The sequence below is a fragment of the Triturus cristatus genome, chromosome 9 (assembly GCF_964204655.1).
Source record: "Triturus cristatus chromosome 9, aTriCri1.1, whole genome shotgun sequence".
NCBI classification, from domain to species: Eukaryota; Metazoa; Chordata; class Amphibia; order Caudata; family Salamandridae; genus Triturus; species Triturus cristatus.
The window spans coordinates 631,414,534-631,486,622 of NC_140592.1; positions in this window are offsets into that span (position 1 = coordinate 631,414,534).

Sequence of the window (72,089 nt, forward strand, 5' to 3'; positions counted from 1 at the left end):
TTTATGATGCTGTCAATCGCGTCACGAACCACAACCCGACCCAAGATGGCCGCCAAAACCGGTGCTCTGCTCTCGGCGTCAACACTCGGCCGAGAGCAGGACCGGAGCAAGAGGGGAGGGGGTGAAAGGGATCTGAAGCGCTACTGAGCGCAGGGGGACACAGCACATCAAATACTGCTCAGATGTAGCCACAGTGAAAAATACACAATTCGATTTTTAAAAACAGCTAAAATAGCTAAAATAAAGTGGAAAGGCAAGAGACCTCCCGGCTTCCGCCTCAGGAGGGGGAAAAGTGCGTTTGCAGTCAGAATTACCAGCACTCACCCTAGCGTCCCTTTTATGACGCTGCCAATCGCGTCACGAACCACAACCCGACCCAAGATGGCCGCCAAAACCGGTGCTCTGCTCTCGGCGTCAACACTCGGCCGAGAGCAGGACCGGAGCAAGAGGGGAGGGGGTGAAAGGGATCTGAAGCGCTACTGAGCGCAGGGGGACACAGCACATCAAATACTGCTCAGATGTAGCCACAGTGAAAAATACACAATTCGATTTTTAAAAACAGCTAAAATAGCTAAAATAAAGTGGAAAGGCAAGAGACCTCCCGGCTTCCGCCTCAGGAGGGGGAAAAGTGCGTTTGCAGTCAGAATCTAAAACAATCTACCCCAATCCACACTCCAATCTGCCCCACTCCAGTCTGCCCCATGCCAGTCTGCCCCACTCCAGTCTGCCCCACTCCAATCGAAAACAGTCTGCCCCACTCCAATATGCCCCACTCTAATCTACCCCACTCCAATCCACCCCACTCCAATACAATTCACCTCACCCCAATCCACGCATTCCATCGAAATGTATCCACCTCCAATCCACCACAATACACCCCATTCCAATCCATCCCACACTAATCCAATCTACCCTATTCCAGCCCAATCTAATCTACCACACTTCAATCCAATCCACCTCAATCCAATCCACCTCACCTCAAGCCACTCCACCCACTACCTCCCTAATGCACCCCACTCGAATCTGCCCCACACCAATCTACTCCATTCTAATCCAAAACAATCTGCCCCACTTCAATCCAAAACAATCCACCCACTCAATCCAAAACAATTCACCCACTCCAATCCAGTACAATCTGTCCCATGCCAATCAAATGTACCCCAATCCAGCCCAATCCAATCTACCCCACTCAAACCCAATCCATATCACCCCAATCCAATCCACCTCACCCCAATCCATTCCAACCCACTCCCTCCCCAATTCACCCACTACAATCCAACCCACCATATTCCCCCCACTGTAACCCAAAACAACCTGCCACACTCGAATCTGCCCTGCAGCAATCTATCCCACCCCAATCCAAAACAATCTGCCCTAATCCACAACAATGTGCCCCACTCCAAACCAAAGCAATTTGCCTGACTCAATCAAAAACAATACGCCCCACATCAATCTGCCCATTCCAATCCAAAACAATCTGCCCCACACCAATCCAATTCACCTCACCACACCTCCCCAATCCAATCCACCTCACCTCACCCCAATCCAATCCAATCCAACCCACTCCCTCCCCAATCCACCCCACTCCAATTCAATCCACCACAACCCACCCCACTCCAATCCCAAAAATCTGCCCTACTCCAATCTGCCCCACACCAATCTACCCCACTACAGTCCAAAACAATCTGCCCCACTCCAATCCAAAACAATCTGCCCTACTCAATCCAAAAGAATCCACCCCACTCCAATTTGCCCACTCCAATCCAAATCTACGTGCCCCACTCAAATCCAAAACATCCTGCTCCACTCCAAACTGCCCCACTCTAATTCAAAACAATCCGCCCCACTCCAATACAATTTACATCACCCCAACCAATCCATCCCACCCAACCTAATCCACCTCACTCCCTTCCAATCCAATACACCCCAATCCAGCCAAATCCAATCTACCCCACTCCAATCCACCCCACCCAATCCAATCCACCTCAATTTAATCCACCCAATCCAGTGCACCCCATCCTAATCCAATCCAACCCACTGCAATCCAATCTACTCCACTCCAATACACACCACCCAACCCCATGCCAATCCAATCCACTCCACTCCAATTTACCCACACCATTCCACCTCACTCCATTCCATCCCACTCCAGTGCACCCTAATCAATCCCCACCCCATTCCAATCAAATCCACCTACTCCACTTCACCCCACTCCAATCTACCCCACTTGAATCCAATCCAATCCACCCCACCCCACTTCACTCCACCCCACTCCAATCCACCCCATTCTAAGTACACCCCACTCACCCTATTTCAATATATATCCCAATCCAATCTAATCCACCCCATCCAGTCCACCCCACTCGAATCCACCCCACTGTAGTCCAATCTACCCCACTTGACTCTATCCACCCCAATCTACGCCAAGCCAATCCACCCCACCCCACCCCAGTTCAGTCCACCCCACTCGTTCCAAGCCATCCATCCCACCACACTAAAATCCACCCCACCACACTCAAATCCAATCCATCCCGTCCTATCTGATCCACCCCATCCCAATCCAATCCATCCCTCCCCGTTCCAATCGACTCCACTCCAATCTAGTCGACCCCATCCAGTCCACCCCACTCCCCTGCATTCCAATCCATCCTACTCTACTGTAATCCACCCCACACTACCCCAATCCAGTCCTCCCCAGGCCAGTTCAGTCCACCCCACGCAAACCAATCCATCTAGCCCACCACACTCCAATCCAACCCACTCCAATCGAATCCAATCCACCCTACTCCAAATCTACCCACCCCACTCCAATCCAATCCATCTGACTACAATTCAATCCACCCCTCCAGTCCAGTCCAATCCACCCCTCCACTCCACTCTAATTCACCCACTCTAAACCACCCTACTCTAATCCAATCCACCCACTCCACCCCACCTCAATCCAATCCACCCCACCCCAAACCAATCTAATTCACCACACTCCAATTCACCCCAATCCAAACCATGGCACCCCATTTCAATCCACCCCTCTCCAATCCAATCAACCCCATCCAGTCCACCCACTCCAAGCCATCCCACTCCACTCTACTCAATCAAGCTCACTCCACCCTAATCTACTCCAGTCTAATCCAACCCACTACCTCAATCCACTCTAACCACTCCACCCTTTTCATACCCACTCCACTCTACGCCACCCCACTCTATAAAACTGCACTCTACTACACTCCTCCACTGAATCACTGACCTCTACTCAACTCTATGGCACCACAAGATTTTCCATGACTATTTTCAAATTAAACCTATTGGCATTTTTGAAGGTACTTCGACCCCCCACCCCTCTCAAATAAAACAGACTACAATTTTTTAACAAAGGATATTACCTAATTAGGAGACTCCTCCTAATGCATTGTCCTAAGGTGCCAATCTCACTTTAAGTGGGTTTAGGTATTTGCAAGGACATTAGAAGTCTCCAAATGACTGATATTCTTTCAAATAATACTTTTCCAAGAATGTTCCCAATGCCATTGAATAGATATCAAATGGTATTTCTTAGGGCGCCTTTTAATGCCCTTTTGTATAAAGGTGTCATGCACTGTAGAATCTTAAGTGGGTGGCTCTCACTGGGCGGATTGAACTGGGTCCCACTAAAACTTTGATTAGTAGTTTATGGACCTCCTCTGTCTTGCAGGTCTGCAGCCAAATGTTCATAACGAACACTTTCAGTGAAAACCACGAAAGCGGGTTGTGGGCATTGAGCTGAAAAAAACAATAAAGGAACGAGAGAAAGAGGGGAAATGGTTAAAACCAAAGACAGGCAAATAAAAAGATTGAGAAAGTGAAAAAAGAAAAAGTAAGGAGGGAGAAAAGCAGAACCAGAGGTATCTTGGGACAAAGATGGAGAATTCAGAATTGTAACTAAAGGGGTAACTGTTCTATGAATTTAACCACAGGGAAACCTATTTGGACTTATAAGCTGATGTGGAGGGAAACCGGAAAGATTTTAATTGGTCACTGGAAGCCCCCTGATTTATATAGAAGTTGACGTTTGGAATATCAGAGTGGTTTCCATTTTTTGAAAGCCTGAAATGAGTTTGGGATATTTCAGCCCTGTCTTTATTAAGTCTATTTTCCAATGTAGTGGAAACCCATAGGCAGATGATTCTCTTAATTGTCATGATGTCCTCTCTTATCAGTGCCTAATTTGTTAAAGGATATGCGCCAGGACCCAACGTTTTTAGGTCTCGCCTGACCCAACGCATGCGCTGGTCTGGCGAGACATTTTGTGAGGGCTCCAAAAATTGCTACCAGGCCAGCCTAGAGCTACAGTGCATGTGCGCAGGCGCACGCATCGCGCTTTACCGCGATTACTTTCACTTTCGCTGCCGCGCGCCGCTTTGATGTTCTCCGTGAGGCGTCAATAGATTGCAGCAGTTAAAACAAGCATTGGCATAGCCAATAGGTCTCACTTTTGGGACGTTATAAGTGTTTAGTTATGCAACTGTTGCATGGCTAAACACTTATAAGGTCCCAAAGGCGAGACCTATTGGCTATGCCAATGCTTGTTCTAAGAAGCCTGTGGCCGGTGCTATCAAATGTCAGGTGTGTGAAAGTCTGCCTCGTCTTGATTCCACCTCATGCCTATTTCATCCACCACCAGAAACTCGCTGCCACGTTATCCTATTGTTTCAGGTTCTTTTTCATCCATGCTTCCTTTCTTTGTCACTGTTTTACCTCTTTCCCTTCCTCCATCTTATCCCATTTTGTTGATTTCTCTCTCTTGTTCTGGGTCAAAGCCTGAAGTGGAAAAAATTGTGCTGGTGCCCTAAAATGAGCACTGATACGCCTCACCTGCAACCACCGGCTCACATGAAGGACTACTTCTTATTTTGGAACAACAGCCTCTAGTCAATCGGAACTGCTGGTTTACCACATTTAAAAGTGTTTCCAGGCTCCTCTGCCTCAGACCCCTCCACATTTACTATTATATCAGTGAGTCCTCTTGCCTCTCTTTTGCTAGAAGTAGGATAATTGATCATTTATTACTCAATATAATCGAGGCGATGAACCCAGAAACTGTTATTTTATCTCATTATTAATATTTGGGAGTGGGGGGGGGGGGGCGAGGTTGAAAGAGGAAGTACCCATTATTTATTTGCTATTAAACAAAGTTTAGCCTTGGCGGATTGTGCTTGTAGACTACTACTGCCAGTCGTTGTAGCAGTTTGTGGAAATTTGTAGACAGCCAATAGCCCTTTTAATGTCTGGAGTAAAGGACTGTACTACTGAATATTAAGGCTAAGAATATCGAGATTCAAGAAAAGTGGACAGAATTTCAAAGACCGAAATATTGAAAGCTAACCTCAGATAGAGGAAGTGTATATTAACTATTCCTCATTCCGCATCTACGTACCATGAAGATGTTTATATGGCCATGGTACATTTAACTGGAATTAGTTGAAGAAAAGCTATACCTACTTACCTTTTCATACTTTGGATTTGATATTTTGTCCTCGATATTTGTATACCTTCCAAATCTAGCGTCGATATTCAGGGGGAAAACTGCCGAAAGGTATCAGGTTTCATTCAGTATTCAGAAAACCTTTCATGGTGACTATTAAGGTTTTTAATTTATCCATAGTTCCCGATACCCCAAGCAGGGGCTGAAATCCCCTAGATCATGACACTAAGCCTCTGGGTGGTGGACTGTAGCTCTAACAAGATGGAATTAGCAGACCCATCAGTAGATACATGGTCTACCCCATTCTGGGGTTCAGCGCTTGGAACCTGTTAGTAGGAGTGAGCATAACTACTTCCGGGTCTCAAGTTACAATATCAAATAAGTGCACAATGGAAGCAAATTCTCAGTCTTGAGATTTAGAAAGCATATTGGAAGCCGAACTATGGTGGCCAAAAATATGTCAAGAAGATCGAGGACACAAATATTGTGAAGGTAAGTTTCTATTGGTAAGTGAAGTTTTACTGTATATAACTACAACTTACCTACCTTGAAGACACATATATGTTCTAGGTACGTAGATGTGGAGTCAAAAATAGTAAATCAATACATGCCTATTTGCACCTGCCTTCAACATATTTTGATCCTCGATATGTTTGATACAACATTATGTTCACATGATATTTCTGTTTCCGATCTTCTGTCAGCGATCTATCAGCCTTCTTTGGAAGCTGACACTGACTCTTCCTCAGTCTCTATTCTATTACCAGCATATGCAATGACTTCCTGAATCTGTTGTGTTTTCTTCTCTTGAATTTAAGTTATGAGCAGAGGCTGTTATCCGTTTTGGTTGTGAATCATAGCAGCATGCTAGGAACTAGTAGGACATTTGCATCGTCTGGTCCCAAACAGAGGTTCAGTCGAACTGATGAAATTATGTTTTTCGGAGATTGTCACTAAGGTGTTGCAAATTAATTTTCATTTTGCATCAAAAAGTTGTTGTGGTCCTTCGTTTGCCAAATTTTCCCATTATCTTCTTAAAAACTACTTCAAAATGAACATAAGAATTAAATCAGGCTCCATGTAGACTCCTTGCATAGAAACAATGTCTAGCCCTGGTGAATCCCAAATTCTTGTGAAATGGATTCAGACTTTGTATCCCAAAAACACGCCTCTATACCCCAGTCATTGTCTTCAATATCCACAAATCCTGAGAGCAGAAACCAAAAAGAGTTTGGTGGTGAATGTCAGCCCAGCTTCCTCAAGTTTCTGACGGGCAGCAGACAGGCCTGCCTTGTGCTTAATTCGGGCTTGCAGTTGCAAGTTGGACCCGCCTACACTTATTTGTGAGAACTGGGACTTATTTATCATCATCAGACTTTGATCCAGAACAAGGATTAAAGGGGAGAAAGAAGGGGGAAGAAAAAAATGGAAAAACAGAAACAAATAGAAAAAGCAGGAAATGAAAAAGAACCTGCAAAAGTGAGATAAAGTGGCAGGGAGTGTATTATGGTGGATGAAATTGGCAAGTAGTGGAATCAAAGATAGTCAACCATCTTATTTGGATCCCTGACATTTGACATCACACGCAGTGGACTTCTGAGAAAATCTTCAAGCCACGGTGCGTGTTCTTCTGCAAATGAAGCACTCTGCTGCCTGCCCTGGCCTTGACTGTGCTCAGCCGAGCCAAATTAGCTCTGCTGCATGATTTAGTCAAGGACCCTGTCCCTAGGTGGTTCGATGGCTACTATGTGCAATGTCTCCTGGTCCCTGGAATCCTCGAACTGTTGAAGAGATTCCTACAGCTAAGATGCTGTATGGGTGGCTGGAGCTAGCACGCATGGCCACAAGTGGGTGAGTCGGGACCACTCCACCAGTGAGGGCGTGAGGGGCAGATGGGTCAGAGGGAAAGCGAATGGGACTGGATACATGTGTGAAATCTTCTAAGCAAAAGGATAATAGTCACCCAGACTACAAGGTGTACAACTCTGCATGGACACTGTACTCAATCTCCAACAGAATAAAGAAATTTGCTGTTGAGTAGTTTATTTTGCAAAATCATCTGGAGCACACCTCAGGGAATTCCGAATATGATTCCCCTGGGCAAGAGGCCTACAGATATATCATAAAATGATGTAATCATGAGCATTGATCCTACATAAGAGCACAGGGCACAGTCATTGGGACATGGAAAATCAGACAGCGCGAAATAGAGACGCCCACAAGGCCACACGAGAATGCACACGAGAAGACGAGATAACAATGTGTCACAGACACACGGTTGCAGATACTGGAAAGGGAGACACAGGCTCTGGGCTGTGAAGCCAGGGCAACAACGATAACACAAAGGCATTCTGCTAGCAAGGAATAGCATATCCCTGAAAGCCCTCCTTCCCTATCTTTACTGCATTCCATTTCCCTATTTGCCCTTCTCTCTCCTTTATTTATCTTTCTAGCCTTCCATTTCCTTCTCGGCTCTCCTTTCCTCCGTTCCTCTTTTCCTTACCCTTGCCTCTCATTCTTTCGCCTTTCTCAACTCCCAGGCTTTTGCTGCTGTCGTTTTCTCCTAATACTCTAAGTGAGTTCCTTTGTCCTTCTCTCTCCGGTAGGGTCCCATTGACTCCCTTTTTCCCTCCTCATTTATCCTTCTCCTATTCACCGGCCTTTTGCTCCCCTTTGTTTTCAATATTTCTTCCCTTAGACTACGATTTTGAGCTACCGCACATATTGGGAATTATCGGACCAATCGTAATGAGGATCTAGACATATTTTTTTGTGCTCCTCTGATTTACTCTCGTACGTTTCATTCTCTCTCTCTCTCTCTCGTCCCTTGCGGCTCTTTTGTCTCCTCATAGCACTCCCATCCTTTCATTTCTTCCTCTTTCGCTTTCCAGTCAGCACTCCTCACAACTGCCTCCTTCCATTTGCAGGTTTTCAATCGTTTCTCCTTTCCTGCTTTTTACGGCTCTCCTGTTTCGATCATCCTATTGCCAGCTCGCCCCTTTATCACCGTCCGTTTTATGCCCCTAATTCTCCCCTGTGATTTATATTATTTACATGTTAATCAATTCTCGGTTGCATGTGCGATCAGTGTTTTGATCTGCTCCCTGCTCCTCCCGATATCAGCAATGGCTCCAGTTGTCATGGTGACGTGTATTTAAAGCCTATAAATCTCCGTGCATGGATCCTGGCCATTCTGGAGGAGAGGAACTAACGAGGTTAACCCTTTGAAATCTGTGCTCACTCCGATACCATTAGCAAAAGTCCAGCTGAGCAGCGCTTAATTTGTGTATGTGGTAGCAGGTGGTGGGCTCATTTGGGGGACTGAGGCTTATTTGAAGAGAGAGAAAGGCAGAATAGAGAGAAAGGAGGGTGGGGAAAATAGTAACAAAGGGAGAAAGCACGGAGCAGAGTCCGACTGGGACAGAAAATGGTAGAGTGGAGTGTCATAGAGTGTAGTGTAGAGTGAAGTGGCGTAAAGTACAGTGGGGCAGAGTAGATTGGAGTAGAGTGCATTGGTTTTAGTAAAGTGGTGTACAGTGCATTAGCGTAGAATGCACTGATTAGAGAAGAGTGGTGTAGAGTGCAGTGGCGTAGAGTAGATCATTTAAGGGTAGAGTGAAGTGGTTTAGAATGGAGCTATGCAGAGTAGAGTGGAGTGGCATAGAATGCAGTGGCGTAGAGTAAATTGTTTCAGAGTAGAGTAAAGTGGCATAGAGTGGAGCTGTGCAGGGTAGAGTGGAGTGGCATTGAATGCAGTGGCGTAGAGTAAATTGTTTCAGAGTAGAGTAAAGTGGCATAGAGTGGAGCTGTGCAGGGTAGAGTGGAGTGGTGCTGAGTAGATTGCAGTGGCATAGAATGCAGTGGCGTAGAGTAGATTGGTTTAGGGTTGAGTGAAGTGGCGTAGAGTGGAGTGGTACAATGTAGACTGGAATGGTGCAGGATAGAGTGCAGAGGTGTAGAGTAAAGTGGTGTAGAGTGCAGTGGTGCAGAATAGATTAGAGTGGTGTGGAGTGATGCAGAGTGTAGCAACATAGAGTGGAGTAGTGCAGGGTAGAGTGCAGTGCCATGGAGTAGTGGCATAGAGCGCAATGGCGTAGAGTAGAGTGGTGCAAAGTAGAGTAGAGTGTAGTGGCATAAAGTGCATTGGTGTAGAGTGCAGTGGAGTCTCATAGAGTTGAGTGGAACAGAGTAGGGTGCAGTGGCGTAGAGTGCAGTGGCAAAGGGGGCAGTGGCACAGATGAGAGTGAAGCAGAGTAGAGTGGTGCAGAATAGAGTGATGCCGAGTAGAGTGATGAAGAGAGCAGTGGCATAGAGTGCAGTGGTGCAGAGTACAATTGAGTGGCGGAAAGTGCAATGACACAGAGCGGATTGGTGTAGAGGGGCATAGTGTGAAGTGCATAGAGTGCAGTGGTGCAGAGTAGAGTGGCATTGAATTCAGTGGTGGAGAGTGCAGTCTTGCAGAGTAGAGTGTCGTAGAAAGTAGTGGTGTAGGGTGCAGTGGCATAGAGCAGAGTGGTGCAGAGTGGAATGGTGCAGAGAGTAGTGCCTTAGAGTAAAGTGGTGCAGAGTAGAATAGAGTGGCAAAGAGTGCCGTGACATTGAGCGCAATGGTGTAGAGTGGCGTAGCGTGTAGTAGCATACCATGCAGTGGTGTAGAGCGCAGTGGCATAGGGTGGAAAAGAATAGAATATAGTGGCATAGAGTGCATGCTGCAGAGTAGTTTCTGTAGAGTGCAGTGGGGTAGAGGGCATTGGTTTTGAGTAAAATGGTATTGAGTGCACTGGCATAGAGTGCAGTGGTTTAGAGTAGAGTGGTGTAGAGCGCAGTTGCATAACATAGCGTGGTGAAGAGTAGAGCAGAGTGGCATAGTGTGGAACAGTGTAGAGCGCAATTGCGTGGAGTGGAGTGACATAGAGTGCAGTGGTGCTGAGTGCAGTAGAGTGGCATACAGTGCAGTGGCAAAGAGTGCAGTCATGTAGTGTAGATTGTTTTATAGCAGAGTGAAGTAGTGTAGAGTGGAGTGGAGTGTTCAGGGTAGAGTGGAGTGGCGCAGGGTAGAGTGCAGTGACATAGAACACTGGCATAGAGTGCATTTGAAAGAGTGCAGTGAAATAGAGTGTTGCAGAGTAGAATATAGTGGAGTGGAGTGACATAGAGTGCAGTGGCTAAGAGCGCAGTTGCGTAGAGTAGATTGTGTTAGAGCAGACTGGAGAAGTGCTGGGTACAGTGGAGTTGTGCAGGGTAGAGTGCATTGGCATAGATTAGTGGCGTAGAGTGCAGAGGCATAAAGTAGAGTGGTGCAGAGTAGAGTAGAGTGGTGTAGAATGCAGTGGTGTAGAGTTGGAGTGGCACAGGGTAGAGTAGAGTGGCGTAGAGTGCAGTGGCATAGAGTAGATTGTTTCAGAGTAGAGTGAAGTGGTGTAGAGTGGAGTATGCAGGGTGGAGTGGAGTGGTGCAGGGTAGAGTGCAGTGCCATAGAATAGTGTCATAGAGCGCATTGGCATAGAGTGCAGTGCCTAGAGTGCAGTGTTGCAGACTAGAGGGGCATAGAGTGGAGTGATGTAGAGTGCAGTGGCAAGAGTGCATTGGTGCGTAGTAGAGTGGAGCAGTGGGCACTGGCATAGAGTAGAGTGAAGTGGTGTATAGTGCAGTGTCAGAGTGCAGCAGTGCACAGTAGATTAGAGTGGCATAGAGTTAATTGGCAGAGAGTGCATTGGCATAGCGTGCATTGACATAGACTGCAGTAGGGTGGCATAGAGTAGAGTGGTGCAAGGTAGAGTGCAGTGGCTGAGAGTGCAGTGGCACAGAGTAGAGTGGCGTAGAGTGGAGTGGTACAGAGTGGAGTAGAGTGACAGAGTGTAGTAGCAAAGAGTGCAGTCGTATAGAGTAGATTATTTAAGAGTAGAGTGAAGTGGCATAGAGTGGGGTGGTGCAGGGTAGGGTGGAGTGGTAGAAGGTAGAGTGCAGTGGCATAGAGTAGTGGCATAGAGTGCAGTGGATTAGAGTAGACTGATACAGAGTAGAATAAAATGGTGTAGAGTGCAGTGGCATAGAGTAGATTTTTCAGTATATACTGAAGTGGCACAGAGTGGAGTGGTGAAGGGTAGAGTGGATTGGTGCAGCGTAGAGTGCAGTGGCATAGAGTAGTGGTGGAGAGTGCATCGGCATGAAGTGCAGTGTTGATGAGTAGAGTTGCATAGAGTGGAGTGGCTTAGAGTGGAGTGGTGCAGAGTAGAGTGGAGTGTCGTTGATTGAAGTGGTGGAGAGTGCAGTGGTAGAGATTGCAGTTGTGCATATTAGAGTAGGGTAGAGTGCACTGGCATAGAGCAGAGTGTAGCACAGTAGACTGAAGTGGCATATAGTTGAGTGCAGTGGTGCACAGTAGATTAGAGTGGTGCAGAGTGTAGTGGCCTAGAGTGCCTTGGCATGGAGTGCATTGGCACAGTATGTATTGGCAGAGAATGCAGTAGAATGGCATAGAGTAGTGCAGAGTAGAGTGCAGTGCCATAGAGTTCAGTGACGCAGAGTAGAGTTGTGCAGAGAATAATGGCGTAGAGTTCAGTGGCAGAAAGTGCAGTGTTGCAGAGTGCAGTGTTGTAGAGTGCAGTGGTACAGAATAGAGGAATGTAGAGTGCATTAGGGTAGAGTGCATTCGTACAGCATGTATTGGCGTAGAGTGTGGTAGAGTGCATAGAGTAGAGTGGTGCAGAGTTCAGTGCAGTGAAATAGCGTACAGTGGCACAGAGTAGAATGGTCCAGAGTAGAGTGGCATAGAGTTCAGTGGCAGAGAGTGCAGTGTTTCAGGTCACAGTGTTGTAGAGTGCAGTAGTATAGAGTGGAATGGTGCAGAGTGTATTGGCGTAGAGTGCAGTGGCTTAGAGTGGTGCAAAAAAAAGTGAAGTAGAGAGTAATGTTTAGAGTAGGGTGGCATAAAGTGCATTGACATAGTGTAGAGAGTTGCAGAGTAAAGTATAGTGGTGCACAGTGCAGTGATGAAGAGTAGATTAGCGGAGAGTGCAGTGGCATAGAGTGTATTTGTTTTGAGCAAAGTGGCATAGAGTACATTTGCATTGAGTGAAATGGCATAGAATGCAGCAGTGTAGAATAGAGTGGCGTGGAGTGGCGCAGGGTAGATTGAAGTGGCGTAGAATGGCATAGAGTGGAATGACACAGAGTGGAGTTGAGTGCAGTGGCACAGAATAGATTGTTTCAGAGTAGACTGGAGTGGCGTAGAGGGCAGTGGCATAGAGTGAAGTGTTGATGAGTAGATTAGAGTGGCTTTGAATGGTTTCCTATAGAGAGCAGTGGCGTAGAGTGGAGCAATGCAGAGTTGAGTGACATAGAGTGCAGTGGCATACAGTGCATTGTTGTAGAGTGCAGTCGAGTGGCGCAGAGTAGAGTGCAGTGGGGCAGAGAAGAGTGGTGTAGAGTTCAGTGGCGGAGAGTGCAGTGTTGCAGAGTAGAGTGGCATATAGTGTATTGGTCTTGAGTAAAGTGGTGTAGAGTGCATTGTCGTAGAGTGTACTGCGTAGAATGGAGTGGTACAGAGTAGAATGGAATCGTGCAGGGTAGGGTGTAGTGGCATAGAGTGTAGTGGCATAGAGTGCATTAGTGTAGAGTGGCATGGAGTGGGGAGGTGCAGAGTGCAGTGGCATAGAGCGCAGTGGCATAGAACCCAGTGGCAGAGAGTACAGTGTTGCAGAGTAGACTATCGTAGAGTGCAGTAATGTGCAGTAGAGTGGCGTAGAGTGCATTGGCAAAGAATTCAGTGATGCAGAGTAAAATAGAGTGGCATAGAGCGCAGTGACATTGAGTACAATGGCATGGAGTGTAGTGGTTTATAGTTCAGTGGCATAAAGTGTTGTAGAGTATAGTGGCGTAGAGTAGATTGGTGTAGAGTGCATTGGATTTGAGTAAAGTGGTGTTGAGTACATTGACACAGAGCAGTGGCAGAGAGTAGAGTGTAATGACGCAGAGTGCAGTGGCACAGAATGCAGTGGCGCAGAGTAGATTGTTTCAGAGTAGAGTGGAGTAGTGCACAGTAGTGTACAGTTGTGTAGATTAGAGTGGCATAGAATGCAAATCAGATTAGAGTGGCATAGAGGGGATGGCATAGACTGTACTGGTGTAGAATGGAGTGGTACAAAGTAGAGTGCATTGGCTTTGAGTGCCGTGGCATAGAGTGCAGTATTTCAGGATAGAGTGGCATAGACTGGAGAGGTGTAGAGTGCAGTGGTGAGGAGTGCAGTGGTGCATAGTAGAGTAGTGTGTGGTAGAATGCATTGGCATAGAGTAGAGTGGTGTAGAGTCGAGAGGCAAAGAGTGAAGTGGCATAAAGAGTAGTAGTGCAAAGTCGAGTGCCACAGTGTGGAGTGACATGGAGTGGAGTGGCGTAGTGTCGGGTGGTGTGGAGTGATATAGTGTAGAGTGGAGTGGGTAAGTGAAGTATGCAGGGTATGGTAGCATGCTGCCATCACAGACAACATATCTTCAACTGCAATGGTCACTACATTTGCACAGACATAGTTTTACTGCTAAATGTATACAGCGCACAAAAAATTATGTGTGGAAATGTCATCACTAAGTGTATTGATTTGCTTTGGTAGTAATACAATATTTGTTTCCACCACACTTCAGAATTACCAAAAATGTGCTTCGTTAATGCTTTTCTAATTCAAGTATATTCTGAAATATCTGCACCGTTCATGTACAGACATTTAAATTGTGTTGTGTGCTAGAAAAAAAATCACATCATACAGCCTTCCTAAAGCTAATCCCCAGTAGCCAGCATGATTGTCACATAAATCCTTTCACTTTAAAGTCAGAGAAAGAAAAGTAAACACCAAACTCCCCCAAAGACAGAGCCTGAAATTTGACCTCTGTCTTTGAATGCACAGTATATGTGACAAGAAAAGAACATCATTTAAAAGCTTGTTTACAGAAATCAAGTACTGGTGCAAGAATAAAGTAAATAGAGTTTGGGCAATGGAAGGGACAAACTCAAACTCGACAGCCTAAAAAAATAGAGCCAGGAAATAGAAAGCAAGCAAATGTAAACTACAAACTACAAAGCCAATGGTAAACAATGGGTGAAATGCATTCGCAGGGAAGCTTTCCAAATGTCCCCAAGATGTCATTAGCAAACCAGACAGCTATGCTGTCTGGTAGACTTTGACATAAAAAACCAGCACACCAAACCATAAAACAACCCCACAAACCTCCCAAAAAGCTCTGCCACACCCTGACCTATAATGCCAGCCCCTCGGGCAATGCCTGATTGTCCTATAGGCCAGTCTGTCCCTATATAATTCAGCCTCTGAATTAACCAAGCCTGCAGTTCTTACTGTTTTGACTTCTGTGAATCCCCATTGTATACCCACTGGAAGCCAGAGACCTCCGTCTAAGCAATTCTTACCCATTGAACCTCAAAACAATGGATAAACATACAGGAACAAGAACACTTCAAACGTACAAATTATTACAAATGTTAATTAATTCAAAAACAAAAAAACTGAAAATCAAAATTTTTACTTTTCAAAATACTGTTTTATTTCTAAAAGACAAAGCAATACTCTAGAAAATTATTTTGTCTTTTTTCTTCCCAAAGCATGCTTTCCTTTTGTCAGTGTCTCTCCTTTTTTCAGTGGTTTAGTTGAGGCCACCAACCCATACTCGCTTCCCTTGGTTGTACTTGCGCGGCTCCACGCATCAAGATAAGGATTCCAACTTGATTTTAGCCTACTATTTCAAACAACTTCACACCAAATAATGTTTTACATTTTGCAATGTTCCTTTTATATCTATGTATGTTATTGATCTGCTATTATCATTTAATTTTACGAATGATCGTGGATCCCCTGAGTATGCGTCACAGGATCCTGGGCCGTCTTAACAGCATTAGAGGCCCCCTGGCAAAGCAGTGCATTAAGCACTGCCTACACAACCACTCACAGGAATAAAATTGTTTAACAGAAAATTAGTGTTAAATTATGGTCTGCATGGGGCCCCTATGCTTGTGGGGCCCCCGGGCAACTGCCCAACATGCCCATGCGTTAACACCACACTGCAGGATCCCAGAGCCGCTGGACTTTGTCATAAGATCACTCCATTTTGAATGAAAATGTCTGTGATGTCAGCCTCTGTAGTCCAATTTGATTATGAACATTGCTGCTATGTTGCAGCATATTGCATTAAATGTGCCGGGCCTGCCACGGCCCTTGATACAATGCACTCTCTGCACGGTCATCTAAAGGAAATAGATTCCCCAGCATAGGCCACGAATCTTAATTGTCAGCATAATGCTGTGCAATTAATTTTACACCTGCCTCCTTGATGCATAATGGTGGAATGCAGGGACTAAACCTCTACTGTACCTCAGAGATGCTGCAGATGACCCGGGGTGTTCTGGTAGAATGCCTCAAAGGAGATAGGACATACTTGCAGGGGCGGACTGGAACAGTAGATAGGCCCGGGCACCAGAATAAAAGAGGCCCCATTACTAAATTATATAGCCCGTAAAGACGCTCATTTTCGCAAATGTGGGCAGGTTTGAACTTGTAAAGACACGCTGTGCAACTTCTTTGCGAGGTATGGAGGGCTGCATTTGAGCTTGCTGCAGGCAATGTTTGATTTAACAACAGGGAAATCAACAGTAAAAACAACAAGCACAGGCATAGCCAATAGGTCTCGCCTTTGGGACCTTATAAGTTTTTAGCCATGCAACAGTTGATGTTATTGCACCAAGGATATTGTGCTGCATAACTAAATACTTATAAGGTCCCAAAAGCGAGACCTATTGGCTATGAAAGTGATAGCGATCAAACATCAAAGCGGCCGTGCGGCCTCGAAAGTAAAAGTAATCGCGGTCAAGCGCGGCGAGCGCGCCCACGCACATGCACTGTAGCTCTAGGCTGGCCTGGTAGCACTTTTTGGAGCTCTCTCAATAAGTCTCGCCAGACCAGCGCATGCGCTGGGTCAGGCGAGACCTAAAAACGACCCAGCAGATCATAAAACAGGCAAAAAATCAGCTATAAAAACTGTCCCACACACTGACCTGCCAGACAGATTAATTGGGCCCTGCCTGATTGCCCTATGGGCCAGTCCAACCCTGGCAAAGAGAAAAAGAGCCTGCAAGAGTGAGATAAAGAGATTTGAAGTGTAGGATGTTTGAAGAAAAAGGCATAAGGTAGAAACAGTGGGTAATGTGAGCCCGTGGTTGCAGGTGGGGCCCACCGGCACTAATGTTTGAAGATCAGCACTTATTTTTCTTCAACAAACTTTGATCCAAAGCAAGAGAGAGAAAGACAAAAAAAAGGTGAATGGAGGTAAGAGAAAGAAATTAAAACACTGTGTCAAAGGGAGAAAGCAGTGGCAAAAAAGAGGCAGCAAGAGTGAGATAAAGAGGCATAAGGTGGAATCAAGATTATGCAGCCTTGGTATTCAGCACTTTGATTTCCAATAGCACCTGCTGCGGGCTTCTGAGCGAACTATTGGCCTCAACACTTATTTGTTTACAAATTAAGCACTGTGGAATTTAAGCATTATGGTTCACAATCATGCATTTATCAGAGCCAGCTGTAAGCTCCAAGTAAAAATGCCCGGCACCTGCACTTAAGTTCTGCAGTTTAAATACTCCCAGTAGCATCTGCCCTCGCTTCATTCTTCTGACCATTGTCCATAAAAAAGTATTGAGTTAACATTTTTCCTTTTCATTTTGTAAATAATAAATGCTTCTACTTCTACCTTCACAAATACTTCAGCTGCATGTCTATTCTGCACTTGCTCTTAATTAGTTGGCTAAAGTAAAGGGTTTTGTCTACATTTCCACCTCAAGAAATTCTCTTCAATACACCTAGGACTGCTTGAATAAAATCCTAATTTTTCAAAAGTAGCTTTCCTGAAGCACAGGGCGCCTACAAAAATATGGTAACTCTGCAGGTGTAAGTGAACTACATATTGTGTTGTATTATGTTGGTAATTACATCTTGTTTCCCATATGCCTTACTAGGCCTAACGTACTTTCTCAGTTGGTGAATAAGTAGCTACAGACACCACTGGACACTTTCACTGCCTGACTGCTTCTGACACTGCTCTGGAAGAAGGAGGCGCTATCTAGTGCACTGTGCTTCTCTTTACGTGGGGCACTTCATACACCAGAGGGCAATTTGACTGCCTCAGAGGGAAGGACTTTACCTCCCAAGCTCATTTGGAACACTGCTCCTGATAACTGCTGTGAGAGGAGGTCCTATATACCTGTTGGACCCTGTCCGTAAGGTCACCCTATACTTTTGCCTCCATCCCTCCTGTTATGCTGAATTCATTTTTGTTGGTCTTAGAACTTAAGTAGTCTTTATAAACCTGCCTCAGGCGTGCCATTGTAGCCCGTTTGTTGAGTTTAAAATTGCCATTTCGACCTGGCAAAATAAATCTTTTGTCCGGCCTAAACCTTCTTTTTTAATACATATAAGTCACCACTAGGGTGGGCCCTAAATAGCCCATAGGCATGGTGCATTGTATTTAAAAAGGTGGCGATGTACTTTTAAGTTTTACATGTTCTGGTGGTGAAAAACTCTCAAATTAAACTTTCCGTACTGCAATGGCTACACATCCCATAGGCTAATCTTGAGTTACCTTATTACATTTAACTGTTGTGGTAACTGTTGGTTGGGAGCAGATAGGAATGTCATGTTTGGTGTCTGAGGAAATTTAACTTAAATCCCACTTTAATGGTAAAATCTGATTTTAAGGCACAATTCTGAAAACGTTACTTTTAGAAAGTTGTCATTTGGCATTCTGAAAATGCAATTTTTAGAAAGTTGTCATTTTCTTGCCACAAACGTTTAGTGTCTGCAGCCTATTACTGGTAGTAAAAGAAGCCATGTATGGACAGTAATGGATTCTTACAAACAACCCCGCCTGACCTAGACAGTGTGGGCTGATTGTCTACCTGAACTTTATTGCCATTTGTGTGCTGCATAAATACTTTATACATTGCCTCTAAGTTAAGCCTGACTGCTTTTGTGACATATCTAGTTATGGAAGCTGACCTTTTTTTTAAGACGATGCCACTGACTTGCGGGTTGCCTCAGGGCTCCTCACTCATTCCCACATTGTTTAACGTCTACATGGGACCACTAGCATGAATAGCCCAAGAGTTTGATGTCTCTATGATATCTTATACAGATGACACACAACTGGTGGTCTCCCTAGGCCCCAGATCCAATGGTGATTCCGACAGCTCAGCACCTTGCATGAAAAGGGTTGTGGAATGGATGACAAATAGCTGCCTGAAGCTGAACGGGGATAAAACAGAGCTGATGGTCCCCAGAAACAATGCAGTTCCCAGGCCTTTGATCAGCTGGCCTAATTGCCTGGGCAGCCCACCAACTCCGAACGCAACTATCAAGCAACTATCAAAAATCTTTGCTTTTGGCTTGATAAGGATCTACGAATGGAGATCCAAGCCAAGAAACTGTCAGGCACATGTCTCGGATTACTCAGAGTGCTAAACAAAGTCCTGGAGCATATTCCCGTACAGCTCAGAAAGACAGTAATCCATTCCCTGGTCACATCACGTTTGGACTATGGAAACTCACTCTTCCTGGGGGTTCCAAAATATGTCATCAAAAGACTCCAAGCTGGCCCAGAATGCGGCAGTAAGACTGCTGTGCAAGGTCCCAACACAGGAATCAGCAGGAAAGCATCTAAAAGCTCTTCACTGGCTGCCGATTAAGGATAGTATTAAGTTCAAAGCACTCTGTCTGATACACAGAGCCTTACATAACAAGGGCCCCAGTAAAATCAAAGACCTGATGACCCTTTATGTCCCAAACAGAAGCCTCAGGTCCTGCTCTGAATGGCTACTAAAAACCACCAGAATTAGGAGAGCGAGATGGGAGGCAGATCCTTCGCGCATCTGGCACCCAAGCTGTGGAATTCTCTCTCACGCGTATCTAGATTTCTAGAAACAGAAGCAACCTTCTGAAAATCGATTAAAACCTGTCTGTTTTATCAGTACTCCTAGTCCTCCTCTAACTTCTATCTGGTAACGGTCTCTTAGTGCTGGGAAGTCTTTGGGCAGCTACGTGCTCTACAAAACCTTATAATAATAATAATACCAGAGAGTCAAGCAGGTTTTAGTGACTGCTTGCAGTTGACCTTGAAAAGGATTGTGGCTTTTGCTTGAGAAGGGCTTACGCCCCATCAATCAACAACCCAGTTTCTCACAATAGCGTGTTGTCTTTCACGCTGCGCTGGCCAAGTCAGGGTCATCAGAGCAAAGCGGAGGCTGGGCTGGCCCATCCCCCTTGGCTTCTCTTTTTCTTAACAATTTCTGGCAAATTTCTTCTGTTAGGGGAAAAATAAATACCCTTTCTCTCCCTGTGGATAGTGCACGCAATAAGAAGCATTCTGCCCCTTCCTCAATTGATTCCTTTTTTGTGCATACACAGGGAGCTCTTAATGAGATGAGCACAGAAACTGATAAATGTCTTTAAAGTCCAACACACAGTTCGTCTTCTGGTATTCCCGAATCTTTTTTGCTAAGACTCCATTTAATGGTACAAGATTGCAGGGAACCACTCCTGCTCCTAATCCATGCGTGGGTAATAGTGTTTTTGTGGTAGAAGGTGAGATTAACAGCATGCCTAACTCCCTATCCCCTATTCCGCTTATCACAATAGCATTTTATGGACACAGAGTGTTGTGAAGAAAATGCCACCTCTTTTCCTTCAAATTCAGGACCATATAAACATGATCATTTTATGTCACATTTTTATGGGCTGTTGATTGATAAACTTTTACCTTATACTGTTACTACATTTGAGCCTTGTTTCGAATGTACTGGAGGACATTAAAAATCAGTTGAGACATTGAGATCTGCTAAGGACTCAGGCCCCGGTTTCTCAAGGGCTTGTGTTGCCCTTGTGTCTGCAAGGTGAGGCAATGCAAAACAAGCCCTTGAGTCAGATTTACTAAGCCACGGAGAGACTGGGTGTGGTTTAGTAAATCTAGAGTAAAGCAAGGCAGTGCAAGTTGCTGCCTTGCAATACTCTGAATTGGGAAGGCATTTTTTGGGTGGAGCGTGGGTGTTCCCGTGCATCCACCCATAGTTTTTAACACATTCCCAGATTTATTAAGACTAGTAAACCTGGGAATGCGTAAAAATGTTACATCTTCCCAACGAGGCGTTATGAGGAGAAATATGTTTATTCCTCATCATTATTTCCTCTTTCTATGTGGGCTGCATTCAAATTTTGAATATAATAGCAGAGAGGAACTTGATTGATGATCACAACGCTCCAGGATGTATCGTAAATCCTAATCCCACTATTTTCAGAAGAGGCTTATTTTATTTTCACTTCTAATGACCTTGCTAAGAACATTTTGATATCTTGTGTGAGGCCTATTGGTTATATCGATTCTAATCTTTTATTGCTAAACTTTTCTTGAGCTTAGCTTTCACCTGAGTCTCATCACATGTCAAACCGTGATTTAGGTATAGTATAAGGTGGATGAGGTTGAAATGGGAATGGGATGACCCATCTTTCTCCTGAGTAAATTTATATGCTTTACCTCCAGCAATAATTTAAATTATTTTGATTGTACTAATAACTCTAATATCTTGTTTCTTGATTCTTTTGATATTATTTGTGAAATTGTTAGAACTTTGATGAAGGTTAATCTTCACCCTGCTACTCGGAGGCATGCCATATGATTTCATAATTCATGTTCACTAGTCAACTAGAATCTTAGACGGACTCTTAGCAGATTTCCTAAAGACAGATGAAATTGTGCAATGTAAGCATCATTAAAACAATGTGGTTTCTATGAAAAAGAATGAACTCACGGAAAAGCAAGGGATGACCATCTTGCTTCCAGTTCTAAAAGGGACAATGGCTGTTTCTGTAAAATCATAAATTACATTTTTTTACAATTATACTTTAAATGCCCAATTAGAAACAACCATCATTCCAGATATTCGAGGTCAATCATTTTGGTATTATTTGTAGTGAGGTAGGTATGTCAAATTCCAATTGTAGTATCCCTGATGACTTACATGGGACCCAGAATATGTTATTTTTATTTTTGGTGTTGGGACAGAAAACGTCCTCTGCATAGTAACGGGCGTGCACCCCTACCCTGGGTGCCCAACTGTACTGATGGTAGGATCACAAATGTTGATTTTTGTTGTTATAGGCAAACACGGAACATGCGTGTGTGCCATGACATAGGTCTGTCTCAAAGATTGTGGTCTTGTTGGACAGGGAGGGGCTTCCAAAGCGCTAACCACATAGTGGTTGAAGGCTATTTCCTTCACCAGGAGTTAAGCAGCATGGGTGCATGGTACAAGTATACCATGTAGTGATCAGTATGAGTGAACTGGTCCTTTTTAACCACCTGTGTCACTGGAGAGAGGCCTACTGGCTCACTAATCTTTAAAGTACGCTGCTGTGTGCTTAACTCTTCCCTGGCATACATTGATTTGTTGTTAAGTGATGCGTAGGCCAGGAGTGGTGTAGCGGCACTTGGTACCGGGAACTGTACAATACCGGAATGATGCAGTTTTGAGCAGTGCTTGCATGGTGAGTGCATGTGTTGGGTGTATGGGTGTCTAGGAGTCTCATAGTACATGGAGGATGTAGTACTATGAAGTGCATTCATGATGAATGCAAGTGCTGAATGTATGTGTTCCAATGAGTAGTACAGTGCATGAAGGATGCAGTTTGTGCATGTTAAATGTATGTGCTGGATGTATGAGTGCCTTTGAGTGGTAGAGTATATGAAGGATACAGGGCAGCGCAGTGTATGTAGGTTGTAAACACGCACTTGGTGTACGTGTGCCTGTGGATGATACAATACATGGATGGCCCTGGGCTCCATTTTAGGGGCCCCAGGTCTGCATGCTGAAACATGGAGAAGAGGTAGAGAAATCTGCCCAGACAGATTTGTGTATTGTGGGTGGGACACACACTGGGGAGGGGAGAGACAGGTTTTCCTGTACACTTTAAAGGTGCTCATTGATTCAGAGAGAGGTCTCAAAGAAGATGCCTGGGCACATCTCATGAAGGAGATGGGACTCATAAGAGCATCATAAAGAGAAGGGATGGAGCCCTGGGCTATCCTTTTGATGCACATATCGCTGTAGCTGAAATTCTGGTGTGAAAGCTAGTCACTCTGATTACCTGTGTTGTGCGGTTATCAGCTTTGCAGACACTCCTGCTGTGACAGACTGCTTTCAAGAGGAAGAAGAGGGAAGAGGAGTGGGCACTTCAAATGAAGCAGACCCCCAACATAAAACTTCAAATCTTCAGACTCTAAATCACATTCGATGTCTGCAAATGGACTATTAGAAGCAGAGTTTGAGACAACAACATTTTTTATCTGCCAAGCAGCCAGACAAGGTCTGTGAGAAGGGGAAGCTCTGCAAGACGTCACAGAGCTTTCCCCCAAACATTGTGTACTCATAACATCTCACCCATTCATCACTCTGCTGATGAGTAAAGACACATTGCACACTTCTTCTATTGCAAGAGACAAGTGACTAGAGCAAAGAAATAGTTTGAGCCTGGGTGGCCTTGGGTGTCACAGAAACTGGATGGACTAAGCACAGAGTGTTAGACTCCTTCAGCCTACCTTGATACAGCCATAGCCTGCCATTCTTCAGGGCCTCCTTGCACCACACCCATATGACACACCACAAGCATCCCTTTTTAATGTAGCAGGCTTTAGGTTTCAGTCCTTTACTGTCTGGAGCAACCTATCTGAGTGCTCCTGGAGGTTGCCTATGTGGGAAGCAGAGGGCCAGCCAGTCTATAACCATGTGACCTGGTGACCGTTAGAGTCATGAGCTCAGATGACTCTGTCACATCTGGTCACATGTAGTAAACTGACACACTGCACACTTTTAGCTGTGCATGCATAGTGTGTCTTTTTAAACCATCACCTGCTTACACTTTCTCCTTGACGCCGCTGTGCCTTTCTGAGGGTCAGACCTGTAATGAGGACACAACTAGGGCTGAGAAATGAGCACTACGTCAGCGAGCTGGTGTTGCAGAAGACAACGGTGCTTCTGATATTCTGCTATTGAGGACGAATCAGCCTCACAAGTCAAGCCATAGCATGGTCAAAAATGCTCCTTGCGTTGGTGAAGACTCAGTCAAAAGTGAGTGAGTGAATATATACTTATAAAGCTCCACATATGCCCCAAGGCGTCTTGGCACTGAGACTAACTGAAATAGCAAACATAACAGGCACCTCGATAGAACACACATGTTTTAAGGACCTTCATTTTACGCAAAGTGAGAGGAATGGTGTACCATAGAGAAGAAGCCACAACAGTGAGGGATTGTCCTATGTGCCTCTTCTAAAGTGAGGAACTGACCCAAATTACAATAATGCACCTCCCTATCAGGGGCCACCACCTCCTTTTTGGCAATTCCCTATGTTTCCACAGGGCCAGCCCCAATACTATCCCATGGGCAACCCCCCTTTTTTAGGCAGCGGCTGGGGCAGAGGAAGAGGCCGAAAAAGAGGGATGCAAAAAGGAGTACAATGGCAAGACCAAACAACACATACAGCAGAGACCAGGAGCAGGACCAGGGGGAAAAGGAACTAGTGGTCAACCTGTCACACAGAACCCTAGCTGAAACTGAGAAAAGAGTACTCGAAAAAGGACTAGGGTATGGACCAACTCCTAGATCCGACAGGTTCAGAGACAATTGTGAGATCCAGGATTTTTTCCTTAAAATTTGTCTCAAAGCCTTTCTCCATGATACACCCCATACTGACACAGGAGACTCTGGTCTACAAAAAACCCTCTACCTTCACCACCAGCAACGGTATGATTCCCCCTGAAATACTAACTTTTGAAAAGTCGGTACTGAAGAATTTGGCGGGGATCCCAAGGGGAAACCCTTTCCACAACCTGTCCAATGCTGAAGTGACAGCAGCACGGTCATTGGCCGAAGACACTAGCATAACCATAAAGCAAGCTGACAAGGGAGGGGCTACAGTGATCCAGTCCACCACTGACTAGGATCTTGAGTGCAGACGCCAACTGGGCAATACCAGGTATTATACTCCCATTCCTGAAGATCCCACTCCCAGACTCACATCAGAAATCGCTAGCATGGTGTTTGAGGCAGAGACCAACGGGTGGATTTATAAAAAAGAAGCAGATTTCCTGATATCAAAGGATCCAAGAGTGCCTTATTTCTATACACTCCCTAAAATTCATAAGGGTACAACACCAGTGCCAGGGAGACCTATAGTCTCTGGAATAGGTTCACTCCGAGAGCCCTTGTCACGATTTTGCGATCACTTTTTATAACCTTTAGTGAGAAAAATTCCTTCCTTTGTACGTGACACAACTGACATCCTACATATCATAGAGGAAGTACAGGGCACGGATGAGATTAACCTTCTGGTCGCACTGGACGTAGAAGCGTTATACACGAACATTCCCCAACGTGCCACTCTAACGGCCATTGAATCATCACTCATGAAAGAAAACTGGACCTCACCTACTCCGGTTTCCTTTATCATGCGGTGTGCCACAATGGCACGGACTGAAAATGTCTTCGAATACAGGAAACAACTGTTCCATCAGTCACAAGGTACTTCCATGGGAAGCTTCACCCCGAACGTGGCCTGTCTATACATGGCCACTTTTGAAGAAAATATCATCATGAACACGAACAACCCCTACATCAGTAACCTAACCTTGTGGAAAAGGTTTATCAATGACATTTTAATCTTCTGGAAAGGCGACCTCTCGACGTGTGAGGAATTCTGCCAATGGGTGAACACACAAAATGAATTTTTGAGATTCACATATACAGTCTCAGAGACGAACATACCCTTTTTGGACTTAGATTTGAGACTTGACCACACAGGACTGAGTACAACCCTATACAAAAAAACTACTGATAGGAACAGCCTACTATTGTATTATAGTCACCACCCCAGGTCCCTAAAAGACAGCCTACCCTTTGGGCAGTTCCTTCACATCAGGAGGAACTGTAGTACCCTCACAGACTACAGAACTGAGGCCAAAGGTTTGGAGAACAACCTAAGACAAAGGGGCTACCCAGAGCATCTGGTCAGGAACTCCTTCAAAAGGGTTATGAATAATCCCAGGGAGGCATTATTACAAACAACATACAAATGGGTTCAGCACTATTTAAAGAGAGTCCATAGTATTTAAAGGAATTTCCAAGAAGTCACTTTGATTTTCTAAACAATTCTTTTCTTTATTAGATCTTTTCACAGGTATGGAATGTCACAGTCTTGATAGCACAAGAAAGCCATAGCCGACGTGTTTCATCTCCTACAAGGAAACTTCTTCAGGGCTATAGAAAAATACATACAAAGTATACTTTAATTCACAAAACACAAACATATATATATATATATACATTTAAATATACAAACATTCTGTAAACTTAAATTTATAGAGAAAGTTTTTTACAGTGCATCTTATTTAAAGACATCAAAAAAATGATCACACTGAAAAGAAGAGTGCCTATGAACAAAACAAAACAAGATGTGATAGCATTATATCACCTTTATATAGATTATTATATCTAGCATTCAAAATTAAAATAATCCTGTATTTAAATAAATGACAGATCTTTATAAATGAGCTCATATTAGGCATATCATCTCATTGATCATTCATGTCAGGACAAATCTTCCTTTACAGACATGCGCATCCTTCTCCTTAAAATAGATTTTTAGGATGTAAAAGAACTATATAATGAAAAAGGAGAAAAGAAGCATGTGAACCCTAAAAAGGGAATTCCAATTCAAGAAAAGTATTGTTATTTACGACAACATGTGCCTGCTTGGTAACTAAAATAATAATCCATAAATCCTCAGTATATATGACCGTCAGACATCTAGAACAGATAGAAATGAGCAAAACCTAGTTTTTAATACATACGTACTAATAACTTCGATATACAACGGGATAAGATATTATTTGCCATATATCACTTACCAAAAAAGAATTATTGCATAGAGTTACATCGCTTAAAGAAAGCGTTATATAGAGACCTTAAGTCAATATAGGACAATACCTATGAAGAAATACATAAAAACAAATATTTTAATAAAGCAGTACAATATTAAGTTTATGAGAAACGGATAATCTCAAGTATAGTTAATATATCAGATGAGTTTGTTCAAGTTGCCCAAAAAGTTAAAGACCTGTTAATATACACCAGAGCAGTGCTCACGTAGTCTCATGTTCCAAATCAATGTCCTTCAAAATTTATGTTCCAAGATAATAAAACATCTGACCATGATTAAAAATAAAATATCCTAAAGACAACTCACCCAAAAGATATATGTATCTCTGAATGTGTTATCGGTAACACTCGTGAGATAGTTAAATGCTAGGACGAAAGCTTCTTTAAGTCTTCTACTCAACTCAGTACCTAGAGGGAGATATGAGTTGGAAATAACTAAACAACTAATCAAGCAGCCATCTTGGAGTCAAGATATTAACAATAATCAAGTAGTTGTCTAATGATACTATGGCATGGCGAAATGTTTCGTACTGATGTGAACCAAGGCGCTAAGTGCAACATTGTAAATAGCGTAAACGATATAGATTTACGGTCTTCATGATAAAAATAATCACAATAAGGGCTCAAAACATATAAAAAATTCCCCTACATATAGAAAAACTTCTGTTTAAAGCGCCAAGCATTCAATTCGGCGGCCATATTGTGAAAGCAGGGCAAGCTGATAGCAATTAATGAAAAAATGAACGAGGTGGTACTAAAACGTCGCTATAACAAACACTGGGAGACGATAACGTATAGGATCCAAAATTTAAAATCAATGCGAAATAATAACGTCTCAAGAGAAATATATGGCATATGGAAAAATCCCTTAAGAAATTAGCACTACATTAGTGGTACAACGTCTTCAACATGTAGGGACTTACCCGAGCGGCATGGTAGCCCGTGCTCTTCTCGTAGCGGTCTCGAACGGTTAGACAGAATCAGGAATTGTGCGTATTTAAACCCTCCCGATACTATGATAGGTAACACCTGTCGGATGACGGAAGTGGAGAGAGTCTATAAAACGCACAGTCGCAAGTGAGCGTGGCGGCCATCTTAGAACTGCACGAATATGTGAATGTCTTATTGCTGTCATGATTGTCTATATCTCAAAAAAGGCCGCTTCAATCAAATAATGCTAAAAAAATATATAAATTCTATATAGATTTATTTAAAAACCATATACGTGAGTAACGCGAAGAAAAAGTTTCTGTATCCTAACTTATTTCGTTAAAAATATACCAATAAGTATTACTGCTAAGGTAAAGTCATTTAGCATGTCAAAATTCACGGCAATAATGAAAGCACTATTTAAAAGTCAAGGTGAGGACGATCAATTGCGAACAAGGCGCGTAATTACGGCGGCCATCTTAGGGCGGCGTAATCAATACTAAGCCTGCTCAATACGAAAATAAACAAATAATGCTAAATAAAGCAATAAAAACTGTCAATGTACCCTATGGGCGAAAAAGTAATTCAATATGAGGCAAAAGGCAATCCTAAAGCCCGTCTCTTTAAAATCAAAGAAGTGACTCGTGAAGATTCTTCCTAATATCAGAGCAGCCAAAATTTGACACTTAACATTAGACTGAAGCAACCTAATCAGAATTCTTTCAATAATGCCTATACATGTTCATAGGGGTATGACAGATCATATGGTCAACCCATTGAATATGTGTGTGAGGAGTATTGCAAAGCGCTCTAATATGAAGAGCAAAACGGACTGAAAAAAGACCAAGTCACATGAGTCATCCAGAAAGATCAATGTAGATGATATGTCAACATGGTAATAAAAACAATGGAGCAAGATTCATCGTAACATGTGCAGCATTCAGCAAGGCCACATATGGACTAACAGAGTATGGTACAATCCATATTAATTTGCCAAGATATAAGATCAACAGTATATTGATGGCATAGCTGTATTATAGGAAATAGTGTAATTCATCGTGAGCATTAAGACCAAACTTATTGGACCTGAGACGGCAAATCCAAGATGCCTCCCGCTGCCTGAGTAACAATTCTCTATTCCCACCTCTCTCAGGCATTCTTACATGATCAATGCCACAAAATGTAATGGTCTTGTCGTTAGGATGCTCATGATTTATATGTACGGCGATGGGATATTTAGAATCACAGTTTCTTATTGCTCATACGTGTTCCTGAATTCGCAGTTTCAAACTACGGATACTGCTACCAACATATGCCCTATCGCAGGAGCATGTGATCATATACACCGTAAAAGTCGTATTGCAGTTGATAAAGCAATTGATTGCAAACTCCCTCGATTGTCTACTCTTAAAAATGTTTTGTTTGTTCAAACCAAATTTGCATATGGAACAGCTTTCACATGTATAAAAACCTAATGGTTTTGCTGGTAACCATGTGAGATGAGTGTCTTGTACATCTTTTACATAGCTCGGACTGAGTATATCTTTGAAAGTTCTATTTCTACGATATACTATTTTAGGTTTATTTGATACTATATGACCCGCTAGATTTACAGCTTTCAACAAATTGCAATTTATTCGTAAGATGTTGTAAATGTGATTACTAAAGTTGTTATATTTAGTAATAAATAGAACTTCTGAAGGTTGTGTTTTAGCACATTGTCTTCTAGCGTTACTAGTTAATAGCATCTCCTTTCTGTTCAGCGTGACAGCTCGTTTCTCAGCATTATTCAAACATGAATAATTATACCCTCTCTTTGAAAAGTTATTTTTGATTTGGGCAATGTTGTTAGTAAAATCTTTATCCATGCTACAGTTTCGTCTAGCACGTACCATTTCACCATAGGGTATTGCTTTGATGGTAGACTGGGGATGAGCACTTGTGGCATGCAAATAGCTATTGCAAGATGTTTTTTTCTTGTACATGTTGCTGTGAATCTTGGTGTCACTTGTGAAGAGTTTTAAATCAAGAAACTCAATGCTAACCTCAGAGTACTGGATGGTTAATCTGACATTAAAATTATTCCTATTCAGATAATCATGGTACATGTTAAGACTTTCAACCGTTCCATGCCAGATCATAATGATGTCGTCGATGTACCGTCCATAAAAAATTATGCTGTTACTCCATCTGCATGCCCCTGGACCCCAGACATGCTCCACCTCATACAGTCCCATGAAGAGATTAGCGTAAGATGGAGCAAATCTGGAGCCCATGGCGGTTCCCTGTATCTGAAGAAACCACTTATCATTATGCAAAAAGGCATTGTGTGTTAAAATAAGCTCTGTCATTTCAAGCAGCATGTGGGTATGCTCAAGGTGCTGAGCACCTCGTTTGAATAAGAAATATTTAAGAGCTCTTATCCCATCCTGCATTTGAATGCAGGTATACAGACTTTCTACGTCCATTGTAACGAAAAGTAAATTGTCCAAATCCCATGAGAAATCCTCTAATTTGCACAAGAGGTCAGCACTATCCCTCAGGTAAGATGGTAGATTTTTTACAATCGGTTGAAGAAAACCGTCTACATATTGGGCAATGTGTTCCGTAGGTCCACCATTGCCAGAGATAATGGGCCTCCCTGGTGGAAAGGGGCCCCCCTTATGAATTTTAGGTAGCATGTAAATACACGGCAGTCTGGAATGGTGGGCTTGTAGAAATGTGTATTCATGGGTAGATAACAAGCATGATTCATGCCAATCCCACAACTTAGAGTTCACATTGTTTTCAATTTGGATGGTAGGATTCGTCAGCAATTTCTTGTAACAAGACATGTCATTCAACTGTCTGTCTATCTCCTTCAGGTAGTCATTGGTGTTCATGAGGACAATTTTCCCGCCCTTATCAGCTTCTCTGATGACCAGATTTTTGTCATCTTTGCGAGTCTGCAAAAGTTTATGATCCTCAGCACTAAGATTGTTTTTGTGCATACAAACTCTTCTTTTATAATGTAAATCCTCTAATGCATGAAGGTCATTAGTCACTTTTTTATAGAAGATATCAATGGCCGATTCCCCAGTCTGTGGAGGTATGAATTTAGAATTAGGGCGTAAACCACTGTCAATGGTATAGTCTTGAGAAACACCTAGGTCATTGGCTACCTGCATAACACTGCCAACCTCTTCTTCATCATGTAAAGATGCAAGGAGATGTGTATTGTATACATCAGCAATGGAAAATTCAGAATTGACATTCATATTGGACATAGAAACACTTGGAGCGATAGGATTGTCTGCAAAAAATTTCTTTATTTTCACTTTTCTAACGAATTTAAATAAGTCCGTGTGTACATCGACAAAATCACACTTGCCAGTAGGGCAATAGTTAAGGCCCTTACTAAGAACAGATTTTTCTTCTGAAGAGAGACATTTGGAGGACAGATTGACAATAGTAAGTGTATTATCTACAGAAGAGGTATCAGAACATTCATTTAAATGCAACATAGACGGATCTAGTTCTTGTTGACAGCATTCTGTTCCCTTGCTTTTATGCCTGATCTTGTGTTTCTTGCCACCCCTCCGCCTACGTCTGTACTGTAAGACTTTGTTCGATTCCCCAACCGGTACCTCCGTACTTCTTGTAAAAAAAACGAAGGTGGATTAATGCTTGGAGTGCCACTAGTACCCTCTCCTGGATCACTCTCTAAAGAGGATATTGAGGTATTGCTGGAACTCAGGCTAGCTGGTTTTTCACAAGCCTTTTCTTGTTCAAGGGGTTTTGCAACTAGGTCATCATATTTCCGCGCAAATGTAAAAATGCGGCCTCTTCTATAGTCGCCCTCATTTTTTTGATATTTTTTTCTGTTTTTTCTCCTTCAGATATAGTTGGTAACTATTCAACTCTTTTTTCAAAATGTCCATATTTTTTTGTATTACATCCTTAAGGCTGCTCTCATTGATCTCTATTTCCAGCAATTTAATCTCTTCTTTGATTTTCGATACCTTTCTTTCTGAATTATTGATGAGTGTACCCATCATTTTGTAGGAAGCTTCATATAAGCCATCCTCCCATTCCTTAAGAAGGTCTGGATCTGAATCCTCAAAGTTGGGAAAGATGAGGATCCTAAGTCCTCTTGGGATGCGTCTGTTCTCTATATATTTCTTGAGTGTTGCTCCATCCCACCACTTGCTTAGTTCGGATTTTCTTAGTTTCTCTAAGCGCATTAATTTGCTTTTAAGGCCCTCATTCTTATTCAGACTTGGAAGTGGATGTGCTGTATTACAATGAGTCTTGCCGTTGAAGAGATCACCTAATAATTCCTCTCTCTTGTCATCATAATCCATGATCGTACTTATTCAAAGCAGATTTATTCAAAATTATGTCTTTAACCTCAAATGACAGTGCAGGTAGCCCAAAAACAACATTAAAAGAACATACTGACACCTTGACATGCGTCAAATCATACACACCAAATTCCACAGGCATTGAGGGGATCATCAAGAAACACTGGGGCATCGTGAATACAGGAGACCTGTAGATACCCACACCTAGGTTCGCCTTCAAAAGAACTAGAAACTTGAAAGATATCCTAATACACACAAGACCCAAGACTGAGAATAACAAGGTCGAAAGAAGACTTTGGGACCTTCCCCCTGTTACTGGGCACTACCCCTGAGGTACCTGTGCGGTCTGTGAACAAACGAGAGCCACAAAGAGATCACACTCTCAGACACATTTACCTGGACTTTGAAACGTCAAACAAACTGCAACACATCCAATTGCATATGGTGGTGTGTCCCTGCAATAAGAAATATGTAGGGATGACCATGACAGCTATCAGGACACAAATTACGGAGCACAAGAGCAACATAAGATGCCACACAGTTATGACCAAGATGTACACCCACTACAAAGAACTGAAACATAATCCAGAATCCCTATAGTGGCTTGTCCTTGAAGCCCATCCTAAAATCACACAACACGCACTGTTTAGAATAAAACAACAGTGGATAAACCATCTTTCCACGGCTCAGCATGGCCTTAGTGATGACAAACCTTGGGCTTCCTTAACCCCTTCAGTGCCCATGACGAGCTGGACTCGTCATGGGCCGCGGTTGCGCTGTGCCCATGACGAGTCCAGCTCGTCATAGACCCCGCCCGCTAATGAAAGGCGCGGCACAGGGCGGGGAAAGGGGCGGGCACTGAAGGGGTTAAGTGATAGATGAAACCACCCTGGTCAGGTCCTCCTGCAACAATTCTAGGGCCTTTATACACATACATGATCCTTTGGGTCTGTTAACCACACTGCACCATGTGAGTACAACTGCCCTGTGTGATGAGATTGTCAAAGTGTATATTGGATAATGGAATGGCACCACGATACACTCAATCAGATGTGTGTGAGTCGACCCTTGTAAATATTATCGAGTGCATGATACTGGCTCCCACATGGTAATGGGGGAGTAGTTATACTACACCATGGCCACACATGTAGTGTTTTTATGGACACGGAGTGATTACGATCGAATACCAGATATCAGATAACTATATCCGTATGCACGATAGGATATACATGAAAGAATAGCTCGATTGGGTCGACATTGAGGGCTCCTTTACCAGCATGATTTGAGAGTGATTGAGTGTATGAAGCGGAATCTTGCCTTTACCCACACTATAAGAAGGCCGCCTCGCGAACAAGAAACAAATGAGCGGGCCTACCTGAACTAATCACGTGGCCCCTACACGAACCGGGAACCGCCCCCTCCACACACGTGACGCCGGAAGGTATTTCAGCGCCATCAGCAGGCAGTCTGACACTTTTCCGGTGCCGGTGGAGAGGGGTAGGTGACTGCTCCTTTCCCTGGAAACATGCTGGCTTTGCGGCCAACATAGGGAAGATCTACCTCATGTACTGTGTTTGTGTCCTTACCTCATGAAGGAAAGAAGGGCTCTTCTACGAAGGGGATGGATCGAAGAGGAGGTCAGATTGTGTAGAGGCGAAGTGTTGGCCTGCTTTGTTCCCCGGAACATCACCATAAATTGTGCACTGGTTAGGTTCATGGATCGCGCTGTAAAAAAAACTAGCGGAGGGGAACTGTTTAACGCTTTCTCGGCCTGATACCCAGACCCCCTGCTTACCGTAATAGCGGTTGGACAAACTCCTTTTTCGAGCAGTTAGGCACATTGACAGTTTTTTCAAAAAATAAAATCGAATGGTCAGCCGAAGGGGAGCAGCCTATAGGTTAGCTAATCCGGGTCTCAAACGCTATTTTAATCTTGGACTATAGTTTTTCTTTATGGGAACAGCATTATAGGAATTATGAACAGTGCACCTACAAGAGAGTTTTATAAATTGGGTTGTTGGGTGCTTTTACCCACAGGAACCAGGGTTTTTTATCAAATTTAAATATTGTAACATTTTTATCTGCAGTGTTTGCAAGGGTTTTTAACAAATTATGCAATAAAGTTTCAAAAGGCTCCTTTCCTCAGCAGATTGGTAAGTACAAACAGACGGCAGGGCATGGTCTTAAACCTTGCCAGACCGTGCCTACTTAGTGGGGTGTTGATAGGTGGAACTCGCAAAATGAGAAACCGCTACACCAATCCATCAGACAGCGAGCTAATGGGTGGACTACGAGGTCTTGGTTGATATGACATAGTCTAACAGCGGGGAGGTGGACCACCTGAGAGTGAATGCCTGCCACTGTATGGGGGACTGCATTTTAACTGTGTACCATCGAGGTTCACCCCTAGGAGCCACTGTAGGATGCTATTGGGGGCCGTTGAATAATTAGTGTGCTCTCTGTCAGCTTACACCAAGGCAGGCGATTTGCCTGGGGGTAATAATGACAACATTGCCTCACCAGCTCGTGTATCTCTCATCTGTCTTGCATCCCACGCTCTATAGGACACCATGTTCCAGGTGTCTTAATACTCCGCCGGACACCGATTGAAGTGATACTCTTACTACAGATAGGTGAGTGACGTGACAGGCATATCCACAGTCACCAGTGATATGCTGTGAATGAGTGATCTGCCCTCATAAGTGATATGCTGTGAATGAGCGATTCACTAATTCCCTGGGGTGATAACTTGTATTCAGTACAGTCTTCTGTTTTTAACCAGTTGAATTAATATTTTTTTGCTGGGTGATTAATCAATGCTCACTTGTTTACCACGTGCCACAAATTTTATAACACACCTCCCTATGCTTGAAAAAGCAGGAGGCTTCTGGAGAGAGAGTTGTGGATACATTGTGCCCTCAATACCTTGATACAGTTGTGTTCCCATTATGCATCCCCTTCTTTTAGGTCACTTCATGACACTATGGGAAACTTGACCCGTGGTGCGAACACATGATAGGTAGAACCCACCCCCACCAGGTTGTGTAGATAGATTCACTCACTGGGTCCTGAAGAATTGCCACGGATCAAACTGACCAGCAGGCATGAAACATGTTGACCTCTAGAGTTGAGCATAGCTTAACTGAACCACCATGTCAGAAAGCTGCCACTCTGTTTGTTTTTAATGAGGTGGATAGCCAGCCAGAATAAAAGTCTTATTTGGACTATCCCACCTTTTTTAGTCACCTTTTTTACTACATCTACACGCCCTAGGCCCCTCACCCCCACTGCATCATACGGCGAGGAACAAAAGATCTCCGCTAAAGAGCGTCTTTACGGGTGCCCGTCGGGTATTGCAGCACCGACCCGACGAGGAGCAGGTCCATATGATGAAGCATGACACCTAGCTCGCTGGGTGGGTGAGGACCCTAGTTCCGACAGAAGGAATTCCCCCTCCACTCTCTCTCACCCTCAGAGTCACCCAGTTTGCACTTACAAACAGGGGTGACTTGGTTATTGATTGTTTATCTCTCTGGCACTGATAAAAGAGGAACTGCATATCTTTGGGTATTAGCACTTGACTGGGCAGCTATGCTGGACCTCTATAAAAAGCCCTACAGTCCCTTCTTTTGTTGATTGAAGAGAACAGAAGAGTCATAACAAAGCTGGTTCGTTGGTGTATGATTGCAGGAACCTGAGTTAGATTACATAAAGGGCTTTGTAAGCCAAACGTAAAGTGTTATGCTGAATCCTTCTGGCTACTGGCAGTCAGTGAAGCTTATGTCAGGCATTAGAGTGATTACTGAAATTCCTAAAAGTCATTACGAGCTAAGCAGCCTTGTTCTGCATCTCTTAGACCTTACATGTAGCAGCATTTGGGTGGTAGCAGAATTGTGTGGTGAGCCAAGAGATAATGACGGCATTGACCTTGTAGTCTGTTAGGTCCCATGAAATTAAGGGAAGGACTTTCCTCAAGACTTTCATTTGGAAGTGCACGATGTCCCTACTTAGTTTAATTATGTAGTCATCCTATGCTCTTTGTCGAATCAAAAACCTAAGTTCTTTGTCTTATCTACTGGCGCAACGGGGGCACCACCCAAACCAAAAGTCCAACATATATGAGACATGGGAAATTCCTACAAAGGAGCATGGCTTAAGTTTTAGAGGTATTAAGCTGAAAGAATTCTTTTTCATCCAGTATAGAGTGGTGGTAGAGAAGAGTGTCATTAAAACACAAATGAAATTCATCTAAGTTGAGAAACAGTGGTACTAATTGCCATAGTCAGACATGTCCCTCTCAAAACTTGCTGTCTTCACTGCATTACTGTCTCTCAAGATAATGAGTCGGTGATTATAAAGATGTTGGTTCTGAGGTCAAGAACTGAAACCTGCCAAAGAAAATGTGACCCTCCATCTTTACTGACTGTTCAAATTGTGTACTGTAAGTTCGGTAATATTAGGATCTGTTGTTTATAAAGCTTAGAAATGATATAAATGTTGTATTTAGTGGTGGATAAAAAAAATAATTATTATATGGTCTGTTTCCATTTGGTTTCTTGAATAGCTATTGGCTAAAAATGCCTCTCCCATGATTAGTCCTTGCAAAGAAAAAAAAGCTTAAAGAGGTTTGGAGTTTTCAATAAGTTTTAACCCTGCTTGTAGGAAGGTGGAGTATTATGTGGTGATGCTGGCTAGATTTCATCATGCAGTGCTCTCACATACCTCAAAGATGGTCATTGGATTCACACTAATACATCCTTAGTTCAGTCCTAGTAGTGTGGCAAAGAGCAGTCAGGCATTATTAGAAGAACATGTGTTAAGCATTTCAGAGTACCAACATGGAAGATAAGTAATTAACATGACTTGATAGAAAGATGACACAAATGTATAAAAATAAAGTGCATTTTTATGTTAAATTTCACACCAAAATGAACATGATCAGATACATTTAATCAGAGTTATGAATTTTAGAAGAAAACATAACCCAAAGCAATTCAATACTGCAGAACTTTACCATTGCAGTCAATGGGGAAAAGTGGCAGTGACAATAGGTCACTTGCTGGTTGAGTTGCGTGGAACCCAGGGAGGGTAAAGTTGATGAGGGTCCCAGGACCAAGCCACGACTGTCAGGTCAATTTTACCTGGCCCGTGTGGAGCCTGGGTGCAGAGTTGTCCTGGCTGTCCCTGGTGCTGAACGGGAGCCGCGGGTGAGATGCTTTTTACTGCTTACACAGTGCAGTGGGGAACAAGATGCAAAAAGATAACAATGGGGTGGTTGCTGATGTTGGCTGAAGTTCTGATAGAGTTCCTTCTAGGTGTAGCATCGAGTGCAGGGATCATTTGCTGGACTGGCAACCAACAAGCCTTGGCAGCGATAAACTTTGTAGAAAGGTACTTCGACGTCCGGTTGTCTCGGGGAGCACGGTAGCTGCCTGTAAATTTGTGGAAGGCAGGACTACGGTTCCCACAATGCTTAAGATTATCTGGAGTTTGGGAAACCCCTCAGAGGACCCGATGGCCAGCAATTCTTGAGTTTGCAGTTTGCAGGGGACTAGTGCCACTAGTCCAGAGGAGTCTGATGGTGCTTCAGGCTCTCACAAGGGACCCTCTGTCTGGGGGAACCATGAGTTAGCCTAGGATGAGTCTCAATCAGGCAGTTCAAGGTGCGTTGCCATAGTTGCGAGTATACCTCTTTTGGTTTGTGCAAGTCTTGTTGTCGCAGACACAGGTCTGTTCATTGTCCTCTTCAATGCACGTTGATGCAGAACTGAGGTTCTGGTGTCAGAGGTGGCCCTTAAATCCTAGATTTAGGGGCGCTAGAGGGGTGGGTGCCAGTGGCCAATGGGCTACTTGTCCCAGTGGCTAATCCTCCCCTGGAATGACCATATCCAGGGGTGTAGGTCACCTTTTATTCACTGAATCCACGATTTCTACCACTTTTAAAAATTTCAGAAGTTTTCCTTAGCTGTACAGATCAGGCAGCCCACCCTAGAGGTGTGGCTAGCCTTTTGGGGGAGTACTCCTCCTGCATATCTAATTTGCCACCTGGCCGGGAGCAAATGTGCCTGGGGCAGTGCTGTTTTCACCTTTGAAGGCAGTCCTGATGCATATTAGAGGCGCTGTATCCTTTAAAGCTCACGGCCTAGCCATCCTGAGAGGGATGAGGTATGACCTCCTTTGTGCTCAGGCTTTTGATTCTGCCACAGCACAGAGAAGCTGGGGCAATCAGGTGGGCAACCTCAAATGTCACCTTGGTTAAGGCCATATTGTCCTCAACATAAGATCAATATCAGGGGTGAGAAGGCACATTGTTTGATACCAAACATGACATATTTAGGTGGTACCATAATGGAACTGCCAACTTCGTGTTTGATCAGGTTCTAGCTCCATGTTATCCTATGGACCACCTCTTACTTATAGTGTACTTTAATGGAAAAGGCCACTATAGGGCTTGCAATTACATGCCCACACCTATAATATAAGGCACCCTGCCTCCTGGAATCAGGAGTCCTTCTTAGAGTTGACTGACATACATTAAAAGCAGTACATTGACTTCGCCACAGATGGTGAGGCCAAAGTCAAAATTGAGCAGTTTACACTGTTCCTGCCATCTGGACTGGCAGGCCTGCTGTCAGTAGTTTAATTGGGTCACTCAGGGTGGCACAAAAAATGCTGCAAGTCCTGGGGACCCCTTTACAACCCTTGCCCTTGGTACCACTAGTACCATATACTAGGGACCTATAAGGGGGGGTAATGTCTTTGTCAATAGGTGATGCCACTTTACACATAACATGCTGAGGTGGTGCAGCACTGTTGCTGAAGTGGTGTTGTGTTGGTCTTGATTTGCTTTTGAATTTTGGCGGCGTTGGTGTTGGTGCATTGATGCTGGGTGGAGCTGCGCTGATGCTGAGATGGTGCTGTGTTCAATCAATCAATCAAACATTTGTAAAGCGCACTACATACCCGCAAGGGTCTCAAGGCGCTGGGGGGGGGGGGCTGCTACTGATCGAACAGCCAGGTCTTGAGTGTTCTCCTGAAGGTCTGCAGGTCTTGGGTCTGTCGTAGGCTCAGTGGGAGGGTGTTCCATGTTTTGGCAGCGAGGTGGGAGAAGGATCTCCCGCCGGTGGTAGTTCTTCAGATGAGCGGAACGGTGGCTAGTGAGAGGTCGGCGGAGCGTAGCTGGCGGTTGGGGATGTAGAAGGAGAGACAACTGTTGAGGTAGGCAGGATAGTTGTGCTGTGTTGATGTTGAGGTGTTGGTGCACTGGAGCTGAGGTGACACTGTGCTTTTGCCGTTTTGGTGCTGCACTGTTAGTGGTGCATTGGTGATGTTGTACTGTGTTGGTGCTTATGTGGTGCTGTGGTGGTGTTTATTGATGCTGTGCTGGTGCCGATGTGTTGCAGAGTGATGCTAAGGAGGTGTTTAGTGATGTTGAGGTGTTGCTGAGTGATGCTGTGGTGCTGTTTATTGATACTGATGAGTGAAAGTGATGCTGATGTTGTTCTGTGTGATACTTTGGTGTTGTGCAGGTGTTTAGGTGGTGATGAGTGGTACAGAATCACATGGCTTTGAGCAGAAGCCAGGATGTTGTCCCGGTTCAAAGTGAGCAGCGCTTACCACTATGCTACATCCCTTTGGCTGTGACTGCATGCTGACTGAAACACAAAACAAACATGTGGCATGCAAAACGTGAGTATATCGTGAGTGCAGTCTACCAAGATTACTGCATAGTGACCGGTACATGGGGCAGTGTGAAGGGCAAAATGGCGTGCATTGCCTGGTTACTGCAGGTCGAGTAGTACACCAACATCACAGACGTACATTGCAGATGTGTGTGCCTAGACATTGTTCTGTTATTACTGCATGCTGATTGGCGGTGTTCACATGTAAAGTGGAACGTGAGTTCTAAGATGGTACAGAATCACATGACTTTGAGCAGAAGCCAGGATGTTGTCCCAGTTCAAAGTTAGAAGCGCTTACCACTTCCGCAGCAACTGCATGCTGACTGATACACAAAATGAACATGGGACATGCAAAATGTGGGTATATCGCGTGTGCAGTCTACCAAGATTACTGCATAGTGACCGGTACAAGGGGCCATCTTATCCTATTATGTTTGCAGCTACCCAAAAACTAAATTAGTATTATTAAAGAAAAAATACACTTTTTTGTTGCAATACAATTCAAACTATGTTTTTTTTTTAAAACAAAAACGTTTTTACGCTGGTTCATGTAGCTGTGTGAATAAATCCCACTGTATTAGCATTTGTTTTGGAGGAAAAAAGGAGCCTAAAAGTCTGCTGTAGTGTGAAACATTAGGCACACAATTGATGGACGGAATGAGGAACAAATCAAAACATTCACCCCCAGTCAAGAGGTCTGGGTTAAATCCATCATTCTTTTGCTCACCATGCCACCCCAGTTTAGACCTGTCCATATGCAAATCAGTCTTGACCCTGTGTCTCATGGGAACAGTCCAGCCAGAACTGCCAAGCCAGGTCCTCCCTGGACTGGAAACAAGCATCCTAGGACCGGTGGCGTAGTGGGCAAAAGAACAAAGGATTTAACCCAGATCTTTTGACTGGGGGAGAATGTTTGCATTGTCAGCATTCACTCCGTCATTTGTTTGCTGTTCCACTTTTTGCCCTATGTGGGAAGGGTATGCCCAGACGTGGGTTCTCTTGCTCACTGTGCCACTGGAATCAAGCTAGCCTGGCTGAAGAAGGGTGACATACCCTGAAACCGGTCCCAGGAGGCTTGTTTCCGGTCCAGGGAGGACCTGGCCTGGCAGTTCGGTCTGAACTGTTCCCATGGGGCACAGGGTCAAGACTGATTTGCATATGGCTGGGTCCAAACTGGGGTGGCGTAGTGCGCAAAAGAACAATGGATTTACCCAGATCTTTTGACTGGGGGAGAATGTTTGCATTGTCAGCATTCCATCCATCATTTGTTTGCTGTTACACTTTTTGCCCTAAGTGGGATGGGTATGCCCAGACGTGGGTCCCTTGCTCACGTTGCCACTGGATTCAAGCTAGCCTGGCTGAAGAAGGGTGACATACCCTGAAACCGGTCCCAGGATACTTGTTTCCGGTCCAGGGAAGACCTGACCTGGCAGTTTGGTCTGAACTGTTCCCATGGGGAACAGGGTCAGGACTGATTTGCATATGGCTGGGTCCAAACTGGGGTGGCATAGTGGGCAAAAGAACAATGGATTTAACCCAGATCTTTTGACTGGGGGAGAATGATTGCATTGTCAGCATTCTGTCCATCATTTGTTTGCTGTTACATGTAGTGTGAAACATTAGCATGTTCCCTACAGCTGCGAAAGGAAACCAAGACGAGCTAATTGAGTGTAAATAAGCCTTGTTGTAAAGATCCTAATCTTTGTGTCTGCAGCATCTGTGAGATGCAGATCAGTATCTTAAAAACAACGTGCAAAAACAACTGTAGGTTACGGCTAAAAGAAACAAAAAAGGAGAAATGCGACACGCGACACACACGTAAAAGGATTTTAAAATTTACAATTGATTTTATGGATGCCACACAAGCCCTAAAGTTCATGGGGCTACATTTATCTTATAAAAGCGTTCCAGTATGTTTATAGAAAACCAGGATTGAATCCTCATTCCAGGCATTCATATTATGTAGTGGTATGTTACATATAGGAAGAGTGCACTAGTAAATATAAGTCAATATTTTCGGGTGCTTAGCACTAGCACCTTATAATTAACATAACAGCTTCTGCTCCAGTCCCAAGCACGTGTATTTTTAGCCCATCTTAAAAATTTTAAGTATGTGCCCAAAATCACACGTTGCAGAGCAAATTTTAAAACTGGAACGTGAGTTCCAAGGTGGTACAGAATCACGCGACTTTGAGCAGAAGCCAGGATGTTGTCCCGGATCAAAATCAGCAATGCTTACCACTGGGCCACATCCCTTTCACAGTGACTGCATGCTGACTGATACACAAAACAAACGTGTGGCATGCAAAACGTGAGTATATCGCGTGTGCAGTCTACCAAGTTTACTGCATAGTGACCGGTACAAGGGGCCGTGTGAAGAGCAGAATGTCACGCATTGCCTGGTTACTGCAAGTTGAGTACTACACCAGCATCACAGACGTGTGTGCATAGGCATTGTTCTGTTATTACTGCATGCTGATTGGCGGAGAAAAATTAAAACATGAAGCGCAGAAACTGTTCACATGTTTGCTTTACTTTTATTACAGCATTCTGGCTGGCACATTGCATTTTGTTTCAAAGGGTAGAGCGCTGTGAATTGTAAGTTTTTTTCCCGTATGCCCTGTGACACAAAAGCAAACACGAATCCCTAAAGCTGCCGCCTGATAAGATTCCCGGAACATTATTTGTTACAAATGTAACACTAAAAGCTCATAAGTCACCAACACGAAGGAGCTGCCTCGATTTGCGATACCGGGTTGCCTGTTTCCCTTAATCTGTTTGTGGAGAGCATGTGGGGGCATAATGCTAATCAATGATAAAATCATCGCAACACAAATGCAAACATTAAAGCTCACCCCCCAAAAAAATTTCCATGCACGAGCAAATTAAGAAAAACACCAACACTAGTGGTATGATTAAAACAAAATGTGCTCCCTAAATCTGATGCCTAATAAGAACATTATTTATTACAAATTCAACACTAAAAGCTCACAGGTCACGAACATGAAGGAGCTGCCTCGCTACTCCCATGCAGCGTGATCGCTAATGGGCCCCCCTCTCCTGGTGACAACAACAACCCGTACCTGAACTGAAGGGATTTACGGTACCGGGGGCCTGTTTCCCTTAAACTGATTGTGGAAAACATGTGTGGGCATAATGCTAATCAGTGCTAAAATCATCGCAACACAAATGGAAACATTAAAACTCACCGTGCACGGAAGGGATTTGCGGTACCGGTACATGCCTTCCCTCTTCTATCTTCACTACATAAAACAGTCATTACAACTGAAATAAATTTAGCTCATTGGCTTTGGGGAGAAAGATAGTAACAAGCTTTAGTTTGCTGGTGTTTGCTGCCAGCCTTTTGGCTTTTCAATGCTTCTTTTTCTATGTCATACCTGGGCTTGATATACCATTATTTTTAGTGAAGTTGCCAACCAATCCTAAATATTAAAACAATTGTAAAGACAAAATGTAGTCTTTGGTCTGCAAAAACACACATTGTCATAGAATTCCCTAGCACTAAAGGGAACTATTTCGTCCACGGGTACGCACCTTGTAAAAGGGTAGAATGCTGGCACTTTCAGCCAATTTAACCAATTGCTGAACTGGGCTGACCAGTTGATCCATGCTCTATTATCGATGGGGTGTAAATACATGATGAGTGACACAATGTCAGACCAATGGATGCAGACGGCTGGCTAAATACTCTAGTTAGCATTTTATAACATAATATTATGAAAACCAAAAGGTATTGGGTAACGCCAGATCCAAAATCAGCTGCAAATGAAAACACTATAGTCACTCTGTCAACAAGTAATGAAGCCTGTGGTAAACCTAGGAACAGAATAATGTAAGGACATCAACAGTAAGGACAAATGATCACATCGCTATAAACTGGCAACAATGATTGTAGTAACTTACTCCAAGCTGGTTGTAGTATTTCAAGAGTATTTATTGAAGTAGTTACATGTCCAGATGTTTAGTCCAAGACTAGCCCCACCAGGAGCAGCCAGCATGCTGCTCAGCCCTTCTCCAACTGTAGTCTCTGACCCCCAACATTCCATATGACATCATTCTAGGAGGAACTCAATGGCACAGCATGAACAGATAGAAACCAGGATATAACAATGTGATTAAATAGAAACATTTAAATCTGAAAAGGAAAACCTACTGCTTAAACATACAACTTTTCCATAGCAAACCATCTAATTTATTCAGCTGATGAATATCCGTACCAGTGCAAGTATTTTGGAGTCGTGTAATTTGGATGATTCTCCTCCAACTACAGAAAAAAAACAATTTGGTGAGGCTTTCTTTCAATAAGCTGCCTTCTGTGGGTCTTTGTTGTTCTACTATTAGGCAGATGTCCACAGTTGCCTTAATATAATACAAGCTCTGCTGAAAAGTAATTCCTATTGGAAAACAACAAATATACTCCGTCCCTGTATCATCCATAATTTAGAAACACAAAAACATTTCAAAAACCTGACCTCAATGATTTGTTCACACACTATAAAATGTAGAAACCTCATTAGGCAGCAGGGCAGATGTCATAGGGAACTTTCCCACAATGATTCTAGGACTAGACCTGTCTACCACCCGATGGCCCAGTTCCAAAATGCACATGACGACATATATGCTCAGCCAGACGCACTTACGCTTTAAGTGTCCTCCTTCTGACCTGACATTTTCAATGGCTTTCAGGGTGTTAAAGCAAATCTGGGAACACTTCTCAAAGGGTTTATTAACAACAGAATATATATATTATCTGTGAATCACAGATTTGGGCGACTAGGTGTCACCCATAGGGAAATTAGAAAGCCCCCTATGCGGTGGTATGGCAGAAATATATAGGGGCAGATTTTCGAAGTTGTCACTCAATGCAGCAACCAAAGTTGCTGCGCTGCGTTGCATGAGAGGGCGAGAGCGGGGCAGTGCTGTATCAAGGCCACACCCCTTCTCTCTTCCCTAGCGCTGGTGCACAGTTTGCCTAGTGCCACACACTTCTTTGCACCATAGTGCAAAGGTGTCTATTTGATATCTACTATAGGGTTCAGACTGGAAGGGTACCCTTCCAGTGCACAATACTATTCTTGTACAAACTTTGAAACCTTTCCCCCTTTGTGTGTTGTACAATGAATTATATTACACTAGGCCTGCCGGCATTTATTGGTGCTGCGCACGGATGAAGGTATGAGGTCTTGTGGGACAGCGGATAATAAAGGAAGATGATGATAGTAGGCAAGGTGAAAGGGTTTGTAACACAAAAGAAAGTGAGATTAGACCACACTGGGGTGTTGGCAGATGGAAAATCAGAGTGGGCCAATCCCATCCTCAGCTTCTAATACACTTACTTCTAGAGGTTAGTGCCAAGGAATGAGTGTTGGCTAAGCTATGAACCATGGCATAAACATAAAAAGTGCTTAATTTGTGTTAGTTATTGCAAGTAGTGGACATTTCATATTTGGGGGTTGGGACTTATTTTACATCATCCAGAATTTAACAAAATGCAAGACAGAGAGAGAAAAAAACAGCAAATGGCGAACAAAGTAGAAAGAAAATAATTGGATAAGAGTAAGAAAGAGAGCAGGCACCGATGAAAAAGAAGCTGCAAGACTGATATGAAGAGGCAGTGAGCATCTGGTGGTGGATTAAAGAGGCATGAGGTGGAATGAAGCCTGGAATCAGTACTAGGCAGCCCTGTTGATTGGTTGATCGACACCACAAGAAGGAGGCTCCGCAGAATAACTTAGAACCCCTATGCTTATTGTGCTTTTTTCTTTATTTTCACCAATTATTCTGTAATGTCTCTAGGTTCTGAGGCCTCTCTCACTGGCTGGTCCTTACTTAATGAAATGGTTGGCCGTCTCCAATGATAGGTGGCCTGTCTACTTGGATCGAAGACGGATTCATTTTGGGCTTCCCATACAATGGATGGTGTATGGTAAAGTCCATACAGTGTCTTGTAGAAGCAAAGATGAGCAGGCGGAAGATGCAAGACATCATGCATTGGCAGTTTAGACTGGTCGTGGAGGCAGACACCTTCTGACATCTAGCCTGTAGGAAATGCTTTGTCTGGCAAGCGCCATGGTCATATTTCTGCTCAGGAATCCTTTAAGCCTCTAGCAGGGCCTTGCCAGTAGACCTGCCATCCATGGAACAGAGACCAGGAGTACACATTCTGGTGGACAATGTTTGCCAATTTGTCCAAAAGGCACTTTAGGCTCATGTTGCAAACTGAAGTCTGTGGCTTGTGTGCTCTCTTAATGAAGGGTCTCTATGGACAGTCTGGGTACAGCATCCAACCTTCTCCAAGCCTAATTGTGGGTGCTAGCATCTTTAGGGTACAACTGTACCCAATGCCAGTGTTCTTGTTAATTATGAGCTTGCACTATGTCTTATAATTGCCATGTAGGGTGGCCTGTCAGGAATGTGATGGCCATGCAGTATGATCACCCCATAACCCATTCCTTCATTGACCATGTTGCCTGTCTTTTTTGGGTTCTCGGAGGGGCTCCTGTATGGGCAATAAGTCTTGACACCTTTCTAATGTCCTGTGTATGGTGAATGTTATTCGGGGGTTCATATTTGGTGCTTCAATAATGACGATTAATATGCCTTTTTACATATGTGGATTGATTTAAGAAAAAATTGCAAATTATATGAAATTCCTATGATATGTAAAAGAAAAGTTATGAATGTGGTTTAGTTATTTTATATTTTCTGTGCAAAACATCATTTTAGCCAAGATGGATGACACGTCTGTCACTTACTCCTGTTCCCCCTACCCACGTGTACATTGTCTCCCCCATAGGCTCTGCTGAACACAGAAACTGACAAGTAGTCATTTATTTCCACTGTTTTGATTACATTACTTTTGATTAACTTTTCCCCGTTCCACCTGACTAGTAATGGTTGTCAAGTTCATTCCGCTGCCTTCCCATGTGATCACTAGTCTATTCATTTGCTGAAAGTTTATATTGTTAATGTGTCATATTTGTTTGAGCATCTTCGATTACATTAGCACAGAGGGTGTTGAATATTTGTTTTTTTATTTGGGATGGTGCTTATGTTCCATGATGATTTTTGTCATTTTCTAGATTTTTATTCAGAACCCCTTGATTTTGGGGGTGCGCAAACGATTTTTCTGAGGTTTCCTATCTTGCTAGGGATGCTGCCCAATTTTCTGATAACTTCGCTGCCTGGAATATTTCAAATGTTTGAATATTTTGCATAGTCTGTATAACTTTTTGAGCCTTCGTGACATTGTTTCTGTACCGCTTATTTAGAATTTTTGTAATAAACCCCTTTAACTTTCATTGATTCAGAACTCAGGTATTGAGTGGACCCCATTACTTAATGCACTGGTTTACTCTCCTAATTTGATGCTTTTGGATGGTACCTTAGGGCAGGGACATATTGCCACATGAAATTGAGGTTTAACATTGTCTCCGATCAAGTAAACTGTGGGCAATCCGAATGAGGTAAACTTTGGGGTGTCCGAGTTTTGGGGTACGGTTTTGGTCCTACATGTATTTACACATCAAATTTCAGATATTGTAATGGCTAAATATAGGCGCCATGTCAAGCTTCTGATAATGGCTATATCTTTGCACAGGTCACCTTAAATTTGTGTACTCTTCCTGACCTATCCTCAGCACACTACAATCTTTGTTATTCAGGTGTCCTCTTTGCTGCTACAATAAACAATAAATCAATGTTGAAGATTTTGAATCAATTCTGAAATATTCAACAACAACACAGACATACTAATATTTTGTGGTGACTTTCCATTCCAATACGGTCTTGAAGATGCAAGATGCTTCTTGAACGGTGGCATGAAACTTCCTGGCAGGCTTCACTGTGTCATAATATATAATATAGGGATGCAGGACGATTCAGAGAGAGATGCAATAAGTTATGATAAATACTAGACACAAATACCCTGAGAAAAGAAACTTGAGATTTGCAAAAGTAAAAACGTATTTATTGCTGAAATATTTTTTTATACATTTGTTCAATGTTATTTCACATCTTCAGAGAGGCGAACTTGGCACAGCTGCTTATTATTTAGACTTCTCTAACATCTGTCTTCAACTCACAATCACTCCCCGAATTGATATAATTAACAGTCTCAATTACCAGTGGTGCTGGAACAGTTTTTTGATTTTGGGTGCTGATCAGCCATCTCAGCTGACCTAATGTCTTGATTGCACTTTTCATGCTGCTGATATGTGAAATATGATGTGTACTTTACTTTGTAAAGCAACCACATCTTTATTTATATATGTGTTAGGATGAATCTGGAATACTATACACTACTCCTTTCACCTGTACTCCAGCAAAAGTGTCACTAATTAAAATTACAAAATACCCTTACTTGCAATAAGAGAAAGGAATAGCACACACAGCTACTCATTTTAAATAATTAGCATGTTGTCAAATGAAGCTGCCTGTCATGAGACAGTTTGCACTTTAACACACAGTGTTGCAGGGATTCTGTCTGGAAACTGGACTGTGCCTTGTATCACAGGGCATCAGTAATGTAGGGACTGAGTCGACTAGCTCACTGTGCCCGACTTGCACTCTTAACCTTCTCAGAGTATCAGGTACATTGGAAACCTAGAACACAACACTCTTGTCCACAAGGGAACAGTGGAAACAGATCACCACCTTTCACTTCTCACTCATGAATGTGCATAATAAACAAAAGAAAGACAAGGTGGAAGTTTGCAATATTTATTGAAGCTATTGTTCTCTATTATGATGTAACTGTGCTGTGATTAGAAAACATATACAACTGAGCAAAGTAATCAACATTACGAGAAGACTGTATACAATGAAAAGCCCTATCATTCGTAAAATATGTATTTGTCTAAACCTACTCTCACTATGTGAGCACAGGAAAATATCAATGATCTCTGGGATTAGAACTGAATCCCATACCTGGAATTTTGTCATTAGGTGGTCCACATCGTAAATGTAAACTCAGTTTACTCAAAACTGGGGTGCCCGTTCCATGACCTGTCCCTCTGCAAGAATCCTCCTCTTTGTTTTCCAAAAGGCAAGTCTTGGTTTATATTATAAAAAGTGCTGTGTTGGAAAACAGCAGCTGTGTCTTTGTGTTGTTTCTAAACATTAGGATCATCAAGGATCATCATCTGATCACTAGACATCACTGTCATCTCCTACACCAATGACACCCCACTTATCCTCTCCCTGATGGACAAGACAAACACCATCAGAACCAACTTGACCATGGTAGCAGACTGGATGCGAACCAACTGTCTGAAGCTCAACTCTGACAAGATGGAAGTACTGTTCTTCAGCAACAAGGGTTCCCCAAGATATTCCACCTGGTGGCCGTCGGAGATAGGCGCAACACCCACAGACCAGGCAAGAAATCTAGGGATCATCCTAGATGATAAGCTCAACATGATGTCTCAAGTCAGCACAGTGTGCCGCTCCTGCTTCAACATCCTACACATGCTGCAAAAGATCTTTAAGTGGTTGCTTCAGAACAGCAGACAGACCGTCACTCAAGCACTCATCACCAGCAAGCTGGACTACGGCAACACTCTGTATACCCAAATCTCCAAACAACTCCTACACAGACTCCAGACCATCAGGAAAGGAGCTGCCAGACTCATACGCGATCTCCCACAGTGCAGTCAATTTAAACTTCTTATGGACACATACAAAAGACCCACACAACACAGGACCTTAATATCTGAACAGCTGCATGCACTTTCACAACCCCGCCAGACTCCTCCATTCTGCCTCACTTTCACTAGCGCACTCTCCCCACATCCGCAGAGGCAAAACCGGAGGTTGCTCATCCTCCTACATTGCACCCAAAATGTGTAACAGCCTAACTCAACAAATCAGAGCCTCCTCCTCACTTCTTGAGTTCCGCAAGAAGACGAAGGATTGGCTCTTCACATAAGCACCTTGTGACCACACACATACACACCTCACACATGTGCCTGGACACTCTCTCCGGTGATTAGTGCGCTATACAAATCAACAGAACAGAACAGAACCCAAGCAGGTGAGGGAATGGTTTTCCCATAAAGTCTCTCTCAACTCCCTCCACCTAAACATTGTGCTAGTACCAATGATACCAGACTGGGAAAAAACAAAGGTGTGAGGCTATGTGAGGGGCTTAAGTCTGTGTGGATAGGAACCACATGAGAGTATTTATCATCCTCCAACTCCCCCAGTGCCTGGAAAATCACTCATTGGGTTGGTATACTTTACATATAGAGAGCTCCTGAATATCACGCAATACAAATGTCATAGCAAGAATATCAATAACAAAACATTGAGACAGTAAGTATATTAAGGTAGGTATACATGTTCTATTCCTAACCCCACAACTGTGTGCCTTGATAATACATACTTCTGCAAGGCACATGGATGTGGAGCTAAGAATATTAAAGTTATACTAAAAGCTGTATATACTTACCTTTATGATATTTTTAATGTCACTAGTCTTGACACAATATCTTTCTAGCACATTATTTTTGTGGTCAGTATTCTGACACTCAATCAGCCATTTGCTGTGGTTCACTGGGCATTGTCAACTTGCTGCCTCCTAAAGAACAGTGGGTCCAAGTTTGGCAACTCATTCTGTCTCCATTGCCTCCACGCTGTGTAAAGAGAAGATCTTTGATGCTGATGCCCACAGGGAATGTACCCACCAATGGCTCTTGGAAGCCTAGAGCCTGGTCATACAGTTTATGGATCCCACAGAGGGGTGAGTCCTTCCTTCGGGTGGGGTGTTCTGCTCTAACAGGTTTATCCCCCGTTTAGGGACCGTGTTAGTCCCATGCTACAAATACTAAGCAGAGCAAAGCAGAGAGTTGATGGGGCTCCCCATTCTCGTCAGGCGTTACTCTCTACTCATAGACTCATTATTCCATTAGCCCAGATTAATTGAAGGCTACAAACTAGCTCATTAAAATGTGTGCCATCGGTCTGTCAGACTACATCACAAACCTCAGGCATGCACAAACCTATTACTTGTTCACACACAAACTGGACAGTGGACCACTGACCAAAAGGCACCAAATCAAAGAATTCAACCAAAAATTATTTTCACCAGAACCAGAAATCCTTCCGTGTGCAAAATCACAAAGGTACCTTCTGTCCAAAGGAACCACCCCGATACACAGGGTTAATAGAACAAATGAACTAATATCGTGATTGCACCACTATCATTCAATATGATCGAATAGTCCACATTGAGTCCATCGCATGGTTAAATGTCCATCTTTATTAGTAATTTGTGTTCTTCTTTTCTTTTTTTTAAAAAAATACGCACAGCCTATTACTTAACTGGTTCTCACACCAGCCTCCCTTCTTGGAGATGATACTAAGTTTGCTTTCTCCCAGGTCTCCAAACACCTGGCCTGCCTCGAACTCAGCCATTAAGGCACCAGAAAAAGCCCAGAAACACCAACACAAATTGTCTTGCACAACTGGAGACAAAAGTTATCAAAACCTGCTCATCACTGTTGATCAGTGTAGACCGTCTTAACTGCATTTAGAGCGCAGCCGTGGAGGATACATATATGCATAGACAATATTTCATAGATAATATTTTATGCATAGAAACTGGCAGCCGGTAACTTTAAATTCCTGCTTCTATTCAAATTTTGTGCTCAGTAATCCGTGTCTTGACAGTTCGCCATGTTTAATCTCCATATGTCAAACCAGAAGTACGCTTTAGCATCTCATCAACCAAACTGGAATCATTTGAAAAGGGGCCTTTCAGTCGAATATCTGATCGGATGTAATGCTAAGCAGGGAAATGTCCCTCTTGCAGTGTGTAGCGGGCTGGTCCACATGTTCAGGAGTCACAAATAGACGCTGTAGACGTGGCCAGGTAGAAGTAAATGAAGTTTATTAAGTTCTTAGATGTATATACAGCAAGCCCGGCAGGAGCAGCCTCCTAGCTGCTCAGCCCATCTCCCAACTGTTTCACACACAGGCACCCAAGCATTCCACTCACACTAACATTCTACGCGGAACACTCATTCTGGCTGAGCAGCTAGGTACAGGATAAAAGGGAACATATTAACATGACCTGAGGATACTACACAGTGGTTCTCCATTTTTACTGTGCTTTGCGTGTAGTCTACGTCTGATCTCATTAGCATACCATGCATGTAAAGAGCTCTGGTATATGAAAAATGGAGGAATTCTGAATAGCTTTAATTTCATATGAACTGGACACCAAATTCCAATTATTTTTAACTTTCAAAGTTATTTATGTACCCGGTTGAGAGAGGTCTAACAAATGTTAGTAGTGATCATCTTTGAAAGACCAGCAAGGAGAGAGAAGATCAAAAGGACTTAAGGCATCATTTAGAGTACGGTGGACAGTACACAAATAGCTTTTTGGGTGGAGGACCCCTCCCCCCCTGCTGGCTTGGAAGCAAAGTGCCTGCTATACTTAGAAATCTTTGATGCTGTTTCAAGCATTTATTTTGCTGAAAGTGCTCCTGTCAACACTGTGGGAGCAGTGTAGAATAAAATGTAATGCCAAGTGTGCTGCCTTGCACTGGCATCACACTCAACATTGTTTTTGTGTTTATCCTTTTGAGTTTGGTACACCTGATGTTGTTAATGGGAACTCTTTTTTTCACTTCGAAGTCACTTTATAAGACTTCTTTAAATATTATTGAGATAACATTCTGAAATCACCAAGACCACAGACTGGAAGATCTACTAAACAAAATTTAGAACTGCAATTTCCCTTGCAATGAATGAAAAGGAGAGAGTACAGCATCACCATCTCTACTAAGATATGACGCTGTTTCGTTCTCCACATGCACTGGCACACATTAGCCTGCCTTGTGACAAGCCCATTTCCTTGCATCATAGCTCAAGAGTTCGCATGTGAGCTCTAGTACAGGTTTGAATCTATGCTCAGACATAGTTTAACATGTCTCCTACTTTGGATGGGTACTGTACATCAAAGCAAACATGATAAGTTTCAAACGTTTCGAGAAAGAAATTTTTCTCAAGCGTTATACCTGCCTTAAGGAGGTATATGTTTTTTGGTGCAAATTCCTGGATTTTTTTTATCTTTCCTGAACAATGTAGGCTCTGTTTGAGAGTCTATTGATCTTAAAAAAAAGTAAAAAAATAAAATGGCTTACAGCGCACCTGTTACTGACCAATTGTTGGCTTCAATGTCACTCTCATTCTTTGCTTCTCATTAGTCAGCTCCTCCCAGGCACCTCCCTCCCTATTCGTTGCTCTTCGTGTATCAGTCCATGCCATGGAGCATGGACCAATTACAGCTTCCAGTGGCCATTGTCCTTCCTCTGACCATGCCCATCTGGCGGTACTTTGTCTTTTCTAGCACTCCTACCAGTGTTTTGCAGTCAGTCTTCTCTGTCCCCATATGCCCCAACGCCTCTTGTCCTTCATGGTCTTGTTGCCTCTTCCCGGGTCTTACCACACTGCCTCGTTGCTTGCCCCCTTCCTGCTTTGTTCATTGCCCAGTGTGTGCTTGCCTGTTTTTTTTACCTAAAAGTTTGTGAAGAGATTAAAACGCTACTGTGGGTGGAAATCATGGAGATCTACTCTGAGGAATTCCGCTGAGTTACATAAAAAGTTTGCGAAATTCCGCGGAGTTCCGCCTACTCATTGCAAGTAACACTGGCCCGTATCTGCGAATCCCTGCAGCATGCATGTGCTCCACCCTCTGACATGAGGAGCCTTCCCGCTGCCAGGTACTCCGAGATATGTAGCACATGTCCCGCCTGACAGCTGGGACGCCACCTCCAGTACTCTCCGATCACCGGAGAAGCCCTGGAGTTACTCATCATCCTGAGCTCCGCTTATCTTCACCTACGTACTTCATATCTTGCCATGTCCTTCTCAGATTGATAGACCACACACTATCTGATCAGGGTGCACAGCCGAGGAGCTCTGTGTCTCGCTTGATTGGAATGATTATGAGTGATGTTGGATATCCCCATTGTGGAATAAAAGAAAATGAAATTAATGTCATGGCCGCCGTATTCCTTCATGGCCAGCAGCTTAGAGCAGGCCAAGCATAACAGGAAATTCGCCGTTGGTATGAGTCAGCTGAGACATTTCTGACCAATCTTATATTGCACCTGATAAAAGCATCATTACTTTCCTAGCTCAGAAACCATTTTCCTGCCGGTACGGTATAGGGTTTCCAGCTTCCCTCGAATACTCTAACAAATGAACAATCAGTTACCTGCCTTCAGTTTCACACCAGTGTGTGGCACAAGTGTACACCAAGTGCCAGCTCTGCCCCACGCCAAGCTCATGTTGATGGGCAGCTTGACAAGAGATATGCTCAGCTACCCCTCCAGGAAGCGGAACACATTAGTGACAGCACAAAGGTCGACATTTTGGTCATATTAACTTCCCTGGGGCACTCACAGGTACACAGGCACAGCACACCAGCAGGCAGCAGCAGGGGGAGTTGACGGTTTGCCGCACAAACCAGTTGCTTGACTGGAGAGGATGGCAAAGTACCCCAGGGAGGTCACCATCTTTGACACATAACAGTTGCCGTTCTTTTCAAGAGGCTGATGTAAATTCTTGATTTTTGTTATTTAAATATGATGTTGTTTTCAGACAAGAGATCATTAGGTGGTACTTGTCACAGTTGAAAGAGATTGAATGTAATCATGTTGTGTATACTCATAGACACTGTACCCATATATAATAATGCAACATATTATTAAAGTGCATTGGAAGTACGCTTGTTATAGGTTGCCGCATTGGTTGATGCCTACCGAAAGAATATGCAATTATATGTATAGTCCTTGTTTCCTTTTTAATGATGTAAGAACTTTGAAGTTAGAGAGTGACGTGGCATGAATGGATGGGGAGACGTGGAGCTAAATCCCCAACATAGAACATAAGGACAGTAGTCCTGCCATTTCAAAGTGCCCAAACAATATAGCGAGTAGTGGGCGAGACATCTCAACGTACAGATGCAGGGAAAATACCTATTGTAATAATGAAATCTGAAAACACTAGCAATCTCTCTAATGTCATAATATGGCATAAAACACTATTTACTATTTTGTGAAATATTTACCACAAGTTTGACATTACTAGCCAACCAAAGAGGAATATTACTATGTTAACAATAAAAAGCAAGAAACAGAAAATAAAAATCGAATTATAAATTCTCTTGCATTGTTGACTGTTAATGTTGTCTTCAAATAGGGCCTTTTCATATGTGATGACTTAGTCACTACCATTTCAGGGGGTGTAGTCTTTCTTCAGCTATATGATGAGTCTCTGAAGGCGGAAGGACACTGCTTCAATTGCCCCCCGTCTGCTGTGGATTCGGCGGATTTCATGTGTGTGGTTGAAGCGCATCATATGTTTTTTCTGGTTTCATGTGGGTGCCACTTCTTTCCAGTGCGAGAGTGATTCTGAAAGGGGATTAGAAAGATTACAAGTAGGGGTGGTGGGCAGTAAACTATGCCACACTGGGGTTAACAGAGGTTTCGACGAACTCCGCACTCCAAGTGGAGTGCAGAGTGGGCAAAACACTGTGCGCTCCGCCGACTGAGCAGAGTTCACCGACTACCCCTAGTCACAATGCAATGAACACAAGATGTCTGGGCTTCAGATTTTTTTTTTAGCACCCCTACTGTGCTTTGCAGTCAATCTTACCTCTCCACATCTGGCCTGCCCCCTCCCGTCATCTGTAGTCTTGCTGCCTCATCCAAGGTCCCACCATCCCGCCTTGTTGCTTGCCTCCCTCCAATGTAATTTATCGTCTCCCTCTGAAGTTGTTTGCTGTCCCCCTCTCTTGTCGTTCGTTGCCTGGTCCATTCTTGCCCGTTCTTTTTTTTTATCGAAATTATCTGAGGTACAAACACTACTGTTGTTCACAATACGAAGCACCCAATATGTAACAGCTTCTGACATCTGCTCCAGTTTCTTTTGCCTCTCATAAAGGAATAGACATAATGAAGTGACACTGTTGTGATATACTGCTTTGCATGCAGCAGGGCTCGCTCCAATGCTGGTGCACTTCTGGGACAAATTTGTTTATCTGACCACTTTCTCTTTGACGTGGCTGCAAATGCTATCTCTCCTTTCCAATCAAAAACAAAGTAGGGCGGACCAACTGCTTGGCATGGCCTGGGCCAATCCCCTTGCTGCCTCTCTCACAGATAGTTTGCACAGTGACAGTCCTCAACATTCTTTTTTTTTCATACTTTGCTAACTATTTGACATTTATAAAAAATTATATATATATATAGTCTGATCACATGTCACAACAGCTAAAACCTGAGATTATGAAGCATAGACATGGATGCCCGTATGTTTTTTCTAGTTTTTGTATTAGAATGGTCCAATTCATGTGTCTGGCATGCCAACAAGTTGAGAAATGTTAACACTGTTGCCTACAACAGAGAGGAGTTCGGTTCTTGAATGGCGATAGGCACACCGAGGAATGGCCAAATGCACATCCATAATGGTAATCTCCAAGCCCCATCAGGATCAGTGCCATTCTTTCTCCTCTGCTTTTATTGCCGCAGCTCAGCAGTTACACGCGAATGACAGGCATCCAATGTTTATGCAACAATTTCACTGTACCCCAAACCCTCTTTCTTAAAACAGAGGCTAAGGCCTAGCACAATAGGAACAGTGCTTAAGACAGGTGCAAAAATGGCGTAGCTAGACCATGTGCCGCCCAAGGCCGTTCCTGCGTTTGCTACCCGTGGCATGTTATACCAGGCTGGGGGTGGGTGTGTTGGCGAATGAAGGCCACAGTCTCAGGTAAGAGCAGGAGGGTTGCTGCCCCATGCCCCCCCTTGCTACGCCACTGAGGGGCAAGGATTTCTGATGTTGTGGAGGCTGGACCATCTTATCAGGCAGTCAACATTTCCTAAGTGGGCAGCAGGGTAGGGGGCTGCTTCAAGGGATGGCTGGTCAGCCATGATGAATGTGCACAAGGTCCTTTTTAACCTATTTCTGCAGACGCATAGCTATCAATAGGGCAGCGTGTGCAGTGACACCAATGCCCTGGGTCTTGAGGGTACTACGGGACCCTAATTAAAACTGTTGGTAACTTCCAAATCATGGGATGTGGGTTTGCAGGGCATTTTCCTGTCAGGTCCCGCCTGAGACCGCACCAGCACTGTGGCTTGTTAGGTCTCACCTGAGACAGCACATGGGCTTGCAACAATCTTTTGTTTCTTAAAAACGTACTTACTATTGTTAGGCCTCATCAGTGCTCTCATTTCCTTGCTACTCATTGGTCAGCACCTGCCAAGTTTATTTCCTCTTCGTGTATTTGTTCCTTCCATGGAAAATGGACCTGGTACTCAGTAATGTATTTACTGGTGTCTTTCCTGTGGTCATGTTCGGATTGAGGTACTTTTTGGTTTCCCTCCCGCTCTGCTGCTTGTTGATGTTGTCACTCCTTCCTATGCGATATCTTTTTACTATGTCAATATTTTTTTAGCCCTGTTGTACAGCAGCATGACTGCCGTGCAGCAGTAGTGGTCCATGGAGGGAGTTCGGTGGGGCAGTGAGGCTGGGCAGGGGAGATAAAACGAATTTTGTTGCGCGTGCTGTGCAGCACGCACAAAGAAATTCGTTTTATTTATTTAAATGTGTACTTACCTCCGTTCATCCATATTCCGGTGTTTACATTTCCCCACCCTGGCCCTCCCCCGCCCCGCCTCACTGCCCCACCAAACTCCCTCCACGGACCGTTAGTGCTGTGCAGCACAGTTGAAAGTAAATTTTAGAAAGTGCTATGAAGCGATCAACGCTGTCTGCATAATAGCACTTTTTTTAATACACGTTCACCTATGCTGCTGTACAATATGGCTAAAAGACAACGGGAAACCCAATAGCTCTCACATAGGCGAGGCCTATTGGTTTTGCCAATGCTTGTTTTGGTCGATAGGGCTTTGCATCGAAGACCATAGGTTTACAGCACATATTGTGATATGTCACTGGCGCAAAGCCCTGATAAATCTGCCCTTTAGTGTTTTGATATTCACCATTAATGTTTAACTATTTTATTTTTCTATGACATATGTAGGTAAGGTTCCGACACCAACCCCGATCGACCACGACTTCCCTGACTCACGGCTCAGATAAATAAAGGTAAAAGACTGTGGTACGAGAATCAAAATATTTCAAATTACAGATTCCAGGGGTGAGCACTGATTGCTATTCTGGCAGTGAAAGCACAGCTCAAACTAAAAAGGAATACTTAAATTAAAGTGGTTTAAGCTACCTACAATTTATGGAGTGTTTAAGAATTCGGAAAACGGCAGCTGGACAAAAACATGAGGAACTTTGAAAATTATGCTGTAGCAGCGCATAAATTTAGCAATTCTATCAGCGTTTCAATTCCCCACACCAAAATGTTCCATGTTTATGAGATTTGAAATGCGGCTTCGTCAGCACATCTGAACGCCTCACAGGAACTAACGTTCAGCTGGAAAGCCTTAAAACATGTTTACATTCTGCAGGGTGAGGGGGGGGGCGTGTACTCGGAAAGCAATCTTATCAGACAGATGTTCTGAATCCATACGAGGCCAATGCTGCACAAGGCATGAGTGACATGTAAGTTACAGACAGATCTCTGGAGCGGGTGCTTAAGTCACTGAGGTGAATGTATAGGTGGATGAGTTAGTGAATATGCAAGTTCTGACATTATTCTTGCTTAGGTGATAGACCAAGTCTTCCAAGTCAGCATCCTTACAGTCCAGCTGCTGTCATTTGGAGACCTGCTGATTGTGTAGTTTGTTGGTGTTTCAAGTATTAAGAAGTAGCCGTCACCTAGTAGGCCATTTTTAGGTCTCGCCTGACCCAGCGCATGCACTGGTCTGGCGAGACTTATTGAGAGGGCTCCAAAAAGTGCTACCAGGCCAGCCTAGAGCTACAGTGCATGTGCGCGGGCGCGTGCGCCGTGCTTTACCGCGATTACTTTCACTTTCGCGGCCGCAGGGCCGCTTGGCATAGCCAATAGGTCTCGCTTTTGGGACCTTATAAGTATTTAGTTATGCAACTGTTGCATGGCTAAATACTTATAAGGTCCCAGAGGTGAGACCTATTGGCTATGCCAATGCTTGTTATTTGGAGCAGCCTCACCATAGCATAACTTACTGTGCAGGCAGACAGATGCCAACCTCTATGAAAAGGTTTGGAGTCCCGCACACCAGGAGCAGTGGCATCCCAGGATCGGTGCTGCACCTTTTCAAAATGTTGAGGGCTGTACTCACATATGCCTTTATATAGCACAAATTCTACAGCTTGTTGTCTGGGACCTTGCGCAATCAGTGGTTACTGAGCAGTTTCCTTGATGGCTGTTGGTGTCTCTGGTTGATAAAGTTATGATAATGAAACTGTTATATCATACTCTGGTTGGATAACCAAGTTAGCACCTTTGTACGCATCAATTTCCAATGGCCAGTTTGTCGAGATGTCAGGGTTGAATCTAGGAGTCCATGTTAGGTTTGGAAGATAAATTCGGTATGGCACACTTATCACACACACAAACAATATCAATTTATAGCTACTTTTTATAACTAGGTTCGTTTTTACATGGAGAAAATGTACTGCAGTTAGAATGAGGAACAAATAAGGAAATCTGAAAGTCCTAGCAACTTCTGGCACCCGGATATGGCCCAAACATTATTCTGCTGCCCAGATTTTATAAGTGTATGTTAGAAATAACACTAAAATGAACCATAAAACACATGCTGAATGTAGTTAATGAGACCTCATAGCAGTTAAATGTTCTTTTCTAGTCTTAATCTGATGTCTATGCCAAATACATCAGATCATTGCAAAGAACTAGGTTAAAATTAATGGGCCTAATTCACAAAGGGTCTCCACACTCCTAGCGAAGACCCTACATTCATGGGGGAGTCTCCGCACATGGGGCAGAATCTCTGCAATGAGAATTCTCATTGAGGAGATTCTACCCGAGTGTGGAGACTCTCCCACGACTGCAGGGCCTCCGCCATGAGTTCGGTAGCCCTTTGGGAACCAGGCCCCATATTTTTGCCCTTTTGTTCACCCTTTCCTCCTTCTTGCAGGGTTAGGCAACATGTCAGATTGGGCTTTAGGCTGTGACATGATGTGGTAATCATGCTAAAAAAATGCAGTACTTTACTGCCAAGTTCGCGATCCCAATTTACCAAAAGAAATTAAACTAGTTGCATAACATAGAAATCTAACAGTGTCACAAGTTCTTGATGATCCTAGTTACACGAGAACGACTAGATACATGTCAAATGATCAAGAAAATTTAAAAACGAATCCAATAAATTTCAGTATCAACACCCAAGGGAGGTACTAAACTTGAGGGTTCAGCATTTTGTGACCAGTTGGTTGAGGTGAACTTTTTCCAGTGGCAGTATACACACTGGTTTAGGGGCAACCTCTCAGATGTTTGGCCTATAGCAGTGACAAAGAAATTGCCCTTGCAGTAGAAAAGGTATCAATTGATATAGACTCACTGAAGGAACTGTTTGGCCCACATATGTGTCATAGGTTGGATTGTCATCACATTAATTGTGAATAATTCTGGAACTGTAGGTAATAAACCAGTTGCTTTAACAATTCTGGACACAGCAGCAAGCTTTAGCTGATGAGACACCCCCCCCCAAAAGCCTAGTGTCCTGATGATTAGTCCTTATCAGGAATGGCAACATCAGCTCCATCAAGATTGCTTAGGCAGGCGGTGAACAGGTTCACAATCTTTTGGTTGATCCTGTATATCTCCTTTTTTGATCCCTAATGATCAAACACAATCTTCTGATGATGTTGATGGGTTCTCACTCTAATAATATGCAGGTGGTTGTCTAATTTTCAGATCTGCTCCTGGCCAAAAAGACTGCACATCAATTTGGCTCCTAGGCAGAATCTTTTCCTGAAGTCATTTTCCATGCAACTCCTAGTCAGCCAGCGTGGTCCTGTCTGCTAGCTCAGCGCCTATCCTGTCCTTCAGGGCAGTTCGGCAGTGCATCTTTAATGTAAGTCACGGGACCAGACTATCTCTGGCAGCCTAGGTCCTAGCCTAAAGGGGACACTAGCATGAAGTCCTGGTCTAAAACCTTCTCTGAGACATAACTACAGAGTTCCACATCAGTACGTTCAAGGAACTGGCTCAGGGAGTGGGGGCACATCTGTTAGAATTTAATTTGAACTGAGGGCCCAAAAAAGATGTGTCTCCTTTAAAAATCATAACCCCAACCGGACAATGAAGTGGGCACCACCCTAGGAATTCCTACACTGAATAGCAGGAAAAAGCACAACATTTCAGGGGGATGTGTGTTTTAGAGACAGGGGTTAGATATTCCAGAGTCTCAAAGTTGCTAGCCAATCTCCAACACAGACGACAACAAATAATCACAGAAATCTGTATTGGTGATGGCACACGCCTGAAGCCTAAGGTCCCAATTCCGAGTTGATCAGTGTTTTTCGACGGTTGCGCAAACCCCTGTTTTTAAAGAAGTGGGCATTCTGGGTTGGGTGGCAGTGACCGCTCCGGGTAATTACCGGGTATATTTAATAGCTCACTTCACATAAATTTTGGCAAGTTATTTCTGCCAGAGTTCAATGGAGGAAAAAAATATAGTATTTACTGTGATATGCATATTTTCATAAGTTAAGGACCAAAATCTACACATCTTCACTAAAAGCTCAGCTATTGATTGCATACATTAATTCGAACCCCATGGTGTTGGATTGTATAGGTTGAAGTAAAAAGCACCTACATCTTGACACACTTGAAATCAGGGCCTATGTGGGGTTAAGAAATTACTGGGCAGATCTGGGGCTGGGTTGCCTAGTGTGCCAATGTGTATTCCCCAAAACCTTCACGGCAGACCACAGGGTTGCATCAGGTTAAGCTACAAGTAAGCTGTCACATAAACGAACATGAAGACATTTACACTAGGGGTGGGTGATAAATTGTGCTCCACTGGCAGAGTTTGTAGAGTTTTGTCCACTCCGTATTGACCTTGTAATGCAGAGTCTGGTAAAATTCTGTCAACTGTTGCATGGCGGAGTTCTTTCTTACACGGGGCTCTCCATTAAGCTGGCAAGGGTGAGTGATAATTGGTGTACCCTAGCACGATTTTCGGGCGTTAGAATGACAATGGTGAGATTTTCTCAATGCGGGCAGTGAGAAAGCTGCCATTTGAGTAGAAAAACTACTCTAGCGGCAGCAAAGAACAGCACTCTCTGGCACTCTGCGTGGTGCCGTACGCACTGATTTTGCAGCGTGGAACAAGCTCCCGGCACTAAACATTAGCACGAGTAGCGCGACATTTTGATTTCCGCCTGCTTGCGGAACTCTGTGGAATCTCGCAGAGTTTTTATGTAACTCTGCTGAATTTCATAAAGTGAAACTCCGCAAGTTCCACCCACCGCTGATTTGCACAGCACATGAAGCCCATACCTGCACATACAAATACCTACACCCCACACACATTGCAGGGGAACAACTGTGGTGGAATTGATTGATTTTTCAAAAGGGTGTGCCTACACCAATGGTACAAGTAAACTGGCCCAGGCAACATAATGTATACTAAGCTGTCACCAGCTATCACTCTCCATATTGGTTAGCCTCTGTCCAAAACAGCCCTATGCAGAAGGGCAAAGCAAGTATGAAGCATCCTTACTATGATTGAAGATGGGTTTGCAGTAGGAAACGATCAAGAGTTAATCAGAGTTAAACCCAAAAAAGCCAGATGTCACAGTTTCCTCAAAGTACTCACTATCACTCCAATCCACCCACTTCCCAATCCATTTCTCTCCAAACTAAACCACTAATATCCAGCCCAATCCAATCCACCACACTCCAGTATAATCCAATCCAACCCACTCAAATCCTCTCACCCCAATACAATACACCCCACCCCACCCACTCCAATCCACTCTACACAATCCACCCCAATACAATCCACTTCACTATAATCCACCCCACTCCAACCTAACCCACCCCACTCCATTCCATCCCACCCCATCTCACCTCACCCCATACCGATCAACCCCAATCCAATCCAAAGTTCCAATTTAATACACCCCACCCCATCCAATCCATGCCAATACAATCCACGACAATACTACCCCCTGCCAATCCAAACCACCACACTTCAGTTGAATCCATCCCACTCCAATACACCCACTCCTATCCAATCTACCCCTTCAAATACACCCCATTCCAATCCACCCCACTCCAATCTAATCCACCACACAACAATCCAATCCACCCCACCCCACCCCACTCCAATCCAATCCACCCCACTCCAATCCACCATACTACAATCCATTCCACCCCATTCCAATCCAATCCACCCCAATCCAAACTACCTCATTCAATCCAATACACCCCACTCAAACCCATTCCACCCCACTCCAATCCATTCTACCCCAATCTAGTCCACCACACTCAATTCCCATCCACTGAAATCCAATCCACCCTGTGAAGGGTCGGGCTTTTGCGGTGATTTTGCCCTGGGCCCGGCATACTATAGAATCACCAGACGTACTCCTTCATTGTCTGGACTTGGGTACGGGCAGCCCACCACCTGTTTTTTTCTCCCTGTCGGCCACATCCATCCTCCAGGGTAAGTGCTTCACATTACATGGGTAGAGCCCAGGTGGTACTCTACATCTTTCCCCATTAGTTCTGGCCATAGCTATCTCACTCTCGGTAGCTGATAAGTGTCGACCATGCCTGGCAGTGTTGTGCCATTTGCCTTATTGAAGCATGAAATGTTCCGGGTTATGGTTTCCCCTTGGCCCTAGGCCGAGGCCATGGTCCCTTGCATCCTGATGGCTAGCTATGGGTCTAGTTCAAAAGGTGACCAGAATTTGTGTCCATGGAGCCGGTCTTTAATGAACACCATGTCCCCACCCTGAGGGCTGGCCTGCATGAACCTGGGTCTCGGCTGACTCGCATTGGTGTTCGGGCACTTCTGTAGCAATGCCCCTTCATGTAAAATGGTTGGCCTCCAGTGGCAGCTGTAGGGGTGGTGTCCCTGGTAGGCTTCTTCAGCAAAAGATCCACGGGCGTATACCTGGTTGTGTTGTCAGGGGTTTGTCGGTAAGTTATGCAGAATTTCTGGTCCTCTCCTTGATCTCCTCCTATCCTTAGGGTCTTGTTCAGGATCCTCATAAAATGCTCCACTTCCCCATTGGTCTGAGGACATACTGGAATGACCATACTGTGGTGGGCTCCAAGACTCTAGGGATAGTTCTCAAAGTCCATTCCCTGAAAGGGCAGTCTGTTGTCTGTCCTAATGACGAGGCAGCTCGAACTGTGCAAAGGTTCTCGCAAGCACTGAAAGCACCACCTTGAATGCTGTGGAATGAGCTATCTCAACCTTCAGGTAACTGGAATGGGTCTCCATAATGATAATGGTGAATCTTCCATCGGGGAGGTTCCTAAAGTTCATATTGAGGTGAGTCCTCTGTAGGCATGTGGGCTGGTGCTGATCTTCTTCAGGTGATTTGCCATTGCACACATTTGTAGACCACCTCATCTACCAGCTCATCCATCCCCAGGAATCAAACTTTTCTCCTTAGCCTGGCTTTGTTCTTGGCCTTGCCCTGGTTTCTTTGGTGCCGCAAGTCTATCACTCAGGACCATAGTGTCTTTGGGACCATGATGCGTGAGCTTCTCAACAGTAATCCATTAATAGTGTAGCTAAGTATGTGGTGGACAGTTGAGTGAGTACTGCGTTGTCTTCTGCATTACATCCTCTGGCTCCATCTAGAAAATGGTTCTTTGTTCCATTCTGAAGGGCGTTCACCACCTTCTGGAGGCAGTAATCCATGCTGGCTGTCGTCTGGATGTCCTCAGATGTTCTTACCCCGGAGCAGGCCCCTTGCATGACCATATTGATGAAATCGTCCACCCACTTGTCCTCATCCTTTTCGTCCATTTCACCTGTTTGCGGGTGCCTTGAGAGGAAGTCTGCAGGGCTGTGAGCCCTGGGCCTGTATGTCACTGTAAAGTTGTACATCTGCAGATGGACAGGCAGCACTCGATCCTGGGTGGCAGGTTGCATGATGTTCCAGCAAAGAGGGGAACCAGCGGGTTATGGTCCGTGATGACCCAGAAGTGATGACCCCACAGGTAGAGATGAAAATGACGGCAACCCCACTGGGTTGCCAGAGCCTCCCTCTCAATCTGTGAGCACCTGGATTCTGTAGCTGTAAGTGCTCTACTGGTTCACACAACTGGGATCCATCCCTTCTGGCTCGATTGCTACATGAGAACAGCCCCTACTCCCACAGTGCTAGAATCAATGACCAGTTCCGTGCTCCGCTCAGGATCATAGTAGGCAATCATGACATTGCTCATAAGGGCTCCTTTTATGGTCCTGAAAGCATCCTCTGCCCGGAACGTCCACTCCCATTTGACGTCTGCTTTCATAAGGACCCTTAGTGGTTCTGACAGGGATGCCGGGTTGGGGATGAACTGGACGCAATATGTGGAAAACGCTGTACTGGTAGTCGGTGCAGTGCAGATGACTTCCGCCTTCTGTGGGTCAATTTGCATTCCTTTCTTGGAGAAGATGTAGCCAAAGAACTTGATCGACTGTTCAAAGAAGGTGCACATCTTTTTATGTAGAATCTGTCCGTGTTCTGCCAGGCAGGCTAGGGTGGCGCGGAGGTGCTTTTGATGCTCCTTGACTGTGCTGGAATATATGAGGATGTCCTTGCTAATGTTCAGCATGCCAACAAAGTCAGAGAGCACCTCCCTGATGGTTTCTGAAACACCTCTAAGGCAGATGAGATGCCGAAGTTGAGGTGTTTGTCTCTTCTGAGGCCGAGGTGAGTGGAGAATGTGGTGATGTACTGGCTCGTTGGGTCTAGTTCGAGCTGGTGGTACCCTGCATTGAGGTCTAGCTTGGAAAATGATTGGACCCATTGTGATTGGAGAGGATGTCATCCATTGTCAGCGCCAGATGTCTTTCATGGCAAATTGACAAATTGGGGAGGCGCATGCCACCACAGAGCTGTACTGGCCCCAGTTGTCTCAGCTTGGGAGCAACGACCAGCGGGGACATCCAGGGTGTAGGCCCAATCACTTTCTCTATGGTGTCCAGCTGCTTCCGTTTCTTAAGTTCAGCTTCCACTTGCAGTCGACGGTGGAATAGGATGTATCGGTAGCATAGCACAATGGGCCGGATGGTGTGACTGGGGAACTCCTCATGATGAGGCTGGCTTGGTCAGTGGGGACATGCCGGGCGAAGGAGGCAAGGCTCAAATCCTCTGCTATGTGACAGTTCAGGAGGGTACCGGTCCCTCCTTTGGTAATCTGGAAGTGGGTCAAAAGCTTCTGGCTGCCTTTCTTGATGGCCAGCTTGACGACAGTAAAAATTATGACCTCTTGAAGAGGAAATCATTTTTACTGTCTGAGTCACCCAGGATGGAGCGGGACCCACCACTGCTGGCATGGGATGCATCAGTCCAGCATGAGGTGTTTCATTGTTCTTGGCTTCCTGCACTGGGACTGTGGTCTTTGGCCTTGCTCGGAGCTCCAGCAGATGAGGACATAGAGATTAGTTTTCCTGCACTTGGAGCAGGTTTTGCCTCAGGCCGGGAATGTATTGAGATGGTGTGGGTCCATGCCTCAGTATGCATTGAGGGCTCACAAAGCTGCATTATTGTTGTTATCAGCCACAGTGGCAGGCAGGATCCCAAAGAGTTTGGAAATGTGTTCGCCTCCGAAGGGCAGGAGGATTGACCTCTTCATGTGCCCTCCATTTTGCATGTTGCATGTGGCAAGAAAGTAATTATGAAGCCTTCCCGCCCATATGTGCCATCTGGGGGCCTGCTGTGGCTGGGTCCGCCAGGGCACTGAAGGGCTGCAGCATGGGCAGCAATGTGTGGGGGGCTGTGGCTCAGCGATGCTGGGGACCCAGCCGTTCCTACTTGCTGGTCATCGACCATGGCATGTAGGCATGAGCTGGAGGGGTAGGGGTAGCGCATTCATGTGGGCCATAGTGTCTGCTGTCGCTGGAAGCTGGTGCACATGGCTACGACACGCAGGAGGGCTGCATGCCAGAAGATGGTGCCAGATAAACTAATGTGAGTCCTGGGTGGGCAGTGATGCACTCCTCTGCAGCCTGATATAGGTGAGGTGAGCACCAGGGACTGGCAGGTTGCATGGGGGCCCAGGAACGAGAGGCTGAGGAGAGGTGTTTTGTGCACTGATACATCTGCAGTTGGCGTCTTGGGGCACGGTAATCATCTGACAGTGTGGGAATGCTGCTGCGGAAAGCCCTGGTGCTGGAAACTGCAGGCAGAAGGCATTGGCCGCCGGTGAGGAACAGGGTCCTATCAGCTGTAGGTGAGCCACTACCCTGGGCAGCAGCAGGGCTGGTCAGTGAGTTAGCTGAAGTGGCAAGTGATAGGTGATGGCACTCAGCCCGGAGGCAGGCAGGCAGGTGAAAGGTGGCACAGAGATCATGAGAGAATGGTAAGAGGCCCACTAGTTTGCAGGTACGGGGTCTCAGCAGTGATTTGGTCTTGCCCGGCATACAATAGAATCACCAGACACTCCCCTTCACTGTCTGGGCATGACTACAAGTGGCCCACTGCCCATTTATTTATCTCTGCGGGCCACCCCCTGCCTCTAGGTTGGGTCCTTCACAATACATGCCAGAGTCTGGGAGGTACTCTACAAACCCCACTCAATTCCAACCCACCCAGCCCACTCCACCCGACTCAGTCTACCCTAATCCAATCCAATCTACTCCAACCCAATCTACCCCACTCCAATCCAATCCACCACAATCCACACCACTCCAATCCAGTCCACCCCACCCCAATCTAATCCAACCCACTTCACTCTAAACCACAATCTACCCCAATCCAATCCACCCCACTTCAATCAGTCCACCCAATCCAATTTACCCCACTCCAATCCAATCCACCCCAATGCAACTGACCCCAGTCCAATTCAACCCATTTCAATCCACCTCACTCCACTTGAGCCCACCTGCTCCAATCCAATCCACTACATCCACTCCACACCACACCACTCCAATCCAATCCACTCACCCAACCTACCCCACTCAAATTCACCCCCACCCACCCCAACGTACAACCACTCCAATCCAATCGACCCCAATTCAACCAACCCGCTCCAATTTAACCCACCAAAATCCAATCCACCCCACTCCAAATCAATCCACCCAACTCCAAATCAATCAACCTCATTCAAATCCATCCCACTCCAATCCGCCCCACCTAATTCACTCTACCCAATCCATCCCACCCCACTCTACCCTGCGCTACCCCACTCAATCCACCCCACTCTACCTCATTCCAATCCAACTCGTTCCACCAATTCCACCCACTCCAATCCAATCCACTCATCTCTAATCCACCTCACACAAATCTATCCTACTCCAATCTTATCCACTACAATCCGCCCCATTCTAATCCAGTCTGTGTTCCAATCCAATCAACCACAATTCATCCCTCCCCAATCCAATCCACCCCACAGCAATCCAATCCAACCTACTTCATTTAAATCCACCCACTCCAATCCACCCCACTCCAGTTCAATCCACCTTCACTCCACTCCAATTCAATCCAAATCCACTCCATTTCAATCCAATCCACCCTTCTCCAAACCAATCTTCCACTCTCCAATCCAATCCACCCCACTCCAACCTAATCTACCGCACTCCAATGCAATTCACCACAATCCATCCCATCTCATCCAATCCAGCCCAGTCCACCCATGCCAATCCACCCACCTCACTTCTGTTTAATCCACCCCACTCCAAATCAATCCACCCCACCCAGTTCCAATCCAATCCCACATCAATTTACTCCCCCCCCTTATTCCAATCATATCCATCCCACTCCAATCTACCCACCCCACTCCAATCCACCCTGATCCACCCATTCCAATCAATTCTATCCCAATTCAATTCACCCTAATCTAATCACCCCACTCCAATCCAAACCACCGCAATCCAATTCACCCCACTCTATCCAAAATTCACCCACACCATACCACTCCAATTCAATCCACCCACTCAAATCCAATCCACGCCACCCCACTCCAGAAAAATCTACCACCACTCCAATTAACCATGATCCACCTTATTCCAATCAATCCACCCACTCAAATCCAATCCACCACACTCCAATCCAACCCAATCCACGTCACTTCAATCCAATCCTATCCAGCCCACTCCACTCAAATCCAACCCACTTCAGTCCAATCCACCCCAATCCAATCCAGTCCAATTCACCACAATCCAACCCACTCCAATTCAATCCACCCACTCAAATCCAATCCACGCCACCCCCTCCCGTCCAAATTCACCCCAAACAAACCCAAACCACTCCATTCCACTCCAATCTAATCAATTTAAAATCCAGTGCAACCCACTCTAATCCAATCTAGCTCACTCCATCCCACTTCAATCCAAACCACTCCAGTGCAATGCATTCCGCTCAAATCCAATCCAATTCACCACAATCCACCCCACTCCAATTCAATCCAATCTGATCCATCCCACTCCTATCCAGTCCACCACAACCCAATCCAACCCACTCTAGTCAAATCCATCCCAATACAACCCCCTACACTCCAATCCAATTCATCCAAATCCAATCCACCCCAATCCATCCCACTCTAATCCAATCCACCCACTCCACTTAAATCTACCCACTCCAGTCTGCCCCACTCCAATTCTACCCACTCCAATTCCCAAAATCCACCCAACCAGTCCAATCCCCCCATCCAATCCACATCACACCGAAATGATCCAATCCAATCCACCCCAACCCACTCCAATCCACCCCACCCTAATGTATCCAATTTAGATCCACTTGACTCTAATCCATTCTACCCCAATCCACCCCACCCCAATCCAAACCATCTCACTCCAATCCAATTCACCCCACTCCACTCCAATTTACCCCACCCCAACACAATTCACCCCACTCCAATTCAGTCCACCACTCTCCAATCTGCCCCACCCCAATCTAACCCAACCCATTTGATCCAATCCACCCCAATCCACTCCAAACCAATCCGACTCACTCCAGTGCAATCTACCCCAACTCAAATCCAGTCCAGTTCGACAAACTCCACCTCACACCAATGCATTCAACCCTACTTCAATCCAATCCAAAGCCCCCCATCAAATCCACCCCACTCCGATCCACCCCAAACCAACCCATCCTATTCAAATCCAATTTACCCCAATCCAACCCACTCCAATCCACCACAATCGACCCCACTCCAATCAGTCCACCCCACTCAAATCCAATCCACCCCACTCCAATTAAATCCTCTGAAATCCAGTCTAACCCACTCCAATCCAATCCACTCCAACCCACTCCACTCCAATCCAACCTCACTCCAATCCTATCCCAATCACCATAATACACCCCACTCCAATCCAATCCACCTCACTCCAATTCAATCCACCTCTTCCCACTCCAATTCAATCCACTCCACTCTACCCCACTCCAATCCACTCCAATCCAATCACTCCAATCTACCCCACTCCAGTCCCCCTACTCCAATTTAATCCACCCCACTCCATTCTAAACCACGTCATCTAGTCCACACTACACCACTCTAGTTCAATCCACCCTAGCCCACTCCAATCCACCCCACACCAATGTACCCCACTCCAACCACCCTGCTAAAATCCAATCTAGCCCACACTCAATCCTCATCCAATTCACACCATCCCAATCCAATTCATTACATTCCACTCAAATTCACTCCACCCCAGTCCAATCCACCCCACTCCAATACAATCCACCCACTTCAATCCTCCCCACTCACTCCAATTCAATCCACCCTACCCCACCTCACTTCAATTTATCCAACTCTACCCTACTCCAATCCACCCTCTCTAGCTTACTCAAATCCACCTCAGTATACCTCATTCCAATGCAGCCTACTCCACCCGATTCCACCGCACACCACCCCACCACAACCCAATCCACCCAGCCTAATCCAATTCACCCCACTCCAATTCACCCCACCCCTATCAAATCCACCCCACTTCAATTCAGTCCACTCAACTCCAATTCAATCAACCCCACTCAATACATTACACTACAATCCACCCACCCCAATCCAATTCACCCATCCCCACCCCACTGTACCCCAGTCCAATCACCCCACTCTACCTCAATCCAATCAACCCACTCCACCTATTCCGCCCCACTCCATCCCACTCCCCAATTCACCCATTCCAATCCACACTCCCCATTCAAATCCAACCCACCCCACTCGAATTCAATCCACCCAATTCAATCCACTCCAATCACCCACACTCTAATCCACTCAATCTAATCCAATCCACACCAAACCAATCCACCCACTCCAATCCACCGTACTCCAATCCAATTAAATCCTCTCCACTTCAATCCATTCCAGTTCAATCCACCCTACTCCAATCCATACCAACCCACCCACCACACTCCATTCTAATCCACCCCACTCCAATCTATTCTACCCCAACCCAATCCACTCCATTCCAGCCCACCCTGCTCCCATCCACCCCACCCCACTCCAATCCACCGCAATCCAATCCACACAACTCCATTCAAAATCTACCCACCACTCTTCAACCCAACCTTCCCACCCCAATCCATCCCACTCCAATCCAATCCACCCCACTCCAACCCAATCCACCCACTCCCATCCAATCCACATCACTACAATTCAACCTCAATCCACCACACTCCAACCAACCCACCCCACTCCAATCCACCTCACTATAATACAATACACTGCAATCCAATCCCATCCAACTGACCCAATACAATCCAAGCCAATCTAATCCAATCCAAACCACTCAACTCCAATCCAATCCACCCCAATACAATCCAGTCCAATTCACCACAATCCAACCCACTCCAATTCAATCCACCCACTCAAATCCAATCCACGCCACCCCACTCCCGTCCGAATTCACCCCAAACAAACCCAAACCACTCCATTCCACTCCAATCTAACCAATTTAAAATCCAGTGCAACCCACTCTAATCCAATCCAGCTCACTCCATCCCACTTCAATCCAAACCACTCCAGTGCAATGCATTCCACTCAAATCCAATCCAATTCAACACAATCCACCCCACTCCAATTCAATCCAATCGGATCCATCCCACTCCTATCCATTCCTACACAACCCAATCCAACCCACTCCAGTCAAATCCACCCCAATACAACCCCCTACACTCCACTCCAATTCATCCAAATCAAATCCACCCCAATCCATCCAACTCTAATCCAATCCACCCACTCCACTTCAATCCACCCACTCCAGTCTGCCCCACTCCAATCCTACCCACTCCAATTCCCAAAATCCACCCAACCAGTCCAATCCACCCCATCCAATCCACACCACACCGAAATGCTCCAATCCAATCCACCCCAACCCACTCCAATCCACCCCACCCTAATGTATCCAACTCAGATCCACTTGACTCCAATCCATTCTACCCCAATCCACCCCACCCCAATCCAAACCATCTCACTCATATCCAATTCACCCAACTCCACTCCAATTTACCCCACCCCAACACAATTCACCCCACTCCAATTCAGTCCACCCCCTCCAATTCAGTCCACACC